Consider the following 72089-nt stretch of genomic DNA (forward strand, 5'->3'; position numbering starts at 1 on the left):
CAGAGATGCAGATCAAGGAACAGTTTAGGAAGCTTCATCAGTTTCTACTAGAGGAAGAGGAGGCCAGCATCAGTGCACTGGAGGAGGAAGTGCAGGAGATGAAGAAGAAGAAGATGAAGGGTCTGAACAGAGACATATCAACCCTTTCAAACAACATCAGAGCCATAGAGGAGGAGCTGAGAGCTGAACACGTCTCATTCCTGCAGAACTACAAGACCACCATGGAAAGAGTCCAGTTCACACTACAGGACCCACAGCTGGTCTCAGGAGCACTGATAGACGTGACCAAACACCTGGGAAACCTGACCTTCAGGGTCTGGAACAAGATGAAGGACAATGTCTCCGACACTCCTGTCATTCTGGACCCCAACACTGCCTGTCCAGAGCTCATCCTGTCTGATGATCTGACCAGCGTGAGAGAAGGAGAGAGAAGTCAGCGGCTTCCAGACAACCCGGAGAGGTTTGACCAACGTGTCAGGGTTTTAACTCAGGGACTGTGGGATGCTGGGATGTTGAGGTTGGAGACAATGAAGACTGGGATGTGGGTTTGTTAGCAGTGTCTTACCCAAGGAAGGGGATGTCGTGGGGTCAATACTGGAGTATAATGCTTTTTAATGGTGAATACACAGCAAGAGTCTTCTCAACAGGGCCAGGCACTGTTTTCTCATTGAAGCAGAAACCTCTGAGGATCCGAGTCCAGCTGGACTGGAATGAAGGAAGGCTGTCATTCTCTGATCACACCTTTACACACCACTTTCACTGAAACACTCTTTCCATACGTTTCCTTTGATGATGATCTCCCTCTGAATATGTTACCTGGGAAGATCAGTGTAACAGTGTAACAATGAACCCTGTTGCACCCACAGAATTGGCGCCTATGCAGTTACACATGATGATGATGACGATAAGACACTGAGGGCCCTATTATGATCCAGGTTTTATGCCTTATGCCTTAAAGGAGCTATAGTCAACTTTTTCATTGTAGGGCCGACACTTTGTTTACATCCTAGTCTATAGACTAGAATGTAAACAAAGTGACGGTCTGACAATGGCCAAAATGATTATTTTATCAAATGATTATTAACCCTACCATGTGTTTTCCTTGCTAGTCGCTCTGGATTAAGAGCATCTGCTAAATGTCTAAATTGTAAATAAGACACATAGGCCTACTGCAGTTTACCTGCAGTGAAACAGAGACTGGCTATAGTGAGGTTACTGCTTACCTAACTGACTGAACTGGGGAGGTGCCTGCCTGGCCTGGTCTGTCTGAATGAACGCACACAGCAACTTCACACTGAAGAGAATAAAGAACAGAAAAAGCCACGGCCGTTTTTAACAGTAACTCACTCAGCTCACAAGATTCAAGTTGAAATAGACTTTATTGTGAATGATATAGCGTCATGTTTCACATACAGTGGCTCTACAGAGCGGATATAGGTACACTACATGGCTGTGTTATTTCTTCTTGCCACCCTTGGGAGGTTTGTCCAGGCCCTGGATGAACTTGCGAGGGATTTTGTAGTGATCTGTTGAAGAAACGAAACAAACGTCAGTGGTGAGAAAAGTACTTGCCCCCCCCTCCTCCTCCAAGTATCAATACTGCAATGTAGAAACACTGTTACAAGTAAAAGTCCGGAATTACTTCAAGTAGCGACGGTAGAAAGAACTCATTATTACTCATTACTTTTTGACCCAAAGTGGCTGCAAAAGATTGCTGCTACTTGTTTCAAAAAAGCTTTATACCCTGTATATATAACATGTATATAACGACCAACTGTGTTCCTATTTTCAAGCTCCTTTGAATTGAATTGATATAAAAGGGAATATACATATATACACACACACACACACACACACACACACACACACACACACACACACACACACACACACACACACACACACACACACACACACACACACACACACACACACACACACACACACACACAATTTTATATATTTTCGATTAATTAGCCCTGCCCTAATTTGAAAGCACAATATTCTTTTAGGTTTTGTTTTTTGAAGGATAATCATTTCCACACCTAGCAGCAGATTGCCCGACTGTTGTATCTGACTGCCTTGAATCTGGACCTGCACTCTATCCTTGGCTCCAGGGACAGGCTGCAGCACAGAGCTGGCCTGGACGCGGTGCCTCAGGGCAGAGGCCACCGCCACGGGGTCCAAACCGTACAGCTCCAGGTTCTTGATGAGGGTCACCTGCAGGAAGATAGATAGCAGAAAGGGGTCATCAATATGTCCGTAACACGGACAAAATGTGCCCGAGGCAAAGACTTGGCCTGGTCCGAGGCCAATGGTGGAAAAAATGCACTCACGTATTTTATTCAAGTAAAAGTATCAATACCTACTGCAGTATAACATACTTGTTATGTACTTGCGTTAAAGTATGAAAGTGTTGGCACCTAAATGTACTTAAAGTACCAAAAGTAAAAGTACTAAATGTTTGAAAATAGCAGATCTACAAGCTCACAACCTAGGTATAAAGTCGTTGATGTATGTTTTGTGATATTATAATTTATATCTGCAAAGTAACTATAGTAACCAAAGTGTTCAAATAAATGTAGTGGAGTAAAAGTACAATATTTGGATCCCAGATGTAGTGGAGTAAAGTACAAATACTTCAAAACTGTACTTAAGTACAGTATTTAGTTACTTTCCGAGAGGCAGCATTTCCACCACTGTCCGTGGCAAATTCTGGATTTTCTGTTTCACACACCATTATAATGTACACTAGTGGTGGACAAAACCGTTAATCTCAGTGAACGTCATGTTCTCAGCAATGATCAGTTCAAACGATTCGTTCACGTTCACCATACAGCACATCTCGCGCTGCCGCCGCATACGGCCGCAACCACCTGGCGATCCTTTAGCTGTCCATTGTCATCATTATTTCTTTCATAGATGACGGGGCCCTAAGTTCTCTAACTGGCCACCATTACTGTCCATTGATTAGTGTGAAGGAGGCTGGACACACATGTCATGCATCTACTTTATTTCTTCTTTCATACTTAAATGTGATGTGCTAACTCGTCACTACCTGTCTTTTGTCCTAGGAACAACAAACACAATCATTAACACAAAACACAACAATAGTTCTTTCTTTCAATTCAAATTGCAAATCACTCACTCTGACTGTCTGAGTGTGGGGGACTCGAGGAGGCAGAGGTGAGGGGAGGAGTGAACAACAGTGTGAACATAACATTTCAAGGAAATGAACAAATCGGTCATGATTCTTTCTAGTGAACAACACATCACTAATGTTAGCCTTACATTAAGACGCCCCTGCAGTGGCTTCCGCATTGTGATTTGGGGATGGCTGCAGGAGCATCTTACCAACTAGTCAGACAGGTCGGGGGTATGGCCTGCAAAACTGCTATTGTGGCTCTACACATGCACAATGCGAAATATAGCTTCCGGACAAGTTCTGCAGGATGTATGCGACTTGTCAGGAAGCCTTGTTTAATGTATTAGTCCGTATTTTTAAATAAAATGAGTTTTTAGCAACATGTTCTCCAAAGGATTCCATTCATTTCCCCTGAACTTTTACATTTGATTTTCTTACTTTAATAAACATTGTCATAAATACTTTATGGTTCCTGTCACTAGTTTAAAGCCTTGTTTCAATCACCATGACATGTGTTTTGTGAAAATATGGTCCAATTTATGTTATAATTGATGTTAAAGCAGGGTATGCTGTAGGAGGGGCTTGTGATTTTAGGCTTGTGATGATCTTCTTCGTGTGCTTTATTTTCGGCAAGCTCAAGACAATGTCCCAAGTATCCCAAATATGTGGTTGCACGTGATTGTTGGCAGCCAATAGCATTCCTTGAGTACCATTAAAACAATGATGGCGACACCCATACAAGTGCAAACAATCTTCAGGGAGGGAGCGGTGGTGTGAACAAAAGTGTGAACGATTTCATGCTAATGATTCGATTCTTATGAACGAATCACTCATGAACGACACATCACTACTAGGTGTGTTCTAGAATTTTTTTGGATGGCATCTATAATTATTCCCTCCCTCCCACATGCGCACGTATACATGCACACGCTTGTGGTCACTAAAAGAAGTTTGAATACTATGAAGTGTGGCAGGTCTATTGTTTAATGTGTGAATTCCTTCGGCAGCGGCCATTATCACCTCAGTAGAGACAATTGCCACAAGTCCTTCACCTCAGACTAGGCTGAGGTCCACATTCTTTCTGCTCCAGCCCCTCCTCCTGTGTATCAGATGCGTATCAGATATAGCCTTGCAACAGCCAGACTGGGAGTCCTCCATAGACACCGCTTTACGATGACGTAGTTACTCACTTTGACTGACAGGTCCAGTCCGTAGTCATCAGTGCTTCAAAACATCGTCGGCAGAACAGCAAATACGTCTTTTCCAGACAGAAAATCCAAAAATACTAACGGTTGTTCTCTTTTAAGTTCTGAGATGCTGTTGATTTCAGATAAATTTCCCTTTATACAGCTTCTATATGCGAGTTGTAAACTTGCGTCGGGTATGGGGGCCGCCATGTTTGTTTTCAAAATGTGAGAGCTGCGGCAGCCGCTCGACCAATCAGGAGCGGTGTGAGGCGGGTCGCTCCAAATGCAGCCATTTGATTGGAAATTAGAACGTAAGTTCTCATAAAGAGACTCGATGGGAGGACCACCAGACCGAGAAAGGAAGCACATTGTTGATGACGTAGCTCGGGATGACTTGTGAGGCTATATCAGATACGCTTTCTCTGACAGATTTTTGAAAGGCTACGCTTGGCTATGAAAAATCACCACATATATTGCGTATCACGGTAGAACACACCACTTGGTTTAGGCACTGTTGCACAACGACTACTGGCCAATCTCAGCGGGTAGAGCAGTCCCGATTACACAGTTAAACTGATGATTAAAATTAACGATCAACTATTAAATTGTGTTTTTGGCATTGAAGACTGGAAAATATGAATACAAGCTTCATTTCTGTTTGCCATTTAGGCTTCATAATCACAAACTGCGCAGGGCAGATTACTGACATATTCAAAAATGTTTCTTGGAAATAGCACTTATTTTTCAAATGTTTCAACATAGAAACGACTGTTTCAAACAATTGCAATTATTTCAAATAATTGAGATTAGACAATTATTATGTAATAATTGTGACAGGCCTAACAGCGTGTGACGCTAGGGCGGGGGTCAGCAACCCCCGGCTCTAGAGCCGCATGCGGCTCTTTAGCGCCACCCTAGTGGCTCCCTGGAGCTTTTTCAAAAATGTATGAAAATGGAAAAAGATGGGGGGAAAAAATTTATTTTTTGTTTCAATGATTTTTTTATCGTCACTGTCTAAAGTAGGCCTAAAGCCCTGCTTCATCATACAAGACTGACGCACAAAAGTAGTGAAAACAGCTGATCTACAAGCACACAACGCCTCGCACCGCGAGGCGTTGTGTGCTTGTAGATCGGCTGTTTTCACTAGTTTAGTTCATTTTTTGTACATGATAAATACAAAACGAAGTTTTGGACATACAAGGTTTCCACCCGACAACGACGATATATAAGGCTTTTATAATTCTTTGCGGCTCCAGACAGATTTGTTTTGGGCTTTTTTGGTCCAATATGGCTCTTTCAACATTTTGGGTTGCCGACCCCTGCGCTAGGGGTTCATGAGGTTATACAATGTAGGCGCCGGTTAGAGCTTTACATCGACATCGAAGGGACAATGAATCTGTGTGACACTCACCTTCTTGTTGGACCCTCTGGAAGCCACAGAGATGTCTATGGGCTCGATGTGACCCTTCTTGGTGATGGGCGCCTGTCCAGGAAACGTAAGCTGGTAACACTGCTGCATTCTGCTCAGAGTCCTGCCAATAGCAAACACATACAGACATACAGACAGACCACTGTCAACCCATTTAGACCTGAACACATTATGACGCAATATTTTATGCTTTAACTATTGAAAAATAGCAGATATACAAGCTCACAGCGCGCGCTGCGAGCTTGTAGATCTGCTATTTTTGAAAAAGTCTTGAAAATGTGTGCAAATCTTTGAATAGATGTATTTTCAAAGCGAACGTTTGTAACTCAAATTTTGCTTCTGGGTGGTCCCTGGAACTAGATATTTTGAAATGGGGGTCCGTGGTCAAATAAATATCACTTTGGGGTCCTTCACATGAAAAGGTTTGAGCACCACTGACATAGTAGTCTCTCAAGAACAGACTAACTGAGCTCCAGTTGAAGTGAAAAGGACCTTTTCTTTGACGATGGCTGGCCAGATCGCTGACATAGAAACATAGGTTTTTTTTCCAAAAACCTTAGAAGGATTCAAAAGACACTTATAGAATCGGGTCAAAATTCTAATTTTCACGATTTTTTTAAAAATAGCAGATCTACAAGCTCGCAGCGCGGCACTCGATGCCGCGCTGTGAGCTTGTATATCTGCTATTTTTCAATATTTAAAGCATAAAATATTGCGTCATAATGTGTTCAGGCCTAAATGGGTTAATACGTAGACCAAATACTAGTGTACATTATTAGACCACTGGTTCCCAAACACTGGGTCTGGACCCATCTGTGGGTCATGGACCAATTTCTATGGGTCACGGCTCGAGTAAAAATCCCATTTTCTTTCATATTTCAAAAGATTTTCTCCTCACCAAAAATACATTTATTTATATATAAAAAAAAAAAGAATAGATGCATTTTCAAAGAAAAAAAAAAACATTTAAGAAATCCCACAAATAAAATACAATAATTAACAATAGCCGATCAACAACACGACGCGAAGCGACGCATTGTGAGCTTGTAGATCGTCTATTTTCACTAGTTTTGGGTCCCGGGCAAATGTCTAATTAAATTTCTCTTTTGGGTCACAGGCTAAAAAGTTTGTGCACCACTGCATTAGACCAGTGGTTCTCAACCTTTTCGCCATAGTTTTAGTGGACTAAATGAAGGCTGGTTGTGTACCTGCTGAAGAGCTCGTCCCACTTGAGAGCGCTGATCTCCTGGTACTCTGTTCTCTCCAGCAGGCAGTCACACAGCACAGGGTTTATGGTCACATAACTAGAAGGCAGGAATCACAATGACAGAGAAAGAATGACAAGGACTTCATAGCGGTAACTGAAGTACTGAAACTAAGTATACACTCCAGTACTTGGTACCTTGTGTAACCTGTATTACACGAATTTGAAGGTTTTCAGAAAACTCAGCTTAGGTTTTAGAAGGCGCTTTTAGAATTGGCCTCAACAATTTTGAGTTTTTTATTTTTTGAGCGGCGCTAAACGCTCATAATAGAAGTATTCCCGTTCGGAATGTAGTATTCCGCAAGGCATCAAGGGATATTTTTGGCTCACTACTGGCCACCGCAGCTCGGGGGCTATCGGTTACCATGGTAACTAGTTAACACGCCCCTAACGGGTCCGCGGCACTTCACAGGGTTGCATGGTTATCATGTGTGTGGACGTGTTAGCCATGCCATGTGTTAAGTAAAACCAGTACTTCTCCCACCAGTGCTTCAAAGGCGTCTGTACGTGTCATTCTAACCAGTAGCCTGCTGCTGGTCATGTGATCTGCTTACTTTTTATTGTTTTCAGCCACCAGCTGGTTGTTCTTCACATAGTCTGTAATGATGAGTCTGACCTCCGCCGCATGAAGAACACTGCCTTTCCTGTGAGCACGCACGCGACACACACACACACACACACACACACACACACACACACACACACACACACACACACACACACACACACACACACACACACACACACACACACACACACACACACACACACACACACACACACAGACAGACAGAGTCTGTCAGTACAACTGAAGCAACGCAGCAGGAATGCACTACTAAACCCTCCGTTTTCGTTTCGCCACGAGAGAGTACAAACGATGGGTCCGCTTGGTTCCATGTGCCCACTCACAGAGCTACAGAACGACTCTCTTTTAACTTCTGTAACCGGTAAGTTACAGACGCTTACAGGTCAGTGACTCTGAGTGTAAACACGTGGAACCAAATGGACCCTTTACGAGTCCAAGTGGTTCCATTCATTAGTACACTCTCAGAATTGGCCCATTTAGACCTTGAAAGCATCTGTGACACTTTAGCTATTAAAAAATAACAGAAATACAGAGGGCTTCCAACCTAAAAAATACTGTAAAAGGTCTTATTTGTGATGTTCCTTTTAGGCAGGGTGTTTAACTGTACTTGTACTGTACTACATTTCAATTGTATTGACTATACTTGTACTGTTCTCCATTTTTGTCTAATAAAATAATCAATCAATCAATCAATCAATCAATCAATCACATACAAGCTGCCACACTATGAGCTTGTAGATCTGCTACTTTTGAAAAATCATGAAAATGTGGGTAAATCTTTGAATGTATATATTTTTAAAGCGAACATTTGAAACTCAAATCTTTGCTTCTGGGGGGGTCCCTGGAACTAAATATTTTGGGATGGGGGTCCGCGGTCAAATACATAGAATTCTATGGGTCCTTGACATGAAAAAAGTTTGAGAACCACTGACATAGAAACATACGTTTTTAAAAAAAACCTTAGAAGAATTTAGAAGACATTTTGTAGAACGGGCCACAGGCATAAGGGTTAGGATTTAGTCTAAAGGCATGTTTTCACTACAGTTCCGGAATTTTTCCTGCAAAATAATTAGCATAATAATTTTCAACCTGCCGGGAGTTTTGTTTTTTGGGTGTTTTCACATGAGCAAAAATGCAGGCATTGCCATAAAATACATCGTTTTCACTAAAAACCATTGTCACGGTATAAGTCCGTGTTGCCAGACTTTGCGAGAGAAATAAGCAACCAGGTGTACGAAAATAAGCCCAAAAAGTGATATTATCTAGGCCACAAGAGCACTTTAAAACTAAACGCATCGCCGCATCAGCTATTTGAAAAGTGATCTAGAAGCTTACAACAAATAAAACGCAACCAGAAACGATCAAATTATATATAAGCAACTTTACGGAAATCAAGCCCATAGTCGCTTATAAGTAGCAGGCATGGCAACACGCCATACAGTCTCACTGCTTGTTGAGCAGCCGTAACGGGTGCTTCGAGTCTTCGCTTCTGTCTTTCTTTTTCTCTCTCACCCGGCCTGAACGGTTCCTGAACCCTTCAAATGGATTTAACAAGTTACAAGACATATTCTTCATGCAAAAACACATAAGGTTCAGAAAGGATCGCTGCATGATGCAACGTGTTGCACTTGTGGGCTTGTAGATTATTAGCTGTGTTTTTTTTTTCTTCACGCGGCACCATAAACGATGGATGACCAGAGAAAGAAAGAGACTTCCGCTGTGTTTGTCAATGCGATTCTAGCCTAAATAATTAATCCCCTATACAAGGTGAAGCTGTAGACCTACTTTATTTCTATATATTCCTTTACATTCAGGTCGTTTTCAATCCCAGATACAATGTTTTAAACTGTTAACTGGCTCCTTTAATGCACCTGGTTGTAAAAAAAACGGCAAATTCGCGGCATGCGTTTTCACTGGAGGGAAATGTGTATTGTCACGGTACTTTCAGCAAAAATTACTAGGTATTTTCACGTCACGTTTGGGGCACCAAAACTTCCGGCACACAAAATAGGTGGCCGTTTTCACATGGCGTGAATTTCAAAATTGCCGTAATTTTGGAAAAAACTTCCAGAAGTTTTGCTCTATGAAAACGGGGCTTAAGTGGGTGGTATTTAAAAAGGCAAATCAGATGCTCTAGAGCACTGGCCTATCAGTGGTTCCCTAAAAAACCATCAACATTAAAAGCGTGGTACTCCTATAAAGGAGACCACAAAGACGAGTTAAAAATACCAGTGAATGTTGCGTATTGTGTAGACTCTGGGTCCACTATGGGGGTCCTCCAAATCTTTGTGTGATAGAAGCTTTTTTCACCTTTTCTATATTAACCACTTGAAACCTAGCGTCCATATTCTGAGAACTTTAGCCAAAAATAGCAGATCTACAAGCTCACAACGCCTCGCAGAGAGCTTGTAGATCGTCTATTTTCGGCAAAGAGTTTTGGTCTAGAGGGGAAAAAAGGGCAGACTAAGTACAAAGTAAAAGGTCAAGTTTATTAAGTATTGATGCGGTTCAAGTGGTTAAATATCTGAAAACACAAATTTAGATGAACCCAAAATACACTGATGATTGTGCTGTCAAACGATGAAACTAAACTATATGGTATCTATGGGTTGTGGGGGTCCCTGCTTCATCTCTCTCTCTCTTGACTAAGGGGTCCTTGACCTGAACACATTGAAGACCCCTGGGACAAAGCGAGCCGAACCTCTTGTGTGCTTCCAGGAACAGAGGTTCCAGTCGTGCGGACACAGAGTAGAGGCTGGTGATCTCAGGAGGTTGGTAGGGCTTCTCCCCGGCTTCTCCTCCCTCCACAGGCTGCTCTTCCTCGGGCAGCTCCGGAGCTCGGAAGGCCAGCAGTCTGGAAGGGTTACACACATTATCATCATCATCTTCATGGCAGCCTCGAAAACAAGGATTCACTCTCCTCATCCATTAATCATTATACCCTTTAAGACCTGGAACCACTCTAACCATTATGTTATGCTTTAACTTTTAAGATATACAAGTTCGCAGTGCCGCACTGAGAGCTTGTATATCTGCTATTGTTTTAACATATGTATATGTAAAAGTACTAATTTATCATCAGAGATGGGAAGTAACGAAGTACAAATACTTCGTTACTGTAACGAAGTACATTTTTCAGTACTTTGTACTTTACTGAGTAATTATTTTTCTGGGTACTTTTTACTTTTATCCGTTACATTTTAACACAAGTATCTGTACTTTTACTCCGCTACATTTTCAAAACAGGCTCGCTACTTTGGTTTTGTGTTAATGTTGCGCCGATGCGTGGCAGATCAAACAAAATGATTACAGCGCTTGATCATCATTCATAGAGGCTGCGGTGACGCTCTGCTGCTGCCTGGCCAGAGTGAGAGTCATTGTGTCAAGTAGGAAAGCACCGGTCTATTTACTTCCTGCAACTAGACTACCAAATAAAACTAATCATATAGCCTACATAACATAATAGCCTAATACCCTATGCTCTTATTTTGAAATCCACGATTTTCATAGGAAGAGGAAGAAAGGTGGTTTAATTCTACCATCATGCTGTAAAGTGTAAACCATTCATCTCGTCACAGCTTTCAAACATCAACAATTAATTCACGTGGATTATAACTAACTATGGATTATAAACACAAGACTTTGGCCATATGCTGCTCCTGTAATGCACACGCGTTGAAAATGCGTTCTTTTTTAACCTCCGAAGCTTAGGTGAGTCAGTGCAATTGCTTTTTATCTCATGCTGGATAAAGTTCTGTATGGAAAAAGTGAAACGTTCTGCAGACTCTGCACAACTGTAGCTTCGGTCATCTTTGCCTCGCAAAAGCCTTTAGCGTGTGTGTGTGTGTGTGTGTGTGTGTGTGTGTGTGTGTGTGTGTGTGTGTGAGAGAGCGCGCGCGTGCGTGCCCTCATGCATGCATTTGTTTGAATTGATTGATTGAATACTTGATTAGCAGTTCGCATAGCAAACGCACTCCTGTATGATTATCATCCATACAGTCTGTATGGCTTGTTTACATTGGGGTCCTCTGACAGACATGCAAAACATCTTAAAGTATAACAGTCAGAAATCTGTCTGTCTGTGGATGTGAGATGTATTATAATTATAATTGAACAATGAAAACGACATTCTTATTAGGAAACCTTATCTGTATTTTAACATCAGTCATAATGGTGTAGGCCTACTTGGTGGTCAATTGGCACTTTAAAAAATGGGTTACAAAATCGTGGGATATACATATTTTTTATAATAATAATGATTGTTCTTGGAGAGTCAAATATTATCTATAACTGGTACTCAGTCTAAAAAAACACTGCTGCATTTAGATTTCACATCATAGTAGGAAACCAATTCTGGGCCAGTTTTAAGACGTATGTTTGGTGGGGATCTTTTAATTTTAATATCCTTAAAATTCTAGAAATATACGGTAAAAATACTTTTACTTTTACTTTAAAAGTACTTTTCAAAGCACATACTTTTTACTTTTTACTTGAGTAATTATTTGGAATGAGTACTTTTACTTTTACCAAAGTCGTTTTTTTCACAAGTACTTTTACTTTTACTTAAGTACAGAACGTGAGTACTTTTCCCATCTCTGTTTATCATATGGTGAAGCTTTTTTTCTTTTCTTTTTCTCCAAACACAGACGTTATCAAAATGTAACTCAATATCATAAACGACACAGAGTCACATACCTGACAAAATCTCCGGGGGTTGTTTGTTTTATTTTGGAACACAGTTCTTATATGACACAATATTAACAGCACTCACTGAGGATTCCTCCAGTCCACCTCCACGATGCTCTCCACTCCCTTGCTGAGCTCCTTGACCGTCACCAGATGATGCTGCTGCATGCTCTGCAGGAACCTGGACAACTGGTGGACGACACACACAGAGAACAGCCCTGATCAATATACCTCAACCCTGGGCAAACCTCTACTGTGTGTATGCCTGACATCTCCCCAGTAGGGCTGTCACGTGACGATTAATTCATATTTTGATAAATTAATTAAATAATCGCGATTTAATCGTGTTTTTTGTCGTTGGCATTTCTGTTTGGCTTGTAGGATTTTAAGTTGCACACAGCAGATATGACACACCTAAATATACAAAGAAATGACAGACATCGTTCCGTAATGGCGGCCCTCATACTGTTCCGTGGGCAATGCAGCTTTATTTTACACAAGACCGCGATAGGAAATACATTCGCAAAGGTAAGCTACTTTGATGGCCGTGAGAAGACTGTAACCAACCTAAATGGCGGCAAAAGTGTTAAATGATTGAAAAAAATATGAAACATTTTCAACATGTAAACGATTAAGACAAAATAATTGTGATTATAGCAAATAATTGACAATTATGTAATAATCGTGTCAGCCCTATACCCTGGACAAACCTCTACTATGTTTATGCCAGACATGTCCCCAGTTCTCACTGTTACCTTTTTATAGCTGGATCTCCTGATGTCCAGTTGTTTTCCATTTGGACTGCAGAAATGATAAGACATATTTGTGAGTGTCACCCAGGATTTAACCACTTGAACCCCAGCATCCATATTCTGGGGAGAATATTAACCAAAAAAACGTTTGCAGAGATTTTATATGATTTGATTTGAAGAGATTGGATGTGGACAGAAACAAATGGGTCAAAATACTGAGGGAGGCAACTAAGGTCCAGTTTACTAAGGCCCCATTTACACTGCCAAATACAGCCTGAATCAAATCTGTGCCACATCCAGATCCGAATCCGATTTGTTTGTCTAAATACACACAAGTCACATGGAAACAGATGTTTACAAATGTGACCTGAGCCACATTCAGAGGTGGTTTCAAATCTGATTCAAATCTGATTTCTAAAGACGTGTATCAGTCTGAATGCAGTAACCAGATCTACCCACCCAAGTTGCACCACTGACGTCATTACAGAGCATGAGAATTGCATTTTAATTTACAAGAGCGCAAGGGGTTTAATAAAAATAAAACAATAGTTCAGCATACGTTTTTAGGAGAAATGGTGAGCAGCATTCAGTGAACAGATGGAGAAATTCAAGCTCTTAGCACTTTGGAGGGATGCCTCAGTACATGCAATGTATGAAGACATATCTCACGGCATGGCAAAAAATGGGTTCACAAGGTCCTATCTGCAATGTCAGAGGAATATTAAGAATTTGAAAGAGAAAAGTCATGACACCTATGTCGTTACCCCTGTAATATTTCAGGTGTTGACGTTGTTAGAATCAGTCTGAACAAACAGATCCGATTGGGCCAAAAGATCGAATTTGAGAAATAAATCGGGTTTAGGCTGGATTTGACTGCAGTCTAAATGGGGCCAAAGTCAAGAGGGCTTAAGTTTTGTTGCATGTGGCCAGTTCCCACTCGTAAAAGAGACTCTGTCTCAATGTGTTTTTACTGGTTAAAAAAAGGTTAAATAGAAAAAAATAGTACCAGCAGGAGAACATGTATTTGCGGAGGAAGGTGCTGGTCAACAGGGGGAGCTCTGACTTCTTAACCTTGGTCTTCAGAGCGTGGAGGAAACACTGCAGAAGGAGAGCATCCAGCTCTTCTACAGAAGCTTCGGAGACAGAAACTATTATTATTTACTGTTATTATTATTATTTCATTATGTAGTGTGCACATCGAAAAGCAAGTTATTGTTAAAATACCTGTGATATGTTTTCTTTTATAATCCTGAACAGATTATATGACAAAGGTCTCAGTCGTTCATAAACAGTGATTCTTCCAGGTTTGTTCATGAGCTGATCTAGCCGGCTCCATTCACTGCCACATATTTCATCGCACTTCCAGTGCAAGTTTTGGAACCCATGGGGAGCGGCATGGCGCATGCCCGGTGGTCACGTGTTTCCCTTCCTTCTATTTTAACTTCCTTGTACGGTAGCAGAAGAACAGTCAAGCCCTGCTTCGCCCACATACAGGATATTGGAATCCATTAAAGCAGGGTTTTTCAAAGTGGGTTCCGTGGCATCCTAGGGTGCCGTGACACAAGTCTAGGAGTGCCGCAGTTTACTTATATTTGAAATTCATCAAAATCAGTTCAGTTTAACCACTATGTTACATGCAACCGAGTGTAAAATACAAGCAACCGCCAAAATACACTTTCGAAGACAAAATCAACTGTCGATTTAGTCTACTCAAATCCTACGATATTTAGTTGACTAGACTAAAAGTAAACGTTTCAGATGACTAAAATACTCCAAAAGTTGTATTCGAAAGACTACGATTTTTTCAATTTTTTTTTTCAAAATGATCAGTGTTTCAGTGACAGCCAGGGCTGGGTTTACCTTGTGGTGCTTTTTGATCTTCATCGTTCAAGACGTCGTCCTCCTCGCCGTCGACTTGCTCTCCCGTGTCCTTGTCCCCTGTGTCCTGCAGATAGGGGTGATATGGTGATAAATATCTTTGAGACGACACAATGTCTCCACAACATGCCTTTTCAGAGATACCGTATAAATCGTGATACAATGAGGGAGCCTTGAATTCTGTTGAATTGTTAATACAGAGATGCATTGCAGAATTGAATTTAAACCAGCGTTTTGGTCTAAATCAGTGGTTCTCAAACTCTAAAATGTCAAGGTTTCCCCTCAACTCTGACGGTACACAAAAGAATTTGTATACTGTCAGATACATACTTGTAAGGGGTCCATTTAGACCTCCCAAAAGCAACCCAGAGAGTCCCTGGACCCCACTTTGAGGACCACTGGTCTAAATGGTCTGTTACTCCTTTTTCTTTTAGTATTTGTTACCTTGTAGGTACCTTGTACTGTTTAATTAACTTAACTAAAAACCAACATGAAAAGGAACCGTGATAAGATTGTGTATCGTGATACAGCTTGTAAAAATATTGTGATATTGTATTTTCACCCCTACCTTCAGACTCAGCTGTTCCACAGCGGGACAGGGGGGCTGGTCTGGGGTCTGTTCCTCCGCCCCTCCCTGCTCACTCTCCTCCTCCTCCTCCTCTTCGTCGCTTCCTTCTCCGTTCCTCACCAGACCCTCACTTTCTGCATCCGGAATAGATGGAGGGCCGCTTTTATCACCAAATGCCCTAAAAACAGACAAATTGGATAAAAAAAAATATATATATATATATATTGGTATTGTTTAGTTTACATGGGTTAAAGCAAAATAAAATCTCACAACTGAAAAAGTTTGTTATGCCAAGTCCTAATCTGCGATTTGTGAAACAGCATGAAAGGAGCGACCAGACACACTAAAGTTGCGTTTCATAAACTTAAAATCAGCACAATATGTAAAAGTATGACGTTTTGGTTTTGGTGGTCAGGTTAGGCTTTTAACCTTTGCATTTATGAATATAGATCGTGGAATTATTCTGACATTTCTGGAAATGTGTAAAAGAAATACGAGCGTCTCTCACCAGAGGTTATCCATGTAGGTGTGGAGGACGGACACGCCTCTCCCTTTCATACCCAGGCTCAGCATCTCTGTGGTGGACATGGTGCTGGTGCCCACCGCCATGGGTGCCCTGCAAACACACAGGGAACACCGTTAGGACTTCAGTGAGTAATCGATAGGAAAGAAAATAGCATTTTGGGGTTGTTACTTTTCAGGATTTAAAATTCACAAGTAGAAGATCGACAAGCTCGGAAAGCGACACGATCGAGCTTTCGGATCTGCTACTTTTTTGATGCTTTTTTTAGTGAAGTGTAGTGTAGTGAGTGCAATATTTAGAATAAGAGATTTCTTCCCGACAGCAACGTTATGCTTAATTCATACATGTTGTAGGCCCGTGTTGCACAGTGAAAGATTGTGTGATCTACAAGCTCAAACTAATCTGCCTAGCAACAGTAATCTGCCTAGCCACTGAAGCATTGTGTACTGGAAACTACAAATCGGTCACTGAGGTTTTGCCATTTCCTGCGGAAGTGTGATTGCATAGAAAAGTTCTATACAATTCTTATCTTCTTCTTATTATTATTATTATTGTTAGTATTAATGTCATTGTAATAAAGGAGAACTTCACATTGTCTGTGTTTCAGCTATCACTACTGATGGTCATTGCAGCCTAGACAAATGTTGAATCAATAAAACTTGCTTCCACATAATTCTTCCACCATCCAGTGACAAAATACACCACTAGGTGGCAGCACTAGACCAGGCTATTACAGCCATACATACAGATCCATCTAAAATGTCCCACTGGACTTCAAGCAAATCTGACTTCTCTATTATAAATCCTTGTTTTGAGTGGTCTCGTGTAATATTTTGAAATATGGACTTTTGATATTCATGAGATGTATGCCATAAAAATTGAAAATCTTAACAAAAAAGGCTTGGAAGAATTCACTGAATGTGCAATGTATCTAGAACATATCAAAGTTTCAAAAAATATTCTAATTTTTTTAGATGGATCTGTAGACTGTAGACATGCTACCTCTATATGACTATTATGATACTGATGATAATACATGGAAATTAGGGCACGTTCATTATTGACAAAGGCATTTTTGAAAAAAATAAATTACAAAGTTTATACATTTTCAAAATGTATACATATATGTTTTTTATTACCTGTTGCTCACCACTTTGACAGCACAGCAGTCCCCCTGCCTCACATCTGGAAGACCACTGGATGGTAACACCACTCCTGGCAGCATCAGATCTGTGCACAATATACTGTAAGTGTGTGTGTGCATTTTGATCATTTTGAAGTTTGAAAGTGTTACACGCAGGGGTCATCGCCATGGCTTGGCTTGTGGTGGTGGGATTTTTGTCAAAATTCCATTTTAACCAAGGACATGAGTGGACAATAAAACACATTAAGAGCGGGCTCTGAATGGCCATAACAGGTCTGTAACTCTGAGAGTGTACAAATGTACAATTTGAGAACCACTAGCACTATCTGAACTCCAGGGTTCCCACACATTTTTCCCAATTTATTTCCAAAACTTTTCCAGAATATTTAACCCAATTTCCAGGACTATATAACAATAATTCAGCTCAATAACGAGTCACTTACTCCTATGCGCAGTGCCCAAAGACAGGTAGTGTATGCCAGTGGTTTTCAACCTTTTCAGGCTGTGACCCCTGAAATCATATTTGAACTGGGACCCTGGCAAGAGTTGAGGAATTTTGTATAACACGGTTTTATTGTGAAAATAGCCGATCTATATGCTCACAACGCCTCGCGTCGCAAGGCGTTGTGAGCATGTAGATCTGCTATTTTCACAATTTCTTCCTCTAATATTTGACAATTTGGCCAATGTTTAATTTGTCATTTCAGAGGTATTAACAAAATCAATAACCAAAGACAATGCATAGCTATTTTTTTCCCAGGACCTTCCAGGACCCTTGATCAATTCCAAAACAAGATATTTTTCTAATTTCAAAATATTTCCAGGAATTTCATGACCGTGGGAACCCTGGAACTCCGTATGTGCCATAGTAAATCAGTGTCATACATATTCTGAAGAAAATCTGGAGACTTGACATTCAGTAATTGGGTCAAAATAAGAACATTATAATGGTGTGTAAAAAATAAAATAAAAAATGTGCCACGGACACATTTTGTCTGTGTATACGTACATAATGGTGACTCCTGGACTTACATGCTAGCTATTCATACTTGATACAGCCAAGTATACAAAACCTTTTCGCTAAATACCCAAAAGACAGATGTGATGTGTTTGGGAAACACCGATACACAGTACATGCTAAAGAGTGTGATTTACCTGCCCCGCCGATCATTTTCTGGACCACAGCAGGCCATGTAGTGAACGTTGGCAGGGTGTTGGGGAAGCGCCAGAGCATGTACACTGAAGAATGTTACAAAGTGCAAGAAATATAAGTTACTCATATGCTTTCTGCACTCCTTTAGTAAAGTCAGTGTCCGGTCACATTACAAATATTACAGATTTTCTAAATAGTGATGAATATCGAATCACCACAGTTAAGTATTAACCATAACGACTTATATAATTAGTTTGTACCCCAGAGCTCTATAGCAGTCTGCTAACATTTCCTGAATCTCTTCGAAAGTAGCAGATCTATAAACACGTTGCCAGCTTACAAATCCGTTGGATAAGTGGCTCTTGGTTTCACTTTTTCTGCGACGCTCCAAGCAGCTTTGTGCTGTATGCAGACTATGGACTGCCCATACTATGGAGTGGAGGGTGGAGGGGGCCAAGGGGGGTTTTATGTATTTGTCAAATAAAAAAACTGAAAAAAGAAATGGTTGCTATTTACCTGTAGGATACAGTCTCTTGTCCAGCTCAAAGAACAGTGGGTTTTTATGCAGGACGAACAGTGTGACAGACTCTCCTTTATGTGCGTAAACCTTGACTACATTCAGCTCCTCCTTGTTGGGCACCAGCTCTGACAGCTCCTCCGCAGACAGCGAGGGAAAGGCCGCGGCTATGTCCGACTTCAGCTTCCTCCTACAGAACCACAATCAGCTTTATTGTCACATCACAGGTTTACAACAGAGGTCTTCAACGTTTTCAGGCAAAGGTCAGGACCCCTTAGCTGAGAGGGAGATAAAGCAAGGACCCCCCACTATTATTCTATAAAATTGTGTTTCAGAATCATAGACTTGTTTGACAGCGCTATCATTAATCATGTTGGATTCATGTAAATGTTTTTTTAATGACTTAAATCGTCTTTTAACCAAGCCTATTTGCCAAAAATAGCCGATCTACAAGCTCTCTTGAGACTCGAGAGCTTGTAGATCCGCTATGTTTGGCTAAAGTTCTCCTCAGATTTGGGATAAAATAATTATCCTATCACACAAAGATTTGGTGGCCCCCCTGTATTAACTCTGAGGACCCCCTCTGGGTCCCGGACCCCCTGTTGAAGACCGCTGGTTTACAAGTTTAAAAAAACAGGTGAAATTGTTTCCGTGCATAGTTCCCATTGTATCGTTATTTCCATAGAAAAAAAAGAAGGGGTATATATATATCAGCAGACGTATACTCTGTGCATGTTATACTTAAGGATGTTAGTCAAGGTGCCAGAGAACACAGAAAAAGACATGGAACATGGAACTACGATGTGGGTGGAATCTAGCTGCAAATTACAAGCAACACTAGTTGTTTTTTTAATATGTTTTGTTGAGTCTAGATTCAACATGTTTAAATTAAACAATCTAGTGTTGCAATTCGCGGCTAGGTGGAATCCTCATTATGTCCAAAACTGTTTGTTTCTTTTCAGGATACAAATTGCACGGAATGTATTGACAAAAGGTTGCTCATAACATGATGAGCAACTTATGAAAACAACAACTTTACAGATAGAAAGAGGATAATACACAGCAATGTTTAAAGTTGCTTAAAACCAGTGGTGTAAGTACTTTACTTGAGTATTTCCAATTTCCAATAGTTTTAGTTCTATTCCACTACATCTCGGATCCAAATATTATACTTTTACTCCTCTACAATTATTTGAAAACTTTAGTTACTTTGCAGATATAAATGATTATATTTTAAAACATACAATAATCCATTTTAGCCCTATTTTATACCGTGGCTATTTGAAAATGGCCCGTCTACGTTTGTGGTTGAGCTTGTAGATCTGCTATTTTCAAACATGTTGTACTTTTACTTTTGGTACTTTAATAACATTTTGAACACTTTCATACTTATACTCAACTACATTTTAAATGTCTGACAATACACATCAACATGAATGCAACATGACAGTGCTGTCAAACAAGTTCTATGAAGCCATCTGAAAACCATGAATAGGTTTAATCTCCAACATTTTTTATACAATGTGTAGTGGTCGGGGTCCCTGCTCACATCTCTGCCTCAGCTAAGGGGTCCTTGGGCTGGGGGGAAAAGAACGTTGAAGACCCCTAGTGAGTGGTTCTCAAATTGGATTCCAGGGACTATGTGGGTTCCTTTATGGGGGTCTAAATCGACCCATATAAGTCTGTAACTCTGACAGTGTACAAATGGAACTGTCAAGAGTTATAGGGAGACCTTGAAATGTAAAAGTTTGAGAAACACTGCCCCAGCCCAAGGGTCTTCAACAGGGGGTCCGGGACCCCTAGGGGTCCTCATGGTTACTACAGGGGGTCCTCCAAATCTTTGAGTGATAGAAACTTTTTTCTCCTTTGTATTATAATAAATAACCACTTGAACGTCCATATTCTGAGAACTTTAGCCAAAAATAGCAGATGTACAAGTTCACAACGCCTCGCAGAGCAAGGCGTTGTGAGCTTGTAGATCTGCTATTTTTTGGCAAATAGTTTTGGTGTAGAGGGGAAAAGGGAGATTAAGAAAGGTCAGGTTTATTAAGTATGTGAGTGGTTAAATATCTGAAAACACAAATTGACATGAATCCAAAATACACAGATGACTGTGCTGTCAAACAATGAAACTGTATGGAATCTATGAAAAGGTGATGGGGGGCCCTCCCTGCTTCATCTCTCTCTCAACTAAGGGGTCCTTGGCCTGAAAACGTTGAAGACCCCTGGCTTAGCCTAATGAAATAGGTTTTATTTGTCAGTTAACACTCACTACTAGCGTCCATATGACTCACTTGGCTGATCCCTTGAGCACGGTGTTGGACTTGACACGAAACGCTTTGGCAAACATCTTGTCAGCAACTCAGCATTTGTGTTATGAAGTGTGTTATTGAATAAGTTAGAGTTATTTATCCAAATATTAGTCTCTCAGTGATAATAATAAATGTGCTGCTGGCCCTGTGGCGTTTTGGTCCGACACATTAAAATGACCGAGGGGAAAACACATACACTGTGCTGTATGGTTCCGTCCGACGCTTCGACTTGACGTTGTGTCACATCTAGCCATGACCGCCTGGGAACGTTATTTGCTTTAAAAAAGAAAAAGGGTGTTTTACAAGATATTCATGTTCTCTTTTGATTGACTTATTGATTAGCAGTTTACATAGGAAAAGCTCAGCCAGTACAGTTCAGATAGGATTTAAGCCCAATAAAGCACTATCGGCTATGGCTTGTTTACATTGGGTCCTCAGACAGCAAAGTGACAATTGAATGATTTTTAAAGACATTTTAAAAAAAAAAGACATGAAATCACAAGGAATCAACAAACTATACATTAAAAACTGGTCAAACATTGGCCAAATTGTCATAATTATAATTGTCAGGCAACGTTCTGAAAATAGCTGATCTGATCTACAAGCTCACAATGGCTTGTTGCCAGTCATTGTTTGTGATATGTAAATCTGCTATTTGCACAATAGGCCATCTGTGGATTCCCAAGATCAAGTATTATTTAGGGGGGTCCCCAGTTCACTTCAAATATGATTATTTTGAGGGGTCACAGCCTGAAAAGGTTGAGAACCACTGGTGTAACTGTGCACAAACAGTAAGGAAACTTGACTTCAGTCCATTATATCTCCCCTTTAATAACAGGCTACCAATTGGTATTGTGTTTTATATCAGTTTAGCCACTTTTACGAGGTACAGCATCAGGCATTCGTAGAATGAGCAACACAGCCAAACGTGACCGTGGGTAGTGCCAACCAAAAATGTGTCAAAATGGCCTGTAATACTTTTCTGTTGGTATTCACCTTTGTTGCTTGGAGCATTGAAGATTTCACTCTCCCACAGTAATATGGACAAGAAAAAAACAACACATATTTGCCATTTTAATAATTTTACACTTATAGTGTCAGGGACCTCAGTGTGTGGAAGATACTAACCCTAACCCATACGCAGCCACAACAGCTTGGCATCTCCTTCTCATGCTGGTCACCAACCTAGCTTCATTTTGCTGTGGGATGTTATCCCATTCCTCAACCAGGATTTGTCACGTCAGCCAATGTGGTTCTGTTGGTCACTCAAGCACGTACAGCTCACCCATGCTGATACCACAAGTGTTCAATTGGGTTGAGGTCTGGACTCACGGCAGGCCATTCCACCCTGGCTCTGTGGGGGCGAGCGTTGTCATCCTGGAGGATAGCATTAGGTACAGTACCAAATTTGAAGCCCAAAACGAGAGTGAATGCCAGCAGAACAGTATTACAGGCCATTTTGGCAAATATGTGTAGGCACATTATGTCTACTAGAAGTAGAAACTAGATACTGTGAACCGCTGCTTTTAAAACTCTTTCGATGTCATGGTCCCACTTGTATGGTGGGCCCCATTATGATGACTATGTCCTGTGACCCTGATTGTAAAATGTTTTAGCACAAATTCACCCATTGTTAGCCTCCTGGTTGGTCCCTAACTGACCAACCAGCAGGCTCTATCTGCCTTGTCCCGCCCTGGTTCCGCCTTTTTTATGTTGAATTAGCTAAAACATAATTTTTGGAGAAATAAAAACATTTAAAAACATGCTGATTCACTATGCTGCCACTGAGCAGCTCCAATTGACTGAAACAAAGTTTGAAATTAGAATTGAGCACACAGAATAACAATATGAAGCAACTGAATTAACATGGCAGTGGATGGAATGTCCCACTGAGTGTCCTACCAAGACACAGCAACCAATGGGTGTGGAGAGGGGCAGGACAATGGGCGGGACTTGACAAAGGGTGAATTGTCTTAACTGTGCAAGAGAAGGACACATTATAAAAGTTTCAAGTGACTTATCAGTTAAATTCAGTGGTGGTTAAAGTAAAAGTATCAATACTGCTATATTATGTAGAAACACCCTGTTAGAAGTAAAAGTAAGTACAACATGCGACACGTTGAGTTTGTGATAAATGAGACAAGACAAGACAGATTGAATGAACTTAAACGTTTATCTTCTCAAATCAAACAAAAATATTTTTCCAAACCACACACAATTGCTAAAACAAAACATATTACTTATTAATTCAATGGCTAATTATCAAAAAAGGTGCCATATAATCTTTTCTCTTTTTTTCGTTCCTTTTTTTCAAAGTTTTACTCTTTTTTTGGTAATTTTCTCTTTTTCCTCCTTCAGAATATCTGATCATGATTCCTGGATGATGAGTCCTGTAAGAAGAATCAAAGGTTTAGCCTTTTTTGTTGTTTATACAGCCACACAACAAGAATGCCTCAGTCACCGTTGAAGAAGAGACAGATAGCCTACTTCGATTTGAACTGAAGTCTAAAGGTATAGAAGTTATTGGCAAGAAGCAAGCAAAAATAAGAAATAAGTTAACAAACACACATTTCAGAACTTATTGTTTTAGACAAAGGCCCTCTATCTCACAAAACAGAAAAAAATACAAACTATGGCACCACCTCTTTAAAACTTTCAGTGCTGGAATGTAAATCCTGTTCACATTGTAGACAAAGGTAAAAGAAGACTTTACATCACTTGAAAATCATTCTTGTTTTTTTTCCGGTAAACGGTGAGCTCTTTAATAATAATGTAGATTCAGATGTCATCCTCCATTTAGAACTAACCTGAAGGGGTTCTTTACTTCTTAGGAGAGTCATCTTTAGCCTGGTGGGCCTGCAGCACAGCAACCGCTTCCTCCAGCTGAAAAGCAAACATCCAGTGATGTCATTACGTGCGCATCCTGCATCAAAAACTCATTCAAGTCGCCCAGGGACTCATTCATGTCATGGTCCTGGGGTCCCAGGGATGCGCCTCCATTGGAGTCCATGTTAAAATAATTTACCGCGTCGCGGTAAAAGAAAAAAAAAATCCACAGACACCACCATTGTTCATGGGTGAAAGCATCCTACTTTACCCTACGTTAACACAAATTAAATCCACGTAGAAAGTCTTAAACAGGCGATAGAAACGTCAATGTTTTGATTCCACCGACGTCCGATGCCATTTTGCGCACGTAAACTTTATATTGAGGACTCATAAAACTTTTCTGGGACCCATTTGAATGACCACCTGTGGGTCCCGGGACCCATTACATTGAAAACCTAGTAACATCACTGAACATCAGTCACAAGTTCACAACCTCAATCCCTCCCCACCATGTCCACTTGAATGCAGCAAATATCCACATCAAGACATTGATTAATTGCACACAATTAGAAGCCAACATTAACATTCAAGTTTTACAATGTAGTGCAATATTCAGGGTGGTCCACAGGTGCCGGCTGGAATGGATAGCCATTAATTAAAAGAAATCCAGACGGCAAATATGTTTACTGCCATTTTTTAATGAGCTCATTGAGCTGTAACCCAACTCTGATAGCCAACATTAATCACCAGTTAATCACAGTACTCATTTACAATAATTGTGTTGACAGACTTACATCTATCATCGCTGTCTGTTTATTGAGTTATGTGTATAGGAGAACTAGAGCCAATCATAAATGATTATAGTGTTCCACTGCCAATGATAAGCCTGCGGTTCAAAACACAAAACACTAAATATTTTAGATTTTTAACAGAATCACAATTAAAAACAGAAGCAGAATAGTTTTCAGCAGAGCAAGGAACCGTGATCCTCTTAATGCCAGACAACAGTTCTTCCAGCTAGCAAGTTTATTACAAAAGACCCAAGTCAAACTTGTTTGGGTTGTTGTCAGCTGTTGATTTGGACAGTTTGAACTCTTTTATGTCTACGAGAAACCTTCACTGAAACCTTCATCGTGCTGGTATTAGTACAGTAAATAGTGCACGTGTCAGGTTTGTCAAGTCAAGTTTGAAATCAATCAATCAATATCATTAGAACATGTGTAAGCAAACCTAAACGATAAAGCCATTAGTGTGGAAATGTATGATATATGACCACATGTATGAAGAGACAATGACAAGCATTGACGAATTCATCATGCTCATCTTGCCTTGGCATGGAGGGACTCTGGAGACTCCAGCATGTGCAGAAGCTCAGAGTTGTCGATCTCCAGCAGCATGCCAGTGATCTTTCCAGCCAACGTGGGCTGAACAGCCTGGATCAGCGGATACAAGCGCTCACCTACAGGACACAGCATTAGGTCACTGCTGGGCACAAAATCTTCCATCTTCATATATATTTTTTTCCTTAATTTCTTTTTAAATCAATGCCCTACTTTTGTCCAACAACAGCATCATGCAAAAGTATCTAACTACATTAGATCCATTGAACACAGGGGTTTCTTCCTGAACATTTCCTGAAAATAAATATTATTTTTTGCCAGACATTGCCAATAAGAAATAAGGTCATTAGAACACATAACAGTGTTAATAAGCGACTAAAACTATGACAAAATGATTTCGTTGACTATTTTTTTCACAGAAGAAAACAAAACAAATACTAAATCAAAACTAAGTAAGCTATGTTGCCTAAAACTAAGTTAGTCTTAACACATATGGTGCCATGATTTTTTTCTCTTCAATGTCCCACGTTGCCATGGTTACCATAGACTTCCATGTATTGCGCAATTGTGTAAAAAGTGCACGCCCATGCCTAGATGATGCACCACGTGTGTGCAGGCTGTTCACAGCTTTCAAACAAAAAAATCCGCTTGGAAATCCGTTCAGGCATTGATGATTTATCAGCCATTATGTTTTCTTCAGATGTAAACAAACATGGCTGCCATGTTTGAAAGAATGGGTTGGTATGGGGGTTAAACATGTAATTTCGCGATCGCGATCATGCCTAACACATTTCTGGAGGTCCAAAAAAGATTTTTGAAAAAAAAAAAAAAAAAAAAAAAAACGGCCCAAACTCGGGAAACTTGGGGTTGGCACAGCATTGGTACCAATACAAACTCGGGAAACTCGGGGTTGGCACCCAATGTGTTTTAACTAAGACTAAATGTATTGACAATTTAGTCAAACAAAGAAAAAGTAAAATATTATGGAGGGACTGGTGGAGAAGAAATCCAGTAGAGCACACACCAAACACAAATAACGTTGTGTTTGGTTGTGTTCGGGTGTTGTGCTCTGAAAATAGAGTAGATCAGCCATTTCAGCATGCAACCAAGTGTAAAATCCAGCATTACGATGCCATCATGGCATCACATACACACCCAGCAGTTGTTTCTGCTCCATGAGTGGAGCGGCAGCCAGCATGGAGGCAGTGAGAGGCTCTTGGCCGCGGTGGACCACTGGACCCACCATCACCGGTGGTGGAGCCACCTGGTGGAGAATCTGTACAACACAAACACAACACACACACACACAAGACAAAACATGTTGAACAGTTGGCTTTCATCCCCATTAACCCATTCATTGCCGGAGGCGGGTTATGACGAGTTTCAATTATTTGCCCAGAGTGCAGATGCTTTTATTATGAAGGCTTACATCCTGCAAGTTTATATTTCTGGAAAATAGCCAATCTGCAAGCTCACAACGTGTCACATATGCGATGCGTTCTGAGCTTGCAGAACAGCCACTTTCGGCATGCAACAAGTCGTACTCAAGTGCAATTTAGGCATTTAGCAGACACTCTCTCTATCCAGAGCGACTTACGGTAAGCAAGCTAAACGCAGACATCAAATGCAGAGAGAAGTGTAGTGCCTCAGTAATATAGGATCATAGATAAACAATATACAGTACTATGCAAAGATTCTATGGGATACCAGGTAAACAAATGAACCTAACATCTGTCCAAGTAAAAGTAAATGTACTTAGTTCTTATCCAGCACTGTGTGTACTGTACCTGCTGTCTTGGCATGGGAGTAGGATGAATATTATTTACTACTGTGTGTAGTACTGTGTAATGTACCTGTCTTGGCATGGGAGTAGGATGAACAGGGATGGTGATGATCTGGTGAGCGTTCCTGGGGGGTCCAGGAGGGTACTGTTTGTACTGCTGGCCTCGGACCATGGCCTGCATGTCGTTACGACTCCCTGCCGTCTGGGTGCCGATGTTATCTGGACCAGAGAGAGAAAGAGAGAGAGAGAGAGACTAGGGCAGTGGTTCTCAACCCATGGGTCAGGGTTCCCAACATGACAGTGAAGTGACGATTGAGATCGTTTTAAATCAAGAAACTATACAATAAAATATAGTCAAACATTGGCCAGATTGTCAAATAATTTAAGGGGTAAAAACTGTGATAATAGTCGATCTACACAAGGCGTTGCGATTTTCGTAATATTTATATGTGGAACAGTAAAGGGTCAAACAAAATGTAATGCCTACAATCCCAAGTGCTTATCAGGGTGGGGGGTCCCCAGTTCAAATAGGATTATTTTTGGGGGTCATGGCCTGAAAAGGTTGAGAACCACTGAACTAGCTAGGGCAACTTAAGTTTTCACTCAACTTCAAGAAGCACTTCACCTATTTCATACAACTGGTCCTCACTAATGATCGTTATAATGATGGCACCATTTTTGTCTACTCACTCCTGTGTCTCATGAAAGACGTTACGGGGCACTACTGCCGTCCCTCACTTTATCTCATTTGTGGGCTGTACACAGTTCAGAAAACCTGCCTACCAATGACATCATTGGTAGGCAGGTTTGGCATAAAATGTCTCTTTTGGGTCTCGTGCTAAAACGTTTTGGGGACCACCAGTCTATTGCACAGGTTCTACTTCCAGGCCACATGGTATCGCTGATGATGCTGCTGCTGCGGTTCCTCTTACTTGTCCTCTGTGTGTAGTTGTTGTGGGCGATGCGCGGAGCCTGGGTGGACGCCTGTCTGACCGTGGCGATGGGAGTTGACGCACGGCGGGGGAAAGCACTTCCCACGTACTGGCCGGGGTACGGGCCTACAAGACACACAATGACAGCAGCATGGGTACTGGCCTACAAGCACAAGAGACACAATGACAGCATCATGGGAACCTCGTCTCCTCCTCTGTTCTATGTAGGGCCCGCTACAAACTCAATAACAAATGTATTGAGTACCGGGTATCAAACCGATACTTTGGGCTTATCAAGCTTGAGGCGATCAAGAGATGATTACAGTACTAACCATAATATAAAGCCATTTAACATTTATTGCACATTAAAGAATGATTGTTTTAATGATATTTAATGATAATGTTTGTTACTTTTGTCAATTGTCATCTTCACAGATGGTGGTCACTGATCAGCCACAAACTCGGTCACAACAACTGGCCAATAAAAAAAGATACCAGTTCTGTTCAGAATTTTTCTCATATCTTTCCACAAAATATTAGAAAACGCTCAATAGTGGGCTCGATAAAAGCCTGGCTCAATAAGCAGGATCGATAAGGTGCTCATTATCAATACAAATTAAAGAGCTCCATTCCCAGTTCTACGTGGCCACTGTCAGGCAGAAACCTTGTAATCTCCATGTCTTAATCTTTTGTTTTGTTTTTTTCTCAAGAAAGCATGCCGCGTTTCACACTTTGTCCTATGGCGGTGTCATGTGAAAGTAGCGAAAACGTTTAGTGTCTGTAGGCTTTGTGAATATAGAATGAATGAGAAAGTATTAACAAGAGCTTGTGATTAATTAATATAGCTACCCATTGGAACACAGCTTCTTTTGTCTACATTTCCTGAAAAGTATTATGTGTATTTACCCTGGGGTCTTGGTGGCGGTGCAGTGGTCCAGCGGGGGGGTGGGGGGGTACGGATGGTGCCAACAGCATTGTGGTTGTAGAAGGATCGAGTCGGGGGCTGCGACAAACAAGTGTTCACAGTTAGTGCTAAGCGTGTAACAGAGAACAGTACTATTTAATAATAATACAATAACTATTTTAGGTAACATAATTTGCCTCTCCATCAGGATATTAGTTGGCAAAAAGAGCTTAAAGAAGACAATTTAAAGAATTCATAACATTTCAAGGCATGTCACAATTAATAAAATAAATAAAGTGTATAATGACATTCCCAAGGCTGAAAGTGGTTAATTTATTATTATATTATTTGAGTATCAAATAATTCTTATGGTTATGAACACTGGCATAGAATTACAAGTAGGGGGAAAAACATCTCTTTACAGTACTTCACCTAAAAACACATTCTGAGGCTCATCTGGTTTGGACCCCGCGTCACATTGTATTTGACAGCTAAATGGACCAATGTTTAGTTATGTTGTTATAGGACGTACAACTCAGCATTCCTACATGTGTAGAACTGTCACGATTATGACATTTTACACAATTAATTGTCCCTCAAATAATTGAGATTAATGATGTAATTGTGTTTTTGTCGTTGACAATTACATTTCTGTTTGTCTTTTAAGTGCACATGGCAGATATGACACATAACCTATACAAAGAAATGACTGACATATTGACAACCTTATACTTTAAAAAGAACATTGATAGTGGAAATAACCTGTGGCACAGTGGACATGAAGTACCCAGCCTGTTGGTAGGAGTCCATTATGGGGCCAGGCATGGCCCGCACGGTGGCCAGTCGCTGCATGTACTTGTTGGTGAGGATGGCCTTGCGCTCCTCCTTCCTCTGTGCCAGGGCCACGTACAGCGGCTTGGTGGCCACGATGCGGCCGTTCATCTCCGTCACCGCCTTGGTGGCTTCCTCGGGCGACGAGAAGCACACGAAGCCAAAGCCCTTGCTGTGGCCGGCGTCGGTCATGACCTGTACGGTACGGTGAGAGGTATAGACTCCATCAGACACACTTGCTTCCCTACCTCAATGGTTCTTTATATGAATTTGCACAAAATGTGGAAAATCATTTCTCCTGCTTTAGAGCTGATATAAGCAGTTGTTTTGCCCCCTTGAAAACAAGATGGTTCATCTGAATTCCTAATAATATTCCTAATAAAGAAATGTCAGACTTATCAGGGCTCCCTCATAAAAGAGATCTTGATCTCAATGGAAGATCTGACACAAGATCGGGCTTTGCTTGCAGAGGTTTTGCTTGCTGTGCGTGAAAGCCTCTGTGACAAGATCGTTGTGTGATTCCAGCGCTTGGTGAGAGCTTCCAGAGCTTTTCTGAATATCTGGCAGGTTAGATATTTGACTGTCACAGACTGGACTGCGATAAGCACTGCGAGAAGCATCAGTTTCAACCAGTGAGAGAACAGAACCAGCAGATCCTTCTTTCCTTGGGTCCATGTGTTGTGTTGTGTCAAAAAACTCAATAAGAACTAAACAAAAACTAAGCTATGATGACCAAAGTTAAGTCTAAATGTATTGACAATTTTGTCAGCAAATAAAAAGACTAAAATGATGGGGAGGGACTAGTGTAGAAGAGATCCAGTAGAACTAAAATAAGTCATTTTATGTGTGGTTGCGCTCTGAAAAGTGCAGATAGTCCGTTACGAAGCCAAGACCCGACAAAATCAACTGTAGATGTAGTCGACTAAATTGTATATTTAGTTGACTAAAACTCAGCTTAAAACTAAAACATGTCAGATGACTAAAATGACAAAAAGAAATTAAAATGTATTCAAAAGACTGAATAAAACTAAATATGTATTAAATTAACACTGGCTACTACCTTGGCACTAGTGATGGTCCCATAAGGAGCGAACTCATTGCGCAGTCTCTCGTCATCTATGCCATCATCCAGGTTCTTCACATACAAATTCACTCCCTGGAATCAACACAGAAGCAGCAAGCCATGATATGAAGGCAATTCAAGTGTCAAATGATTACCCAGTAAAACCCTCCTGTTTTACCCATTCAGACCATTTAACCATTATCTTATGCTTTAACTATTAAAATAAATAGCAGATATACAAGCTCACAGTGCAGCACTCGCTGCGAGCTTGTAGATCTGCTATTTTTGAGCACTGCTGATCATAGAAACAATACATTGAACTGAGAGCGTCGCATGATGTCCTTTGAGCAGCTGTACCTGGTAGCGTTGGATTCGGTCCTGTTTGATCTGGTCAAACTTGCGCTTCAGCTCTCCCTGCCGCTCCATTCTCTTCTGAGCTCGCCCGGCATAGAGGATTTTCCCATTCAGCTCTTTGCCGTTCATCTCCTCCACTGCCTATTAAAAAATCACACCCAATGTGAAGTGAGCGGTGGTCGGGCTTGCATAACGTCTTCAGACTAGGATTTGAGTCTAGGATGTACAGGGTATGCTACACACACACACGTTTTGCTATGGCAAAACGCTGAGGAAAAAGGCTACAGACATACGACATATGACATCACTAGACAAACATGATGCTACGCACACACATTTTACTATGGCAAAACGCTGAGGAAAAAGGCTACGGACACACGCACAGCTACGGACACACACCCATTTTGCTATGGCAAACGCTGAGGAAAAAGGCTACAGACATACGACATCACTAGACAAACATGATGTTACGCACACACATTTTACTATGGCAAAACGCTGAGGAAAAAGGCTACGGACACACACACAGCCACTTATAGGAGCACACGCACAGCACGCACAGCTACGGACACACACACATTTTGCTATGGCAAACGCTGAGGAAAAAGGCTACAGACATACGACATATGACATCACTAGACAAACATGATGCTACGCACACACATTTTACTATGGCAAAACGCTGAGGAAAAAGGCTACGGACACACGCACAGCCACTTATAGGAGCGGTTTGCACCGCTCAAAAACAAGAAACACGTTTATATACGACCTTGAAAAAGGAAAGGTGTTTTTCTTAAGGTTGAGAAAGAAAACTCCTGTTAAAATAATAGCTGTGACCTTCTCCTATAACCTTTGGAGTTTTTAACCCATCAAGACCTGAGGCCGATTCTAGAAATGCCTTCTAAAATCGGTAGTTCTCACACTTTAAGATGAACTTGTGCGTCGTCTTTGGCGAGAACTATGAAAAACGGCATCGGCCATGTCAGTGGGGCAATGCCAGCCTTAAATCTTTGACCCATCCTAGAGTAGAACCATTGTTCATGTATGCAAATACTGAAGGTGACAGGAACAACCAAAAGTATTAGAGAGCAGCACCTTGCATATGAATTGAGAGCACAGACATAATATGTTCTTAGGTGAATTCATAATTTCTCATCCAACGTCGCTCCATAGTCCGAAGTCGTTTCTTCAAACATTTTTCAGCTAAAGACCCAAAACAGAAATGTGGTGCGACTGGTGTCTCTGTACCCACACATCGATAAAAAATCACACCAGTGTGAAGTGAGCAGCGCTGATGGTGATGATGATAGACCCACAACATCACAGGACATCAGTGATACAATGGAAAAACACATGGACATACTGTACATACACAGTCAGTCACATACGGCAGTGGTTCTCAACCTTTTCAGGCCGTGACCCACAACATAATCATATTTTATCTGGAGACCCCCTCACCCTGAAGAGTTGAGGCATTACATTTTGTATATCACGGTTCTATTGTGAAACTAGCATATCTACATGCTCCCAAAGAGCATGTAGATCCGCTATTATTCCGCTATCTTTTTTAGGTATTAAAAAGTCCTTCAATTGTCACTTTAGAAAATGTGCATTTACCCTCTATAGTCTATACACTTCAACTTTATGTTGGTATGTTTACTGTTCAGTGAGAAAAGAATGTTGCACATTAAGTTAATCATCTGGGGACCCCCCAAAATAAGGTTGAGAACGACAGACATATTGGAGCAGCTAGCGGCACTCAAAAAAAATCATATCTGTCGGGTAACAACAAATGCAATCTGACATATAAATAACAAGGCGCATTCTGCTGGTGCACAAGTAGGCCATACATGGTCACGACTGCACAAGGCGCAAGTTGGCACCTCGAAAGAGTGCAGTCTAGGTTTATTATTATATATAATAATTCTATAAAGGAAGTCAAAGGCCGTCGGGTCGGCTGAAACCGAATATAGAGTTATAGATAAATAGATTACTGCATGAAGTACGAGATCATCTTGAAGCCATGCCGCTTTTATTGACAGTACTTATACTATATGAAAAAAATTATAATAATAATAACAAGACAAAACTGGATCTCAATGCCATTTTTATATTTGGTTCCAAATATACAAGTGAAAACCAATGTGGATCTCGGTTGAGGTCTTGAGGGTCTTCCACAGAGATATGGAGCACCCTTCCACAGAGTGCATCATTTTAGCCAAGGGGCGTAGAATGGACAAAGGCTGTGAGACGGTTTTCCACCCAAGCCAACTCACTGGTGGAAGAGCAGTTATATGTGCAGCAGGTTCACAGGAAAGGCAAGCAAAGCCCTTATAACTGGGATGGAGCTTGTTAAGTTGTATTGATAATGTGCACCTTATCGATCGTGCTTATTGAGCCGGGCTTTTATCGAGCCCAGTATTGAGTGTTTTCTAATATTTTGTGTAAAGATGTGAGACAACAAATTCTGAACAGAACCGGTATCTTCTTTTATTATTGGCCAGTTGTTGTGACTGTGAGTTGTGTGGCTGACCACCTGTCATATGAGGATGACAACAACAAAAGGAAAACATGTTTTGCCTATCATTAAAACAACTAATAGTACTGTAATAATTTCTTGATCGCCTCATGTCTTGATTGTTTAAACATGATGTCATGGACGCTATATACTCGATAACAGGCTTGATAAGCCCAAAGATACGGGTAATCAAATTTGTTAATGAAATGTGTTAACTGGCTCATGTTTCGAGCTCCATCCCTACTTATAACTCGTCATATGGGTCCGGAACTTCATCCCGCTTGCCGCCCTCCTTTTCGTCATATACGTCTGGATCTTTATCTGGCGTGCCGCCCTCCTTTTCGTCATTTACATCTGGATCTTTATCCGGCGTGCCGCCCTCCTTTCCTCCACTCTCCAGGAACTTGACAAAGCCCTCCAGCGTCATCTCCCCGGTGTAGTCGATGACCCTTCCACCCGGTCCTGCGGGGAAGAATTTTAGCGTTGGGTAGCTGTAGACATCAATTGACTCGAGGTCATTGACCGTTAGGTCAATCTTGGCCACTATGACATCTTGGCTGTCCTTGTAGCGCTCTCCCAGTTTGTCCCAGACGGGGGCCAGCTGCTGGCAGGATCCACACCAGGGCGCGTACATCTTTACAAAGACGTTCTTGGTGGGATCGAAGACGACTTCTTCGAAGTTCTTTCCCACCAGGACCCAGACGGGGTTTTTGTCCCAGTCTTTAGGAACCTCCCGACTCCTGAGATTGGGCAGCAGTTTGCCCTCGTTGTAGAGTGTGACGAACCCCACGATGTTCTCGGCTGTGATGGCCTCGTTCTCCGGCTTGAACTCTGCCATCTCCTCTTCAAAGTTGAGCAGGCGGAAGGTGGGGCACTGCTCCTTCTTCAGGCCTATAAACTCCATGATGCGCTTGTTGTCCTCTACGTCAATGTCCACCAGGATGAACAGGATCTCGCCCTTGAAGACCTCCGCTGCCTTCCTGAATTGGTCCATGTTGTCCTGGAAGTCAGGAGCAGCCTTGGACACGTACATAAGGACGTGGTCCATGAAATCTCGTAACGTTTTCGGGGCAGTCTGCACCGTGTACTCAAAGACCAGAGGAAACTGGTTGGCCTTGATGAAGGCCAGGAGGTTAGGTGTGGAGAGCTCTCCGTCGAAGGTGCTACGGCCCTCGTCGAGTTTCCTGAAGAGGACAACGCCGTCCTTGGACACCTCCAACTTGGAGTACACCGCATCCTCAGACGTCATCCCGAATGAAATGTCATCCGCAGCTTCCGCTGCTTCAACGAAGGCCTTGGCATCATCAGACTGAGCGTCCCTGAAGAAGCCGATGACTGCCACCTGGTTGTAGGCGATCATAGCCTCTGCCTGCGCAACCTCTGCCAGGGTGGTGACGGCAGGGCCCGAGCGCTTCTTAATCCACTCGAGGATGTCCTCGGCCTGCCTGCCGGAGGAGTACTCTCTGGGCGACTGCCTTCCTCCTCTCTTGAACAACTTGATGGTCGGGTATCCCTCGATGCCATACTCCTTGGCCAGCTCTGGCTCTTCTGTGGCGTCCACCTTGCCCAAGCGTACCTTTGAACGCTCCGCTTTCAGCACGCCGGCCACCTTGGCATACTCGGGGGCCAGAGCTTTGCAGTGACCACACCACGGGGCATAGAACTCCACCAGAAGGTTAGGGTAAGCCTTCAACGCCACGTCGAAGTTACTTTTCTTCAGCACCAGGACACCCTCTTCCTCCTTGAACCGGATGGACCAACCGCTGGCCACAATCAGCATACAGAGTAGGAAAAACCTCAGAAACATAATTACCAATGAGAAGCCTTTCTGAAAGACAGAATGGTAGACACAAGTGTCTCTGCTTCAAAGGAAATCTCTTTAAATGGTTTATTATTTATGCCACACAATAACTTACTATTAACCTATTATTACTAAGAAACCACATTTTCTACTGCGTCAAGTCTAGGTCAGAGAATAACTGACATGTTTATTTATACCCTCAACTGTCCAAAGTTGTTGCATCACAGCTGAGCTCTAATTGGCCAGAGAGCTTGACGTCATGATGGCTATGGTAGGATATCTCCTAGCATAGCCATCATGACGTAAAACTCTCTGTGTTAATGTTGACTGCATGGCCTGTTATAGCGCCACCATGCGGCCAATTTGAAAGATTTGGGTTAGCACACTTCACTGGCCTTCAGGGATTGTGCGCGCAACATTTCTCAATCAGTCCACTGGTGTCTGAGGCTAAAGCTGTACGCAGAGAAAAACAGACATGGGGCAGTTCCAGCCTGGCTGGGCTTAAATAAAATTCTAATGAATATTAAAAGAGAAGATGGCTAATCCAGATGAGAAGATGTTAACATGGTCTTTGGGTGTAGTTACCATGGATTAAAGCAAAATAAAATCTCACGACTGAAAATGTTTGAAAAGTCTTAAAATAATAACCAAAAATAGACTATCAACAAGAGATCTTGAGAGCTTGTAGATTAAATCTTTTAATCTGTGAGTTTCTTCTTTTGCAGATCAGTTTTGTGTTTGTTTTGTGTTTGTTAAAGCGTTCTTGTATTCGTAATGTAGTCCGGCCTGACAACGCACGCGTGTCTGTGCGCTCTGGATAGTTACATGATGACCCATGTCGTAGCCTTTACCTTCATAGCGTCCTCGTGGCTGTAGTAGTTGACGAAACCGAATCCGCGGGACCGTCCCCTCTCGTCTTTCATCACTCTCACACTGAGAGTTCTGCCTAGGACATTCAGAGCACAGAGTACACGACTCATTGTCTTATGAAAACTAGACCAGGTCACCTGGTCGTGCCAGACCCGCAATGAAAACTAGTATGGCACTGAACTAACACATGAACACACAGGATTTTATAGTCTCAGCAACAAAGCGTAGTGAGCTTGTAGATCGGCTGTTTTCACTAGTATGGCACTGAACTAACACATGAACACACAGGATTGTATAGGCTGAGCAGCTGGAAATGTTTGTGAGCTTGTAGATGGGCTGAGGAATTTATAGTGTCAGCAGCTCGTCAGCCAACTCAACTCAGCTGGTCCTGTACAGGTGACGGCACTCAAGGCAATCAGCCGAGCAAGGGAAGGGAGGGGCAGATGAGCAGGCACACTGAGGAAAAGAGGGACCGACAGACCGACAGACCGACCGACAGACCGACCGACAAAGCCTTATGTAGGCCGACCCCCTGGGTCTGGCAACAACACATTTCAAAGGGACTGAACAGTCTTTTAGTTAGGAGAATGGTCCTTAGGGTGGGGGGGTCCAGGGACCCTCAGGGCTCCTTGAGGGGATTCCAAGTTCCTTAAAAGTCTGTAACTCTGAGTGTACACATGGAACCAAATGGGTCCATTTGGTTCTCAGAGTTATGGGGTCCTTGAAATTACATTTAAAAATGTATAATAATAATAATTAAAGTGCAGCTCCAACTTAGTAAAATAATGTAATTTGAATATAAAACAGTGGTGCAACATCAATTCAAACAAAAAAGTTATTGTTAGCCTAAAACCTGATTTATATATATTTGCACACCAGTAGCTCGAGCAGACAATAGACAATCTACATGCTTGTAAATTGGCACATCTATGTGCGTAGCTAAGTATAAATCAGGCCTAAGCACACTGAAAGACATCTCCAATGGGTCTCGTTCTTACCAAACTTTGAGAAGAGTTCCATGAGCTGTTCATCGGTGTAGTCTTCAGCAAAGTTTTTGATGTAGACGTTGGTGAACTTCATGGCCTTGGCCCCGAATTCCACCGCCCTCTCCTTGCGGGACTTGAAGTGGCCCACGAAACTGAAAACGGAATCCGCCATCAAGAGGGGGGGGGGGAAAGAAGACAAAAACAAAAATGGACATTTAAGATCAAAAACTTGGGTCAGTTGCAAATTATTTTTCTGTAATGAAATATGCCAGATATGCACATTGTAGGCCAAATGCCATGAACATTGTATGAAGGTGATCCACCATCATTACAAAATGGAGAAAAACTATGGACAAAGTGACATACAGTAGGATGCACAAGATATTCTACACAAGAGTTTAATTAAATTGCTGTTAAGATTTTGCTAGATGGATCCCGTTTCTGCTTTTCTCATAGTCATGCTAATTCACAACTCGGGTTACTGACCTACTCCGGGAGTGGGACAACTGACATGTTTCACCCAGGAAATTGGCTTTTGTTGGGCTGGCAATGCCAGAGTCCAACTCTGAACCACTTGTTTCTAGGCTGAGCAAGAACACACACAAGGTTATACTGTAAGTATATCTTCACTGCCGGGTGGAAACCTTTTATGTCCAAAACCATATAATTCACTGCTGATATTTTTCTATTTTACTATGTTGATGAATTGAATAGGACCACAATGTAAATGTTCCCAGGACTTTTATGTGTTATCCATTTAGCCTTACTGTACACCTGTGCAGTTTACATTGCTGACTAATGAAGTATTCAATCAATCAATGCGTTCCAATGGATCCTACATAGTTATTTCATCATAAGCTCTTTTCACTTTCAAAATATTTCAAAACAATAGCAAAACTTGCATATCTGTAACACTCTCATACAACAATGTAGTGCATCAGTTTCTGAAGAAAAACAAACAAAGTTGAATGTTGGAGATACAAGGTTTCTGCTCGGCGACAACGATTCTTTAACCATTAGTATAGCCTACATGACACAACCAGGGATAGGACAATTACACGTGACGTGTAATTTAAAAAACACTAAAAACGTAAAATGGCACTTTTGTCAAACCAATTGAACCCCCAGCATCCCTATTCGTTCACCAAAAATAACAGATCTACAAGCTCACGATGTACTGTGAGCTTATAGATCTGCTATTTTTGGTGAATCGATTTGTGTAGTGAGAGCGTTCCAAATGTGCTCTTTACATGCCCGTTTTATCAAGTATAAAGAGGTTTAAGTGGTACTGAATTTGCAGCTCAAGAGCCAATTCATCCTAGTGTTATGATGGAGGACAATTTCAAGATGAATTAAATTCTCTGCGATGTGAATATTGTAATAAACGATAAGGATCATTGTCCCACCCCTAAACCCAACATACTAATTTGACATCATTCTGCGGTTATGACAAATGTTCAAATGTTGGTACCAATGCATGACAGGAACATAATCCATTCTATTTTTGAGGACATTCAACTCTGACACAGGGGTGGAAAACAATGTATTCTACAAGTCTTTTTTGGCAGAAACACGGACAAAAAACATCCACTCATATCGTCCGCCGCCCAGTTGGAAAAATTACCACGGCACTAGAAGATCACTACATAAAACTAGCCATGAAAAACGTAGTTATCAGATTTTACTTTATGACCTCACAATAGAATGCTGGGATATCAATGTAATCAATATAGTGAAACTTAAAACCTTAAACTCACACTTTGCGATCGTTCAGCAGCATCCCATTCATGGTCTCGATGGCGCGGTTTGCAGCCTCCTGCGTCTCAAAGTGAACAAAGCCGTAGCCCTTTGAGCCTTTCTCATCACAGACCACCTGAAAAGGATATGTTTTCAGCACTAGTCGGGAGTAAACTCTGGCTTTTCAAGAATAGCAGATATACAAGCTCATAGTGCATCACTTCGTGCTGCACTACAACTACAAGCTTGTAGATAAGCTGCTATTTTTGAACTTCTTGAAAATGTTTCCACATTTTGAATATATGTATTATTTTAAAGTGAAACTCCTTGACTCAAATCTTTGCTTCTGAGGGTCCCTGGAACAAAATATTTTGAGATGGGGGTTACAAGTCTGTACCTGAGAGTGTACAAATGAAACCAAATGGACCCGTAAAAGGCAATTTGGTTCCATGTGTACAGTCAGTTATGGGGGTCCTTGAAATTAAATAAAACATCTACTTGCAAAACACATTTTTGGACACTGCTCCAACAGATTTGGCCCTAAAATCACGCAAAGCGGTACACAGTATCTCTAAAGTCATGTCATCAACATGGATCTGTCCCATTTTCCCTTTTTCCCTCCTGATTGGCTACCATTGCCTTCTAAAGTTTGTGTTTGCGACCTGACTGTCGCTTATCTCCCGATTAGGGAGTCTTACTGGTAAGTATGGTATTCGAATGGCAGACTTGGATACTCATAGTATCGACAGCTTTTCCAGTACTGGTATCAGTATTGGAACAACTCTTTCTTGGGCAAAATGAACATACCTTACAGGACAGAATATTCCCAAAAGCTGAGAAGGTGTCGTACAGGGCCTTGTTGTCGATGGACTCGTCCATGTTCTTGATGAAGATGTTGCCAACGCCAGACTTCCTGAGTCCGGGGTCCCGCTGGGACCACATGATTCTGATTGGACGCCCCTTGATGACCTCATAGTTCATGGTGTCCAGGGCACACTCAGCTGGAAAGTTAAGAATATTCATGGGTGATTGTAATCTAATAGAGCTGTACATTTAGAATACGCAAGGTTACTGTGATCACAAAGTTATACATGTTGAATATTCATTGGTAATTGTAATCAAATAGCCGTACATTTTGAATATTCATTGATGATTGTAATCAAATAGCAAGTTAAATGTGCGTTGACAAAACTCTAGTGTGCTGGATCCAGCCTTGACATAAAGTACACCAGTGGTTCTCAGGGGGGTCCTCACATGATTTGGGGGCAGGGGTCCCAGATGACAGTGAAGTGACAATTTCAGAACTTTCAAGACAATAAAATAGCTGATCTACATGGTATACTATGTGTCAAAATGTTCACCACATAGATCTGTGGAACAGAGTCGAACTAAATGAAATTCCTCGACTCCTGCCATTCCTAGTGCTTGTCAGGTGGGGGGTCCCCATATGAAAAGGTTGAGAACCACTGCTCTACACACCTACAGTATGTCACCACCACAGAACAATTCCACAGCCTTCCAGAGTGTTTCTCTGGTATTCAGGTTTCAATCATAGAACTTCCACCGCCATGCAGAGGAAAACGTGTATATAGACCTGACCATCCATTGTTGGTATCAACATTCAATTCTGAACTGGCTTCTTTTCTGACCAGTTAGTTCGATAACAATATTTAGAAACAAACAGGTGTGAACCATTTGTGTTGTGTGTAAATGATGACCAAGTGGATGACATTTCCATACTACCTGAACTTGAATAATAAAACCAGGAAAGTATCTGTGTTATTAAAGATTTTAGAATCATGTCCTGGTCCAAAACAGTCTATCATGTACAGTCTATGTAATGTAGGCTTAGAGATAGTGATCGAAATAGCCATTCTTATACGTTCTCTCTAGTTGTATTCACTTGTACGGCATGTCAAAATTGTGAAGTGTAAGTGTGTAACCATCGTTCATTTAGCTGGACAACCCCTGGGGGATCCCCGCCCCCCACTTAAGTTTGAGAACCACTGAGAATTTTGGTTCCGAGAATGCGGTTTAATGTATAAGCAACATAAAAGTGTAATATGGACTACAACAAGTACCCTATTTGTTTTAATAGGGCAGGGGTCTGTAACTGATGATGTTTGGCCTCTGGACACTATTTTCAAAGTATATGATCATTTTGGGGGGACCATGGCACAAAAAAAGTTGTGATTATGGCATTTATAGAATCGGCTTCAGGTCTTAAGAATCCATGGTTTTGCTTCAGGGTGGACCAGAAATGGATACCTTACCATCGGCTGGCTGCTGGAAGTTTATGTAGGCGTATCCCAGAGACCTGCGGGTGATGAGGTCCCGGCAGACCCGGATGGACATGATGGGCCCGGCAGGGATGAACTTCTGATAGAGCATGGCCTCGGTGACGTCGGGATGCAGGTCTCCCACGTACAGCGAGGCCAGAGGGTACGACTGTCCACTGCTGTTCATCTTGGCTCACAGCTGGAGAAGGGAAAATGGACAAAACGCTCTGAACCAGGGGTCATCAATGTGTCATTGACATTGACACTTACATTTCTGTTTGGCTTTTAGGCTTTGAAGTTGCACATGGCAGATATTACACATAACCTAAATACACAAAGAAATGACGGACATATTTGACAACTTTATACTTAAAAAAACAACAAATAGCCGATCTACAAGCTCACAAAGCGTTGCCTTGCGACACAGGGAGCTTGTAGATCGGCTATTTCCACTAGTTTTGAAAATGTTTCAACATGGCAACTATTAGGACGATTATGTCAAATCATTGCAATTATCTAAAATAATTTTGATTAGACGATATTGTAATAATTGTGACAGGTCTAAGGACAAATGTCGTCTTGGCCTCGCCCGAGGCAAAGTCTAGATCAGTGTTTCTCAACCACTGTGCCTGGGGACCCTTGGTGTGCCCCTGAGAATAGTCTCGCGTAGCCAGACAACTATTCCACAATCTCTGAATGCTATATAGAGTCTGGAACAGCAGCTCCCTAACAGCGAGTAATGGAAACGGGCATTACCGTTCAAGAAAATATATTTTAAAATGTCATTTCTGCTAAGCAGCAAGCTAAACATGCTTATATGATTTTTATTTATATAATGATAAATGTGTGCGATGTGAGACTGAAACGGAAGTGATGAGGGGGTTTCACTTCCGCTTCATCTCGCACTCATCATTTCTTCCCCGGTTTGCCAGACTGTATGCCGGGAGCATTTGACCAAATCGCGGAGGCAACAGTCTGGCCACGCGAGACTACCCAGAGAAGGGTGCCCCTTGAAACTGCTTGAAAGCCCCAAAAAAAGTATTGTATTTATCATTTTAAAAATGATTTAAACTAGTGAAAACAGCCGATCTACAAGCACACAACGCCTCGCGGTGCGTGGCGTTGTGTGCTTGTAGATCTGCTGTTTTCACTACTGTTGTGCGACAGCCTTGTATGATGAAGCAGGGCTTTACTTTGCGATGAAACGTACACATTTGAAACTTGGAGATGCAAGGTTTCTTCCGACAGTGACGATGACGATATTTACACCCCCGTATTATGTTGGGTGTGCCCATGGATTCTTGGGACATGAAAAGTGTGCCCATGCAGAAAAAAGGTTGAGAAACACTGCATTAGAGTCCACAATCACTAGGGCAGTGGTTCTCTAACTTTTTGTATTTTCAAGGACCCGCATAACTGAAACAAATGGACCTGTAGGGAGTCTAGGGACCATTTGGTTCCATTTGTGCACTCTGAATTACAGACCTGCAAAGGTCATGTAAGTTTATAGATCTGTCTTTATGTGTTTGTGTTTCTGGTAATAAAATTATCTGCTCATCCATGGCAAAAATATAATTTTGTCCAAAATGTCCACCACAAGCCAGCATGGTGATGACCTCTGCTCTGAACTTCCAGAAATCCATGTGTTTTCACCATGACCAGTTACTGAAACCCTCTACTGAATGGTCTCTTCGTAGGAAAAAATAAACAGACCTCAGTTGCAACTGTAAGTTGGACTAATTCTTTCCATTTACACCAAACCTCCTCGGCAAAAATAGCCGTTCTACTTACTCACAGCTCATTTCTGCTCATGTTAACCCCAAAATATGGATGCTGGGGTTCAATGCTTTGGTCAGGTTAACCACATGAATATGAATAGTATAGGCACAAATAGCAGATCTTAAAAGCCACATGAGATTTGGTGTAGAGGGGGGAAAGGAGGCGATCGAGTATATAGACACCTGACTGGGGGAACCCCAATCAATGAGGTATAGAGTTTAAGAATTATCATAGCAGTGGGAAAAGTTGACCTGACTTACTTCCAAAGATTGCAGTCAAATGACTCATCAACAGAACCCAAAATGTGTTCAAACATAGCCACTAAACTACCACTGTGACATTAGCACATGAAGCTTTGGTCAAGTTCAGAACTGGAGCCAATTTTTACTTCTGATTCAACATACCTGGCAAAGAAATGCCACAAGCTAAACCTGAATGTGCCTAGGCCTATACTGTGGAATAATTGTGTTAGTATAATGTCCCATGTTTAGTAGGCCTATATTCATTATGTTAGTGATTTGCAGGTGCATGTTTATGGCTTTTAACTTTGAGTTAAGTGGATATCTTTGGTCACTTGCCCTCATTCATGATAATAATGGATTTTATTTATAATGAACTTTACATTTGTGTGCATCTCAGTGTTACTACCATAAGCATTTGATTTGCAATAGAAAGAAATCCTGACATCACTACAGAAACAACACATTTAAAACATGGGGGCAAGAATAAAGCCTACAGGTAAAATCAGGATGTCAAGGCAAGCCATGTGTCCAACATACGCAGTAGCTTTGCATAATAGGCCTATAGTCTACGTTTAATTAGTATCTGTAATGAAGTAGGCATGGGCCTTAAGTTAAGTTTGTTTCTTTATAAACATTGGTTGAGGGAGAGAGTTCTAGGGGTTCCCCAGTTAGGCCTAAATGATAGGCTCTTTAACTCGGAGAGAGTACACTCTCGAGTTGAGTTAAGTAACATTGATTTTGCAATATAAATTGGGGGCGATTAAATGAGGGTCCCTAGCCCTACATGTCAAACTGGAGGTCCCTGAAATCAACATGGTTGAAAATCACTGCTCGAGCTGTAAAAATCTTCTTATGAGAATCCCTGGCATCTTTCTAAATGGGGGTCCGGTCCGTGAGCTAATAAGTGCCAATTCGGGGTCCTCGACATAAAAAAGTTTAAAAACCACTGTTTTGAAAAACCCATCCTCAGACCACCTAAACTTCCAGCTTTGAGAAAGCCGTGAGAAAGCCATAAGCTCTCGGATACTAAGTTCGGCTCTAGTCTAAATAAAGTCCCACTTGTCTTGATAGCAAAAGAAGAAATGTATTCTTTTTTTTTATTTAAAAAAAAATCGCTGTGCAGAGTGCTCTCATGAGTATTCGTTGACCCGAGAACATAAATACGAACAAAAAACGCCAGTGGTAGAACATTTCTGATGACACTTACTTGGTTTTGTGGTTTCCACACTGTTGTGATGTTAGTACGCCAGGGTAACGGTAACGGCTGGTGTTCAATTGACTTAATTACTGCCATCAAAAACACCTGCTGTGACCGTGTTGTTGTCCGAATCCAAAAGCATGGTGGTGGTGGTTGTCCAAAATAGCTGATCTACAAGCTCACAATGCGACGCAGATGCGACGCATTGTGAGCTTGTAGATCGGCTATTTTGTTCTGTCCTCCTGTCCAAAACGGTCTTCCATCTTCATGTCAAACAAGGTCGCCATCTGGTGGTCGCGATTAGAATTGTTTTGTCTATGAAAGCTATTTTTCTTGCAGGCTTATTTTATTATCCCTGTCAAAGGTTATGATCTACAAATTTAACCTGACATTTTCTTTTTCTTACAAACATACCAATAGTTACCAACATTTACGCATTTCAACAAACCAAAAACTGACTATTTAAATTCTGCTTTGACCTTAACATTTGTAGATTAATATTTATCCTCTTCAGGCACCTTTAGAAATAAAACATCTAACCTATTGCAATAAAGATGAAGACATATTTTGCCTGTTATCTTAAACGAAACTTTATTTCACTGAATGGTCTTTGACACGTTCCTATTTCTTACATGTATAGTGAAACTAGAATGGTTTTAAGATACATACACAAATCTAGAATTACACCAACCATTGTTTTTATCTCCATATTTCATCATTGCTTTTTAGAGCTATTCTACATTTTTCACAACACGTGTGTGCACTGGGTAATAGACTGTTACAGAAGCAAATTTTTAGCCAGAAGACTTGTCAGTAAAAACAAAGCAAGTTGAGATACCTGATATACAGACAGGCTTTGTTCCACATTCACTAACTGCATTTTTCATCAAGCATAGAGATAAATTGACAAGAATTTTTTTCTTTACTTTTTTTTTTCTTCTTTTTTTTTTAACTTAAGATTACCTCAATTCATTGGAACATTGTCAAGAGTAAACAGACTGTCAGCTATATGTGGAATGGTGTCTTAACTACAGTATGTGGAATGTAGTGGTGATACAAGTATTGTGACACTGAGCTTCTTCAAAAGGTGGATGGCATGGGGGTGTGGGGGGTGGGTTCTCTAATTCGCATCTCCAATATGAATTTGATTTCAACAGCCCATTTCTCACGCTAAAAGCTCGATTCGTGCTTCGTCGCACGGAAGGCGACACGCTGAAAAATTGGCCGACCTACAGTACGTGCTCACTCGCACGAGCTCACACGTCTGCCATTTTCAGCTGGCGTCAAAAAACTGTGCCATGATGTATAAATTGGGCCGAACACGAGGAGTGACACATCATGGTTGACTTAAAGCCTCTATGTTAGCAACGGAATCGTGTCTTGCCTAACTCATACTTAAAAGTTCATTAGAAAAGAAACAACTAAACAAAAAATAGATGCCACCTAATAAAAACAAAAGAGGCTGCAAGAGAAAGCCAGGCACAAAAACTTTGGAGAAAACAACCGCTTTAAGAGGAATATTTTGCAAGCAGGATTGATACAGTGTGATAAGACAGTTTTTTTTTCTTCTTCTTTCAATTAACATCAATAAAAGGTTATTTTAGAGGTTTTAACATATAGATGATAGTCAATCTTGCAAAATACATGGAACCACATTTAAGCACATACCATTTTATCATTGTACTGAGCTCAAGCAGCACCTGAACGAGTGAATAAAACTACAGACAACTCCACACTTAGTTGACAAAAAATAAAGAAAATTAAATTAGCACTGCGTTTTAAAAGCCTAATATAGTGGAATGTCTTATGGAGGAAATCTACCATGAGATTCTAAGGGGGTCCCTTAATCAAAACTTTTAAGATGGGTGAATTTTTTTATGTGAACGTTATTAAAGAGTATTAACACCAAGATGCCAGTGTCACAATACAGCCTGCCTCCTTTCTGTATGAGCCCACAGCAGAATTGCAGTTTGTTAAATACAGGATTGTACTGTGTTCTGAATTCTAAAAAGAAACGCAATTTGGTTTTGGGAAGCAAATGGAACACTTAGCATCACAGTGTTTGGTGAAAATTAACTGCCAGTTTAATTACCAACACGATAAAACCTGTAAATACCATGACGATTCACAAAAAAAAAGAAAAATGATCGTAACAAAAAAGAAAACAAAAAAAGAGGATGAAAAATGCACAACCAACTAGTCGGGACAAAGGAATTAAGGAAGGACGATTAGATTTCACAACCCCTCCCCTCCAAATCTCATACACACACACAATCGTTCAACATTCATCCACAACTCGCTCTCTCAAAACACACAATCTAGCACACACCCACACACACAGCGCCAACAAAAAAACAGCAACATGGACTCGCTACTCAACACGTTTCCACAAAGTGTGACTGAACCTGCTAACTGAAAATTACCCTGTCGCCTCCCAGACAAACCGAGAGGGGTAAGCTAGTTGGTCAGGAGCAATTCAGGCTGCTTGTCATACAGAAGGGGGAGGGGCTGATGGAGTGGAGGGGGATGTATATAAGCTGTCTGTGTTTAAGATAAGAGTGTAGGTGGATTAACAGTGCAATTCCATTAGTTTTCCCCTTCGCCAGCCTCTGCTTCATCTCCCTGGTTTTCTGATGTCCACAGCTACAAAGAGAGAAAGATGCCATCAGTTTCCTTAGATACGTTTTCACTGTTTATCTTAATGATGTGGCTGCTCCTCGTCTTAATGAGAAGCAGCACATCTGCAGTCAGTATGAAGCATTAAAGAAAGAAAGAAAAAAGGCGCAGGCCTTAGAACTCACAGTCAGGTTGTCCCTTAGTAGTTGCATTATCAGGGTGCTGTCTTTGTAGGAATCTTCGTTCAAAGTGTCGAGTTCAGCAATGGCTTCATCAAATGCCTGGGAGATGAGAAAAAAAGTAAAAGTCTGTTTTCAGTTCACGCTCATGTGGGCAACATTTCCAGTGTGCTCGTTCGTTGAAAAGCAATATTAATGTGAACCATGACGTGATGTGCAACTAATCTGTACGACGGAACGGATTCTCTGCAACACGCATTACAAAGGCTGAACTGGCGCGCAAATCTGTTTAGCGCAAAATAAAATGAATCAAGCCAAATAGAAAAATGATTTGTTGAGTAATAGCTACTTAATGTTTCACCAAAATGACTTTTTCTATCAATCACTCGCCCCATACAACCTTGAATTCATGGAGAATTTTGTTTTTGACACCTTTATGAATGAAGGTGGAATTTCGAAATATTAAGACAATATTGTTTCCTTGAAGTAAATATGGGCCCAAGCTTAACTGCTAAAATCATTCATAAACTCCAACATAACTCTCAGCTAATCCAAATGTTGGGAGGTTATAAACCATTAAGCTTGGACCCATATTTTCTCGATTTCAAGTATTCGCTTCATTCTTGGATTCTTCACTCAGGAATGTGAAGAAAAGGGGGGGGAAAACTCAATGAATCAAGGCTTCATGGGGTGAATAATTGATAGAAAGAAGGGGGGGGGGGGGGAGAAGAGTAAGAAACCAATAGGTCTAGAAGCAGGAGTCCTACCGTCTTTGCCAGGGTACAGGCCCTCTCCGGGTTGTTGAGGATTTCATAATAGAAGACTGAGAAGTTGAGAGCGAGGCCAAGCCTGATGGGGTGCGTTGGCTGCATCTCTTTTTTGCTGATGTCAAAAGCGTCCTGGTACGCCTGCTGAGAGTTGTCCACCGTGGCTGCAGGAATACAAATGGACAGGGAGCTTTCACAATGCCCTTAACTGCCACTCTACATTCAACACACATTCCGCACACAACGGTGAGACTTTTTGCTAAATATGGAATCGTCGGGTATAAAACTACCTAGCGAAGCCAGGCAAAAGATTCCACAAAAATGCCTTCTTAATCTCATATTGTTTAGATACTTTCAAGATAAAAAAAATAAAAATAAAACGTAAAAAAAGGGGATGCACGAGCTTGCAACGCAGCACTAAGTGACGCGTTGTGAACTTACAGTATACATCTGCCATTTTGGAATAGCCAACACTATAATCTAAACTGACACGGAGGCTTTCCCGGGTTGAATGGGTTAACACACACAAAGGCTACTTATATCGAGACATGGCACTGGACAGTGTTTTAGGTAATAATCAAGTGATTACTGGTCTGATTAACTTTGCACATTTCCATTTCTTCATTTTTACTGAATTCAAATGTCTGGTTATAACGCGTTTCTTTTCAAATGAATTGTCTTGCCATACATTTAAGGATGCTTGATTGGATTCTTGTTTTGTCATGTACTCGATTGTTGTCTTTTATGTTCCGTATTCATTGGATTGGGGAGGCGTGATCATTGCAGTCTTAAAAGTTTGAATCTGTGAACCCTGGTTTACAGTGGGGATCCAAATGAAATAAAAACCGAAACATTTAAATCTGTCACACAACTAGAATGTGCTCTCTACTTTCATAAGTGTCCGCTCTCCAAAAAGGACTTGATAGATCAATTTTAATTATTATAATCGTTGTTTTCTATAAGAGAAACAAAAGTGTTTGAAATCGCACAAAATGATGCAACCATGCCCAGTTGACTTACTCTTCTTGGAGTCTCCATTGGCTACCTCAGAGAGGTATCTATAATAGTCGCCTTTCATTTTCAGGTAGAACACCTTGCTTTCAGCAGCAGTCGCGTTGGCAATGAGATGCTTGTCAAGAAGCCCCTGAAACACACACACACACAGGTTCCACAGTTGAAATCTTTATGTCAAAACAAACAATGTCTCACAACGCATGCGTTTTACAACACAGCACATGGTCGATTACTATATGACAAACAAGCAGTGTTTAACGGTAAGGCTGCAACTGTCAATTATTTTCTTAGTGATTATTCTATCAATATTGAACATTTATGTTTTTTTTTATATATAATATATATAATGTAGGATAGTTGAGTGACCACCAGAGACACTGAGTCACGGTAGCCAAAGACCACCCTGTTTATCTGGCATGCTTTTGGAGAACCTGGAGCCACGATGAAAGCCCTGGTCCTTAGGACAAGCATGCTAAAGGGAGGCACTTTTTAAAATGCTTTATATATCAAAGACTCAATTAGCCCCTTTGTTTTATAGTTCTGAGTTCGGCACACAATGGTATCGTGCAAAATTAGTGAAAATAGAAATTGGCTATTATAAATATATTTTAGACTAAAATAACAAGTCCGCAATAGAACTGATCCATAATAGATTTTATTAAATCACATTTTTTATTATTATCATAAGATCAACTACAGATCAATCTCAGAACATTTTGTCAAAGTTAATATTCTTGAAACATTCATTTATTTATTTAAACTTTCATATATTCTAAATACATTGCACATTCAGTGAATTGTTCCAAATTGATTTTCTTTACAGCATACAGCAGCAGCTCATGAAAATCACAAGTCCATATTTCAAAATATTACACAAGACCACTCAAGACAAGCATTTATAATAGAGAAATGTCAACCTTCTGACGTCAGAGTTGCTTGAAGTCCAGTGGGATAGGTTTGCTCAGTCAGTTATGATTTGGGGTGCTATGGCATCTGCAACGCTTTTTCTTTTTTTACACAATATTCAAATTTTCTGAGCTTGATCTGTAAATCGATTAGTCCCAATTAACCGCTGCCACCTCTCTCTCTCTACTCACCAGTACGTCGTTGCAGATGTCCTGCAGCTCGGTCTCGATCTTCTCCCGGTACTCGCGCGCCATCTGCTGCTTCTTCTCGTTGCTCTCGGTCTTCTGCTCGATGCTGGAGATGACGCGCCAGGACGAGCGGCGCGCTCCCACCACGTTCTTGTAGGCCACGGACAGCAGGTTGCGCTCCTCGTTGGACAGCTCGCCTCCCTGCTCCGTCACCGACTTCATGGCGGCGGCCATGTCGTCGTAGCGCTCCGCCTGCTCGGCGAGCTTGGCCTTCTGTACCAGGTCGTTCTTATCCATTTTCTAGACTAGGGGAAATAAAGGAGAGAAATAAAATGCCGTTTCAGAGAGAGAAGCGTGTAATACGAGGAGTCACTTAAAAAGCCATTTATTTTATTCCTGAACGCAAATCTGTGTCACTTTAGATTCTGACCACTTTAACCATTATTTTATGCTTAAACTATTGAAAAACAGCAGATATACAAGCTCACAACGCGGCAAGCTTGCAGATCTGCCATTTTTGAAAAATCACGAACATTTGTGCAAGGCTTTGAATATTATTGACCCGATTCTATAAATCTTCTATCCTTCTGAACCAGTGAAACTTTTTCATGTCAAGATAACCCCCAATGAACCCCATGTATTTGGCCACGGACCCCCCATCTCAAAATATGTTGTTCCAGGGACCACCCAGAAGCAGATATTTGAGTTACAAACGTTTGCTTTTAAGGACATTTATTCAAAGACTTGCAAAAGAAAAGAAAAAAAAAACATGATTTTTCAAAAATAGCAGATCTACAAGCTCACAGCATAGCACTCTGTGCCACACTGTGAGCTTGTATATCTGCTATTTTTCAATAGTTAAAGCATTAAATAATTCTCAGCCTAATTGGGTTAAACCCCTACTGAAATTGGCACAATGTGCACTGCTTTTTCCCATTTTTACACCAAATCTCCCTGCCAAAAATAGTCGATCTACAAGCTCGTAACGTGTCAGTTATGAGCTTGTAGATCTGCTTTGAGGCTAATGTTGCCCCCAGAATGAGGAGGATAATGGGGTTCACATGATTAAGATATGTTAAGGCTTGTGACTTAGGCATCTTAGTACTGATAACTATTAACTGCCACTGTCCCCTAGTTATCAACTATACACACACATTATGTTTTATACTCAAAAAATATTTTGGGGCAATAGCCAATAGGTGCCATGGCATGGATAAACGTGTTGGATCGTTGGCTGGGCCCCATGTAGGATTCCAGCAGCAAAGCAACTGGGCCAATGACATAACTTCAGTTCAAAGCCAATATGAGGCAGCTAGCTTGTAGAAACCTAGCTAATAATGTGTCATCGTCAGATTGTTTTTCGGGCCAACGCCTCGCCTTAGTTTCGACTGAAACCGACGCAATTAGCGAAGCGCTAAGTTGCGACTTGCAAGTGTAATCATCATGTGCTAAAATTAAACACTAAGGGTGAGGCCTCGCCTCTACTCCGTGGCTGGCGATGATAACCATCGACATTTGCTAACATTAGCCTTCCTGGGTCAGGGTTTAAGGCCCTGCTCTCATTTACAACCAATGACCAACCCCTGGTGGCTTCTTCTTCTTCTTCCTTGCTAACGGTTAGCTCGGTTAAATATGCTTCCTCCACCCAACCCCCGACATCTATCCATCCTACTAGTTTTAACTCTACTATTACTGCACTGGTATTTATTGCTGGAAAATGTTCGAAATGGTCTAAAATGAGTCAAGTGTTCACCGATCACAGTGATCCAACATGAGGAGGACGAGGCGATGTGATGATGGTAGAATCTGACATGAGTTAAAATGGGGGTTGGTTTGGTTGTCATACATTACAGTACAGCACAGCCCGCCCGTACTGGGGCGTATAATAAAGCTGCATTTATTATACACTTATTACACTACAATCTGCCCACGGGCGTCGCTAGCCGAACAACACAACCGATCAAACAACACATTAAACATTTCAGATCAGGTCTAGTTAATCGGCAAGCGACACCACCCGACCCGTCGTATCATGGCATGGGATAAGAATATAAACGAGGGGGGTTTAGCATGAAGCTAAGCTAGCTATAGCAGGCTAACTAGGCCACAACGTTGATTTTTTTTGTACTCCCCATCGTAGTAGGGTGGTAGGGGGGAAGCTAGATCTACAAGATCACAAAGCGTCGCGGATGTGGGGAAGCGCTCACTATCCCGACTATCCGCTGTTCCGACATGGTCGGCAGGTTAGTTACTTAGCGTCGGCAGGTTAGTTACTTAGCGTAAGGCAGGTTAGTTACTTAGCGTAAGGCAGGTTAGTTACTTAGCGTCGGCAGGTTAGTTACTGAGGTAAGGTTTACTGAGGTTAGGTTTAGGGTTGGGGGTAGAGTTAGGGTTATAGTTTTAGTGTCGGAATACCGGACCGTCGGAACTCTGATGCGGACCCGCGGATGTGATCTTGTAGATCTCAGATCTGCTACACCCCCCCGATCTCGTAGATCTACACATGAATGACCCCCACACCCAATATATAAATGGGAAGGAGGGGGGGGGACGGCCTTTCTATTATAACGTCAGAGACACACACACACACACACACACACACGCAGAGCAGAGGCCTGTTAGTAGGAGGAAATCGACGCTATGGATGTCATTTTGCTTTTTTTTACAGAACCAGATCAACAACATCGATATCGATAATAATCGTGTATTATTAATATGTATGAACACATCGCATGTGTAGCAAGTTTTAGCCGTTTTATTCCGTTTCACACCAGCTGTAAATAAATAAAAATAACATTTTAGGGAAACGAAAGGCTTTGGTTGAGGAGGAACAAAAAAAAGGGTGTCACGGAATCCGATTCAACAGCAGCGAGAGCAGAGCGTTTCTGGGCTCTCGAAAATAGCCGATCTACAAGCTCACAACACGTCGCGTCCGCGACGCGTTGTGAGCTTGTAGATCTGCTATTTTCACATCATGACCGTCGACCCCTTCCTTTCCTTCCTTGATCGCGCGACTCTTTTGACAAGTGTCTTGTCTGTCGCGCGACAAACCAGGCGACATTACACTACAACCAAACCCCACAGAACAATTACGTAATAATTCCTTCCAAGTCGAAACTACTTGGGGGGGAAAGGCAAGCGTCGACGTTACGAGGAAGTAGTGGAAAAACCTCGAAAAAACAGTTTTATTTCTAGGTTGAAAACCCTAGTTGGGTTTTTTACCATTATATATATATATGTTGTCATAGCGCGAGCCCGCACTCACTCCCCGCTACGCCAATAAATATGTTAAAAGAAAATATAATTGTGAAAAAAAAAAGATTAAAAAATAGAATATAACAATTTAAAAAATATATATAATTCATAATTATAATTGTAAGGAAAATGAGCAGGAAGGCAGGGTCGGTCGGTCCGCTCGCGCGAGCGACCAACTATAAATTAGCCCCGTGAGCGGCTAGCTTACTTTAGCCTAGCCGTTAGCCGCCTAGCATTTAGCCGTTAGCTTAGCATAGCCCTTTAGCTAGCTTGCCTTGCTGTTTTTTCGAGCCGTTACGAGCGTTAGTTGAAGGGAAAAGCGAGCCCCGCGCCTCCCCAGGAGGAAAGCTGGTGTCATGGAGAGCCATAATGGAACGTTAACTCACGTTTATGTTGAGGTTTTTAGCCTGCTTTTACACCGTTGGACGATCAGCCTCCCGTCCTCCGTCTCGCGCTCCCAGTATCGTTCAGGGCAGTACCACTTCCGGACGGTACACTCACACTGTACATTTCCTCCTCCTCCTCTGACACTGGTAATAGAGTACTTTTACTCGAGTACTGTACCTATCCTCCTCCTCCTCTCTGTCACTAGTAATAGAGTACTTTTACTCAAGTACTACTGTGCCTATCCTCCTCCTCTGTCACTAGTAACTAGAGTACTTCACTAATTTCATCCTTCTCTGTCACTAGTAAGGGTGCCCTCACACCAAAATACCTAGAGTGGAATCCGCCAATGCATTTCAATGAGAATGGAGTGTTTTTTGCAGAAATCCTCTACTGGCAAAAAAAAACGCTCCATTCTCATTGAAACGCATTGGCGGATTCCACTCTAGGTATTTTGGTGTGTGGGCACCCTAACTAGAGTTATTAAACATGTTGTTCATGTTGTTAAAGGTACTAGAGTACCTTTACTCAAGTACTGTGCTTATCCTCCTCTCTATCACTAGTAACTAGAGTACTTTTACTCAAGTACTGTGCTTATCCTCCTCTCTATCACTTAGTAACTAGTACTTTACTCATTTCCTTCTCCTCCTCTGTCACTAGTAACTGGAGCACTTTTACTCAAGTGCACTCACACTGTAGGCTAAAATACATTTCCTCCTCCTCCTCCTCCTCCTCTGTCCATTTCCAACGAGTATGTGCCCCTAAGCTAGATGCAGAATAGATATCCCAAGACCCAAATCTAGAGTGAACATTTTTAACTCAAATCTTTGCTTCTGGGGGTCCCTCCCTGGAACAAAATATTTTGAGATGGGGATCCGTGGCCACATACATATCATTTTTGGGGTCCTTGACATGACAAAGTTTCCCACTAATATAGCAAGGCCTACCTTTTTTCACAGAAAACTGTAGAAGACATTATAATCAAACCTTTTTATATATATATTTTTTATAATAAACCACTTTTAGCACTATTTTATACCTATAAAATTTAAAATACATCTTGCTTTATTCAGAATCATTGTAGCCTACTTAACTTTGATTTAATTAATGTGCTATGTTTTAATTAATGTGCTAATCCTGTCATATAAACTGACAATAAAACGAAGCATTTAAAAATATATATATTTGTATATATTTAACTTTTATTAACAAGTCCAGTACTGGACAAGTTTAGCTGGGGACCCACTGACTAAACCCACAATGGCCCCTGGGGGTCTCCAAACCCAAACGTTGAGAACAGTAAGAATCAACTTCATTGTCACATCACTGGTTTATAGAAGAAATTCACAGCAAGGATTCTGAATTTGGGTCCCCATCCAGAATCAATGGGGGTCTCCATGGCATGAGTAGAAGAAAAGTCATTTTGGGGGTGAACTACTCCTTTAAGTGTTTGTTACAAGATGGGTGATGATGGATGTGGAAGAGGGGGAGGAAGAGCTAAGACGCTCTGAACTCAACTTTCAAATCCCCACGCACCTGTTATGGATTTGTACATGTGATGTTTTTTTGTGTTTCAACCTTGATGTCTTGTGTACATTTTTTGGTCAGCCTTTAGTTGTTTTTAAATTGACCTGTCTTGACCTAACCCACAGGTAATTTTATTTATTACAATTCGCTACAGGAGCACGATCCAGCAGCCTCTGTTTTTCTATTCTAGCTTGTTCTTCTGTCCAGATGTGCATGCTTTGATAAAAACTGTCAGAGACCCAAGGCCTTGGTTTGGTCGGGGATTAGAATAGCATTGTTGTCAAATCCATTACTTTATTAACCCATTAAGACCTGAGGCAGATTCTACACATGTCTTACAGTATAAATCAGTAGTTAGTATAGAATTACTAAATTCTAAAAGGACACGGATGCTTTCGTGCAGTAAGGTGTTCAGTCAGTAAGAAGTATCAACAATGTCCTTCCTACGTAAAATAATGACTCAGCTTCAGTTAAAAGTAAACATTAATTGAGAATAATTCATTGTCTTGCCTTCACTGGCGGTATAGCTCAGGGGTAGAGAAACCGTTATTAGAGCACAAAGGGTTCCCGAAGGATTCCCAGGTGGAATCCGGGCTCCCCCTGAGTTAATGTCGAAGAGTCCTTGAGCAAGACGCTGAACCCCTAATTACTCCCGGTGAGTAGGTTGGTGCCTTGCATGGTTTCCTCCGCCACCGGTGTATGAATGTGTGCGTGAATGGGTGAATATAATGCACAATCTATGTAAAGCGCCTTGGATAAAAGCGCTATATAAATGCACCATTTACCATTTACTGGCCACTGCAGCAGAAGTACCTGCTTTTATTGTACAATGTGGTTATCAAAGTGGTTAAACTGATTTTGATGTTATATTAACACATTTTGCTGGGGGACCCTGTTCCGGGGGGTCCCCAGCAAAATGTGTTAATATAGACTACTGTAGCATCAAAAGGTTTAAAGTTGCACTACTGTATGTAACTTTCCTCTTCTACCCCAGAGTTGAACCCGGTGCTGACATTTTTAATAGGGGCACGGTCAGTCGGCAGTGCTGTCGCCTCACGGCTAGAAGGTCCTGGGTTCGATTCCTGCTGGGGACGCATGTTCTCCCCATGTCTCCTGTAGGTACCCTCACAAAAAACATGCAGTAATCCTGGTCTCTATACTGCCACCCCTGATGGAGGGGAAAGGAACTGGTTGGAATAACGTGTTCCTTCCACACGCTACGTCTAGCAACGGACTGACCCAGGTGAAAAGAAGCGGCTTGGACTCCTCATGCATAGAAGGAAGCATGAGGTCAGTCCGTTGCTTTTCCTAAATTGGCAGAGGAAGTGTAGTGGCCAGGATTACACTACACTGGCTGAACAAAAAGGGTGAACAAAATAGTGGAATAAAAATTTAAGTCAAAACATTGAGCTAATAGAGCATGCTTGCTTGCTCAGGGGATAAATAGAATCTTGACTATCAGGTCAAACTTCATGTCAGATCCTGTGTCTGTGTGAGACATGCATGACCTTTGACACCATCTAAATGTCTCAATAGAAGAGCAGGAAGACAAAATACAACCACCCCAATAGGTTATATTGTATTAACATACTCTACCATACAGATTGTATCAGTTATATTGTACGTATTAACAATACAATATTACATATCTACTATACAGATTGTTATTTTGTAATAACATACTCTACCTTAAAGGAGTAGTTCACCCCTAAAATGACTTCTATTGATTACTCACAACCTGGAGACTTGAGTTCAATAATATTTTTTAGTTTTTTGTCGCATTCCTACAATAAATGTACCCCCATTGATTCCGGATGGGGACCTGAATGCATTTGGGTCCCCATTCAGAATCATTCTGGATGGGGGTAAATTTACTACAGTATAATCATTTTTTTTTGTCTTAGGATTGCGACAAATACAAAAAAATATGATTGAACTCAAGTCTCCATGGTGTGACTAATCATTAGAACAATTTTCATTTTGGGGGTGAACTACTCCTTTAAAGATTGACAAAATGACATGTTATTCATTCATTCAGAGTTACATTGTGCAGCTTTAACCACTTTAACTCTATATACATAGGCTATTTGAAAATAACCAATTTACTACCTTGTAGTTCTGCGAGTGGGTGCCTGGCACAAAACATTTTCCAAATCCATGTTAATTTTGGGATCCTCGACATGAACAGGTTTGATCATCTGCGGTTACAGATGTAGACAAGACAGGAAACGGAGCAAGGACAGAGCAGGGGAAAACTATGCAACACACCGAAGCAGAATTAAATCAGGGATGTTTTGACGATAGGGTCGACTATCCAGTCATCCACCTGTGGAGCCCAGCACTGTCTGTTTTTTGGGTGAGCTTGGAGACCACACAAAGAAGACTATGGAATACCGGTATCTAACAGAAGACAAACATTTCCTGGTTGAGGAAAATATTATTAACATGGAACCTACCACACATGCGATCTGTTATTTTTGTTGAATAGAGTTGAATAGAGAGAAAATAAGGGGCCTACTATAGACCCCTGGGGAACCCCAATTAATGAAGTATAGCGTATATACCGGTACTGTTCAAATGGTTGGGATTCTATGTCAAAACAAACGTATCCACAAAAACAAAACGTCATAAAATGAAAATGAAAAATGCCTAGTATTAATTAGAAAAATAAGACTTGCACACTTAATTAAATGCCCTGAACCCAACTTTATTCCTGCACAATAAACATTCTGACAGTTCAAGTCTTCATCAGAACATTTTTGTTTTTGGAAATCGTTCTGGAGAAGACTACCCTCCCCCCCCCCCCCCCCCCCCCCCCCTTTCCATTTGTCACACTTGTGCAGAATTACTTACTACATTTCTTTTTAAACTTTAAATCTTTGTTTTAGAATTCATTATTCGAAGCCATAACACAGAAGGTTGGATTGGAAGGGAAAACATGAATGTTGGCAGGATGCACGAGGATAAAGTTTCCACACCTCAAATAAAATACAGACGGAAGATAAACCATCTTGTTTGGTAGAGAGAGAGTAAAAAAAAAGAACTTGTCCTGTTACTTCTCATGGAAAATTTAATTAATTTTGAAAATTCATAGGAAAACTGAAAAGCTACTTGTCTTTAAGAAGTAATAATTTACTTTTTATGTGTTGGTAGACCTCTAATACCCACTACTTTGGAATGGCATAGCACAGCAGTTCTCAACCTTTTAAGGTTGTGACGTTTTGACCCCCCAACATAATCATATTTGAACTGGGGTCTCCCCCACCCTGACAAGCACTTGTAAAATTGTAGGAATTGAAGCATTACATTTAGTTTTACTCTTTTCCACAGATAAATATTGTGAAAATAACAGATCTACAAGCTCTGTTCTTTCAAAAAAGTTGACTCTTTCTTATATTATTTGACAATTTGGCCAATGTTTGACCAGATTTTATAGTATACTGATTGATTTTTATTTATATATATATTTTTTTTAAGGGTCTTTAATGACACTTCACTGTCATCTGGCCATTCTGGGGACCCCACCAAAACCACGTGGGGACCCACCTGGGAGTCCTGACCCACAGGTTGAGAACCACAGGCATAGCACAACGTCTGTTTTCCTGTATTTGGGAGCACCACTAATTTGCATGTGTTCTCAAAGTAGGTGTCTATCAATTGAGGCTAGTCTTATGACTTATGAAAATCAATTTTCCGTTAAGAAAAGCCAGGATAAAACCACTAGAGCTCGGCCAATGCCAGATTTCTGGGTCAGATTTTGGAGAGTCGACCGATTACAGATGTTTTGACCAATATTCTGCAATATGTTCTAATCAATTTGGGGGGGGAAATGGTTTGATTTGATTTGACTTAAAGCTATACTGTGTAAGATGCTCAACTAGTGGTCAGTAGCCCTATAGCAAACCGCGGTCGCGTTCGCGTCTTTCGCCCGTTTTTCGTACCTTCACACCCCCGCGTCTGCCTCCACAACGCCGAGAGCTATCTTTAGAGGGGTCCCTGGTTCCTGTGCGTTCAGGCATTCCGGAGAAACGGACTACTTCACCCTGCCTGGTAGGCGAGATTACCTTTTGAGTAAAGAGACACACGGGCGACTACAAATATGGCGACCCCACTTCAAGATGCGCTGTGATTGGCCGGTAGTGTACCATGTGTGCATGATCGGCGATGTGATTGGGCAACGTATACACAACGTATACAGATGATGCAGATTACGTCATTTTGGCGCGAAATCGGTCCACGGCCAGGATCATAGAAAACATATCAAGAGAAGGCTTCAGAAGCTGAAAATAACGGAGTGGGTGTTCTAAAACTTTAGCGATTTAACAGTTAGGACAATTTTAAGATTTGTTTTATAAAAAAAGTTACATGGTACAACTTTAAAATCTATGTGAGTACATAAAAATTAAGATAAACCAAGTGTATTTAAACCACTTGCTATTTTAAATGCTATTCTAAGTGCTATTTAAAAAAGTTGCAATGTGGCACATTGTGAGCTTGTATAGATCTGCAATTTCTTTAAATGTTTTGAAAACCTTTCAGAATTTGTGCCTCGTGTCCAAATTAGGGACACCAGGTTGAATGCAGTTAAACATCATGACACGTCAGCTGCATAATTACTGATACAGACGTAATCGAAGAAATTAAATGATGACCGATACCTCGTCCAAACCCCCGGGCCCTAACAGTTATATCCCTGGCTGTATAGTCGCTCAGACGTTGAGAGTCAATTCCAGTATGTAAACAATTCCAGTGACGGAGTCACTGTGAAGTACTCACATGTTTGATCACTGCTATTTTAGTTTTTATACAAGACTTGACAGAATTGTTAAAAATTAACTGAAGTGGAAAGTAACTTCCAAGTTCCAAGTACATCTAATCAAGCACTGTACTTAAGTAAAATGTTGAGGTACTTTTACTTTACTGGAGTATTTCCAATGTTATATGCTCAAATATAGTCAAATATTACATTTTTTACAATTATTGGACAACTTGAGTTACTAGTTACTCTGTAGATTTGGATTATTATTACAAAACAAACATTAACAACTTCAGCTCTGTTTGAACTTGGCTATTTGAAAATAGCTGATGCGACGCATTGTGAGCTTGTAGACTTTTATACATTTTATAGAGGGTATGTGCATGCATGAAGTGAATGGCAAATCAAGTGGCAAATCGAGTGGCAAAGTGAGTTGCAAAGTGAGTTTAACGTCGTTTAACCTCTTTTAATGCAACCAGGTAGGACTTTTCTGTTTGGATGTATGGGATGTCAAGGCCAGAAAGTAGGGTTTTTTTTCCACTCAGTAGGCGTTCCCGCATAACTTCCGGGTATGATGATGATGCCACGCGCATACCCTCTATACATTTGAAACTTGTGGGTACTTGTCTTATTAATATGGGACTACTACTTTGTTGTAACATAGTATTTCTACGCAGTATTGATACTTTAACTTAAGAACAAAAATTTACTTTGGGTATGCTGTGTATAAGCTTTTCTTTTTTTGGTGCAAATTATACAGGATTGTTAACAGGTTAAGTTGGTATGTTAAGTGAGGTGTTTTTGGTTGGAATAATACATTCTCCAGTGCATTGCTTGCTTTGGCCTTTGGTTTTATATTCACTTCATACAGAAGGGCTCCGGCCAAAATTCCAGTAATCATAACCCACTGTTCCTCGCCTTTATTCTCACTCCACTCTCTGGACACCCGTTTCCTTGATTGTTCATGAATTCGAAAGCCAACATTTTTCCATTAACTTTTTCCATCTATTCCCGAAACACACATAACCGCCTGCTCGGTCCTTCCAGTAAGGACAAAGGTCCCCTTTTTCGCTCAACGGGAACCTCAGAGGCAAGTGTTTAGAAATGCACTGTACACGTGCCAACTTGCCATCAACAAAGGCTAAAATTAATACTCCCCGCCCACGATCAATAATGACTTTCCCAATGCGTTTGCCAGAGAGCCATGGAATAAAAAGAACCGCAGAAAAGTTATCAAGACCAGAGAGCGAAGGCAGCACAGCATCTAGCGAGTTAAAGTGGGTTTCCTTTTTCCCCTTTTCTTTTTTTTTTTTAACTCAATACACCCACAGCCAGCTTAATAAAAGTGGACGGAAAATTCTCCCGCTCACATGTACCTCAGATTTCAGCCCAGCAGACAGCATTGCCTTCACACAACACCATGACGCACTTCAGGACTCTGGTTTTCATGATAATCGTGGTCCCGTGGATGTTGTCTTCCGCTGTGAAACCTAAGCAGGCGAGAAAACCTAAGGTAAAAAGTATAGCGTCGTAATAACGCATGCACTAATAGGCTTTAAATTGGTGACAGGGACACATTGTGTTCTTTTCGTGTCAAGCACTGTCACCGTCACAAAAGTGCTTGCCCAGGGTGTTGTCTCTGCTCGGGTCTCTGCTCTTGTGTGTAAAGTGTCTTGAGATATCTTGTTATGATTTGACACTTGAATAAAATTGAATTGAATTGAAGTACAAACGAGATGTTTTTCTCCCTGCAGAAAGACCTCGTCATTCTGGACTATGACACCCCAGAAGATTCAGATGCATCTCCTGCAACAGCTGATGGTATTAATGCGTATTTGCATATGCAGGCACATCAAGTTTTCAACAGCTAGATCCATCGCTAACCCATTAAAGGGGTAGTTCACCCCAAAATGACTTTTTTTCTATTGATTACTAATGCCATGGAGACTTGAGTTCAATAATAGTTTTTTGTTTTTTGTCGCATTCCTAAGAAAATAATGTGATTATAATAAATGTATCCCCCATTTTTTCCAGATGGGGACCCAAATGCATTTGGTTCCCCATCCGGAATCAATGGGGGTGAACTACTCCTTTAAAACCCGAGGCCGATTCTGCAATGCCATCTAGACAAGTAGTTCTCACTCTTTCTAGGGATTTTTCCCCCACAAAATGTTTGTAGCAGACGTACAAGCTGGCAGGGTGGCACTAGAGCTTCTACATCTGCTGTTTTTGAATAGCCAATGCATCTAAAATGCACGGATGCTTTCCGGATTTTAATGGTTTAATGGTTTTTAAAGATATTATGCAACATAGGAATGTGGCTAATTAGTGTGGATGATTAGTGGATGTAAATGAGACTATTCAAGCACTTTTGGTGTGTCCTCCTACAATATAGAAAACAGTCCTCAGTAGTATTCTTTTATCCATTTGTAACTCTGAGACTGTACAAATGTAACCAAATGGAGGCAGTGTATTTTTTTTTAATCAATTGTTAAATTGCTTTATATTCCCATAGTATTCTGCTGTAGAGTGTTTGTTCCTTGTCTCCCCAGCTCTTTAGTAGACATATAAAGTATATTTTTATTTGGAACAATGTGGTTTCTCTTTCCTGACCGGAGGAAAATGGCAACCCACCTGAAAATGTACTTTCTAAAGAGACAGGGAGACCCCTGTTACTGAACAGACACTCCATAGCAATGATTTTATATCACATAATAGGCCTAGAGCTTTAACTTTTAACCAAAGAATATCACCTACTGTACATCTTACATCAGTGTCTCTCAAAGTGGATTCCAGGGACTCTTGTGGGTTCTTTTAGGGGGGTCTAAATGGACAGAAGATACAAGTCTGGTTCCATTTGTACACTGTCAGAGTTAAGGGGAGACCTTGAAATGTAAAGGTTTGAGAAACACTGTCTTACATGTATTACAGCTTTAATCATCATTAAGCGTCGTGCACAGCATCAGTAGGAAAGACCAGCTGTGCTTGAAGGAATGTTTGACAGAATAGCGTTGCTTTCAGAGCTACCCACATGCCTGCTGTATGTGTGTGTGTGTGCGTGTGTGTGTGTGTGTGCGCGTGTGTGCGTGTGCCTGTGTGCTTTCAGAGCTGCCCACATGCCTGCTGTGCGTGTGCCTGACGGGCTCGGTGTACTGTGAGGAGGTGTCTCCTGAGATGACCGCCGTCCCGGCACTGCCAAAGGAGACGGCCTATCTGTACGCACGCTACAACAAGATCACCAAGATCAGCTCCAGAGACTTTGCAGACATGGGTAAATAAAAAGATACATTGATTTTTGCATTATTTCTGAATTATAATACATGAATATAATATATTTGTTGTATTTGTGAGATTCTTTATTAATGAGTATTAGGGCTGCAACTATCGATCATTTTATTAGCAATTATTCAATCGATTGCTTCTTTGATTAATCAAATAATAATAATAACACGTTTTTTATATACTGTATATCAATGAATCGACTCTAATATTGTTTTTTAATAAACAACTAAATCGATTAGTCAGATTAACCACTTAAGGCCTACTTTATAATATGCTGTACAACAGTGTCGCGCACTAAGAGAAAATAGCAGATATACAATACATCTGCCATTGTTGCTACTCTGCTTAAAAATAAAAGGCAGTGGTGAAAAAGTACTCACAATATTTTCGAAGTAAGTAAAAGTATCAATACTGCAATATACTGTAGATGTACTTTGTTACAATCAAAAGTCTGGAATTCAAAATGTACTTGAATAAAAGTATTGACATCAAAAAGTAAAGTACCAAAAGTAAAAGTACAAAATGTTTGAAAATAGCAGATCTACAAGCTCACAATGCATCAGCTATTTTCAACAGCCTAGGTAGAAATTAGAAAATAGGGTTAAAGTGGTTCATGTAGGCTATGTGTTATAATATTATAATTGTTATCTGAGAAGTAACTAGTAAGTAAAGTTTTCAAATAATTGTATTGGAGTAAAAGTACAATGTTTGCCTATGTAGTGTAGTGTATGTAGTGGACTAGAAGTAAAGTGACACTCAAATAATGTACAAATACCTCAAAACTGTACTTGAGTACAGTACTTAAGTAAATATACTTAGTTACATCACTGATAAAAAGATACATAAAAATACATCTATTAATTCTATTATACCATCGCACTCCCTAATGAGCATTAGAGAGGTGGTGCCATAGTTTTGTACTTTTTCTGGTTTTCATGTGTCTAGGAGGTTGACAGTATTTAATTAGACCCATCATGTTATGAGCAATTATGTATTCCCTTTGTATTTTGTATTTCTTCCTGGAGGCTGACACCTTGTGGGTCAAAAGTGCCGATCCAAAAACACAGATGCAAATTACATCATAGAATGAACCCCTCCCCTTTTACCATTCACCCAACACTGTGGGTGTAGCTAACTTCAGCTGGGTCACCACCCACCATGACAACCAGGCATACTTAATAAACTGGTGGGTGTGGCCACCTAACAACCTAATTTTAACTCTTTTTGTACACTCTTTTGGAAACAAATCCTCCTCCTAGTATGATCATAATACCTGGTAATCATGTTTTAGGGGCAGTGGCGTCAGTTCAGAAAAAGCTAAGGTATGGCAACATGACTGGTGTCTTGCACGCGCGTGAGGGCGCACGTGCAAGACATCAGTCAAGTTGCCATACCTTAGCAACAGGCACGATTACAGTACATTTTATTATTTCCCCCTGTAGCCAAGGTATGGCATCTGCCATAGCTTGCCATACCCAATTGACGCCTCTGTTTAGGGGGGAAATAAATCATGGCACTGCATCTTTAACTCAAGCGTATTCACCCCTTTTTTTTTCTTTCTTTTTCTTTTCTTCCAGTGACGTTAAAGAGAATTGACCTGACTGGGAATCTCATCAGTGAGATCGAGGACGGGGCTTTTTCCAGACTGACCAACCTGGAGGAGCTGACGCTGGCAGAAAACAGGCTGACCAAGCTGCCCGCGCTGCCGCCTAAACTCCTGTCCCTCAACGTCAACTTCAACCAGCTGCAAACCAAGGGCGTCAAGTCCACCGCCTTTAAAGTAAGGCCTCTGACACTAGTCAGGGAAAATTAGCAGAATACCTGTCAAATCGGGGAATAAATTCCTTGACAAACAATTTCTTCATCAATGTGTTCGTAAAGGTGTCTAGTAACATATCTGACAAAGATTGAAATTCAACATCCCTAGCAAAATGTTTGACAGCTAGGGTAATTCTGGGTCTCATTCACTTACTATACACTGTACTATAAGGGAAAAAATCACTCCCAAAAATATGCTTTAAGTGGGATGTGAGGGGTCTAACTAGGTGTTTTTAATTATTCTGAATCCACTGCAAGCTTTTTTTTTTTTGCATACACCTTGTGAAAAGTGATGACTCATCACTAAACCATAGTTTTTTTGCGTCTGTTTTTGGCCCAATGAATGGGGCCTAATGCATGTAAAACTGGGGATAATTGAAATGAAAATGATTCAGAATCACTGCATATCTTTTCAAATGGGGGTTCGCGGGGCTAATAAGTGTCAATTTGGGGGTCCTTGACATGAAAAGGTTTGAGAACCACTGTGTTAGTGCAGTGTTTCTCAACCTGTGGTTCAGGCCCCCAGGCGGTCCCCACCTGATTTTGGGGGTGTCCCCAGGTGACAGTGAAGTTACAATTTAAGACCTTTTTAATACCTCAAAAAAAGAAAAAGACCATTATAGAAAAGTGATCAAACTAAATGTTATGCCTCAACTCCTGTATTTCAAGTGCTTGTCAGGGTAGGGGGGGTTACGGTCTGAAAAGGTTGAGAACTACTGTTTTAGTGCAGTCAGTGCTTCCCAAACATTTTTTTCATGTCAAAGACCCCCAAATGTATGTTATGTATTTGGCCAAGGACCTCCATCTACAAATATGTTGTGCCAGGGACCCCCAAGGAACTTGCAAAGATTAGTATTTTCACTTTTTAAAAACGATATTCAACGATTTGCAGTAATTGTTAAGATCTTAAAAAATTGAAATAGCAGATCTACAAGTGCATAGCATGGCACTAAGAAGTGATGTACTATGAGCTTGTATATCTGCTATTTTAAATAACCGTATAAAATATGGTTAGAATTGTGACGCTATATTAACTAATCGCCCCTCCCCAAGGACGGACCCCACTTTCAGAACCAATGTGTTGCTAACCTCGCCCACCAGGCTTTCTGAGAGAAAGCCTGGTGTTTGTTCACAACAGGCCGTTTGGTTTCCACCTAAAGCGCGGAAACCACTAGAAGAAGCGGCGTCGCTTTGATTTGGTTCCCTCCGTTTGTTTCCCCAATCTCTATTAAAATGCTCGAGTAGCCTAGTGTAGTCTTTCCAGTCGCTACGAATTGGACTAAAAGATGCATATACCAAACACATTTTTCAAAAGCAAAACTACTCCGCATCAAGGACTTTATTAGGTAGGCCCTAAAAGTATGTCCTTGAGCGCAGGGGAATTATTTTGGGTTAAAACTGTTTCCGGTGGATAGTTCCGGCCAAATTGTAGTCCTTTGAGTACTACAACATGGCGTTTTGTGGTTTCCGCTCCAGACCGGTTACAAGCCCGAAAAGTGAAGTGATCCCAGACTAATGTGTTGCAGTATGCAGTAGGTCAGAGGCGGTTTTCAAAGTGGGCTCCGGGGACACCCAGGGGTCCTTCAGGGGGTTCCAGAAGGTCCCCATGCAAAATGAGGAAACACTTTAACACGGTCTACAAGCTCACAGGGTTAAAGCCAAAGAAAATCCTAAGACAGACATTTATTTTCAGACCAAGTCCCAATATGTGACTTTTGAAACATGGTGCACGCAGCGCACACCAATATTTGGGTTGTTTCCCTGAATTTCTGAAATACCTTCACTGAATGTGTGTGTGCCAATCCTATGCTAGTCTGGCCAATTCAAATACTCATATATTGAAATTATAACTGCTTTTTAGTTTGGAGATCACTTGACTAGCGTTTTGATGACTTTGTCATTCACGCCGTGGACATTTCTTTGCAGATCTGCACTGATCTCAGAAATAGCCCCTATGGGAATCCTCGATACTGAAATCAGTCCCCAGGACTGAGAAGTAACTTTAACCCCAGTAGCTCACATCATGTTGTGATGCAACGCGTTATGAGCCTGCAGATCTGTTATTTTCAACAACAATAAAATTGGGGAGGAAAAACTGAACAAATGTTAAATCGTTTTGATTTATCTTTTTCCCAGACACAATCCCTTTGGTCACTAACTGAATTATTTAGCTGGGACAGACCCCATGTTGAGAGCCAGTGATCTAGAATAAATACTTGAGCATTCTTATTATTTGCACATTTCTTTTCAACACTGTTAATATAATTTTATGTTAATGTCATTAACCAACATACTGCATGTATTCTTTTTTCGTTGCAGAAACTCGTAAAACTGGCATATCTCTACCTTGGAAATAACGAAATGAGCGCGATACCGCAACTTCCAGAGTCGCTCCGGATCGTTCACCTAAATGTAAAAAACACATAAAATGCACTCACCCGCTGTATTGTTTTATTCTTCATGTCTGGGATTTTGAAGCGGCGGTGTAGTTGACAAGGCTCTAATGTTCCTCCTCCCTCCGGCTTTCTTGCAGAATAACAACATAAACGCGGTGACGGACGAGACGTTCTGCAAAGGCAACAGCACTCACTACATCAGGGCCAACTTGGAAGAGGTGAGGCTGGATGGAAACCCAGTCCGGCTGTCCCAGCATCCCAACAGCTTCATCTGTCTGCGGGCCCTTCCAGTTGGCCTGTACCGGTGAACCAACGCTTCCAGTTGGCCTGGACGGGTGAACCAACCCAGGAATGCAACAGGGAAGAAGGAAAGCACATTAAGGCCTGATTCATACTCAGTCGCACTTCGTCTTGAAGGGCTGGGGTCAACATTATAATCCATGATCGTGGACACGAGACTTGATATTATTGTCCATCGTTAAAGGAGTAGTTCACCCCCAAAAATGTTCCTATTAATTACTCACGCCATGGAGACTTGAGTTCAATAATATTGTTTTGTATTTGTCCTATTCCTAAGACAATAATTTGATTACTCAATAATAACAATAATTTGAACTCAAGTCTCCATGGCGTGAGTAATCAATAGAAACAAAGACATTTTGGGGGTGAACTACTCCTTTAATGTGCGATATGGCAGGATGTTGCACAATCTGCAAGCTCACAAGTGTCGCATAGTGATGCATAGTAAGCTTGTAGAGCTGCCTTTTTTTTAACATTATATTATCGTCAAAATAGCAATATATACTGTAGGTATTTGGTCCAAAATATTGTTTTATCATAATTGTAAATATTTTCATTTTGTCAATAACGCCTGCCCATCTACAAGCTCATGTGTCGCAGCTTGTAGATCTGTTATTTAGCTTGTAAATTAGATTATTTTGGTGCGAGTCAGCGATGAGTGACTAAGTATAAATCAGTCGCTACAGTGACAATACAGCCTATAGGAAATACCAGTGGTTCAATACAGCATATAGGAAATACCAGTGGTTCTCAACCTGTGGGTCCAATAAGTACAATAGTTCCATTGATCCATCATTTAATCAATCAATTCATTAATAAAATAAGCATGCTCTGAAAATGCACGCAGTACGTATTAAGTTACAGTAAGTGGTCAGATGGGTGGGCCACGAATGCTTCCAAGATTTTTAAGTGCCCTGATCCAGAAAAGGTTGAGAACCTGTGGGAAATAGCATTTTGTTCTTGTTTTTTCTTTTTCTTATAGTGGTTATCAACAAAATCATCATACACTCAAAGGTTTGCAGTTTATAAATATATTTCTTCTTCAAGAACAAGAGCTTGACACAACTTCATCAATCGGTTCAGAAATGGCATGATGATGGCATGTGTATGAGACAGCCTGCCTAGGCTGACTTTTTTCCCCCCTTTGGTGAATAATGAATAAAGTCATCCTAAACTGTTTACAGGGTCAATAAATTATCATGAACTCTTTTAACCGATTTGTTTTAATTTGTAGGAGTATTTGTGCATGGTTGTATGCTTTTTGTTAACTTTGTGGCAGGCAAACATAACAAAAAATGTCCATATAATGCATAGTATTTTAGCCCGTCAGGGTGCTGCGTTGTCTAGGGATGGACAATAATCGGGGGAAGCTTTCAAAGGGGTCGACATATTGGGACATTTTTAAATAACAAATACTACATTCAAGCTGTGTTTGTGTTGGGATTAAGGGCCAACATTTCAATAACGATGCATCCCTAGTTTGGGAATAAAGAGGCGTTGCTTTTTCAAATTCAGTGTTTATATGCCTTTTTTTCCAGAAAAAGACAACATTTTAACTTGTTCTTATACAGATATTCGACATCAGTACTTGTCGGTTATCGACCATGACAGCAACGCCGATTATCGGTATCTCGGCCGGAAACATCACATCTGTACAGTCTCTAGTGTTAAGTCCATTGCAGCCTGAGGGAAACAGAAGGACGACGTCCAACCATGTGTGGGCCTTCACCAGGATGCCGGGCTCATGGAGAGCTTTCCTCTGCAATCCTCCGTGCGTAGTCCCGTTCCGACTGCTTCCTTCTGTAGACATCATCTGTGTGGGGGGGGGGGGGGGGGGGAGACAGAAAAGCAGTTTGATTAGTAACAGCCTGTCACGACTATGAAAGAAACCTGACAATTAATTGTCGCTCAAACAGTGGTGTAATGATGATTATCTTGGCACGCACACATCACAAGCCTTATATTTCACATTATAGAAACAACATTTCTACAAAGTTTTAAGTGTGCCTGCAGCTCGCTAAGTCTGTGCAACCTTGTGCATTGTATTTCACCTTATGTAGTTTATACATAGTAGGAAAAAACATGTTTGTATAGGAAATTATTTGTTTTTAGCTTAGTTTTAGTCTTCTCAAGGAATGCATTGAATTATAGGAGCTGAAAATAAAAGTTGGCTTTGAACGAGTATCTTTCTCTTCCTCAACCAAGGCATTTCTGCCTAATAGACCCCAAGGACAGTCATTTGGGGATCAATAGCAGTAGGAAAATGAGCCTAGATGTTATTTAGTCTGGAGTTATCCTTTTAACACCCACCACAAAAGTGCCCTTGAGCAGGGCACTGCTCCAGTGGAGTTGCTCAGTGGCCAACAATATGGTGTGATGTGAATATGTCATGGTCTCCCAGTGGGAAATGGGCTTAAGCATGTGTGGGCAGCTCCCAGTCTCAGTACAACAGTATCAGCTACCAGTACAAAAGTCTGTGGTTGTACTAGCCTGGTTCCAGCCCATAGACCCGCCCACTCTCAGAGCTTAAGCTGAGTCTGAAATCAGACTGTGGTTGTACTGGACTGGTCAGCTCCCAGATGGGCATGTGTGTGTCACTGTGTGAGATAGTGAAGCTGGGCCATGCTGGACAAAAAGAAACATTTACCGTCGATAAAATAAAAGGTTAAATAAAAATGTCAAATATTTCAGAGAATATAAAGCATGTGTGAAAAGAAATGCGTGTGTAAGTAGTAAGTACTAAGTTATCCTGCTGGCAGTGTGCACAAAGAATGTACCACGGACAGGTCCAGCGGTTTCTGAGATTAGCTCCAGAGTCCAGACAGACAAACACGCACGCACACACAGTTTAAGTATATAACTCACTGAGAGAGAACATTGATTTTCAGGGAAAGCATCAACCATGATGGTAGATTGTATATAAGAAGAGATCTTGTATCTCAATGGGATTTTCAGGAAAACGGAAGAGTGGCCAAGACATTTTAATTAAAAGCCCAAATACATCAGCAATAGCAAATCTAAGAATGCCTGTCCTACATTCATGGTTTAAGATACACTAATATGTTATAAGAGTGTACAAGTTCAAAGCAAGTATAGGCTACTGTAGACTGTCAATGAAGAGACACTGACTCTGACTGCGCTGCAGTGGTTTAAAATATGAGTGCAAGGCAGTTTGACAGAGGCAGAGTGTTGTTATACACAAAGTCAAACTCCACTGTATTATTAACCATAGGCCTACTAATATAAAGAAAATTATTAAGTGGGTGTGTTAATGGCACATAATATGAATGATTGAGTGAGTGAGTGAGTGAGTGAGTGAGTGAGTGAGTGGTTAGAACTTTGCAAAGGAAAAGTACAGGACAGAAGGCCTACTTTGTATACAAGGTCTACTAATATGATTTAAACCACAAGCACAATATGGCTTGTTTGCATTGGGGTCCTTTTCAAGGTTTGTACTTTATTCATAAAAGTACATGTTTGATTGACTGAAGACTTTATTAGAAATTTGCATAGGAAGGTACAGTTTCATGACAGTACAGTTCAATGGTACAAGGTCAACTAAAAGGAGATTCTAGTAAGCTTTTGGGCTTATTTCATGTAAAAATGTACACTGCATTATACTGGTATATATAATATACGTACAGAAGGTCTCATGTCCTATCCTGACGTTGATCATGATCCACTCCATCACTCCACCGATGCAGAAGAACACAGGCAGGAACCTGTAGGGTCCAAAGCGCTTCTTACCAGGAACCAGACCCAGGAAAAACCTCACAACGGTCTTCCTTTTGCTCTCAACCATTATTTAACTTCAATACAAATAATCTACGGTCTTGATAATGTGTTCATCGGAGGACGTCAACGGCACAAATACATCACACTAGTAGACTACATTGGGTTACATATCGTGCTTGTCCTTTACCAAACCTTGTTGACATGTTGTCCGTGACTAACACATAAGCAGTGAGTGTTTTATCAACGGTCCTAGACGAGGCGGGCGGCGTTTGAAGGCACGCGCCGCTCTGTCAGAGGTGAAAACAGCATCGACTCCTCTCGCCCACCGTTGTTCGACAAGTAAAACGAACGCAACCGTTTTATACGCAACGTCCGG

At 41.1% G+C, this 72089-nt stretch overlaps 6 protein-coding genes across 6 annotated transcripts; 1 reads left to right on the forward strand and 5 right to left on the reverse strand.

Moving 5' to 3' along the window:
- Nucleotides 1-1428: 1428 nt before the first annotated feature.
- LOC308292086 (eukaryotic translation initiation factor 2D-like) lies at nt 1429-21287 on the reverse strand. The gene is made up of 16 exons (XM_080734316.1): nt 21127-21287; nt 18832-19022; nt 18318-18401; nt 17158-17248; nt 16004-16111; nt 15496-15673; nt 14910-14994; nt 14056-14182; nt 13053-13098; nt 12383-12486; nt 10313-10465; nt 7580-7669; nt 6970-7065; nt 5744-5864; nt 2046-2220; nt 1429-1526 (listed from the first exon to the last, which is right to left on the reverse strand). Exons 1-16 carry the CDS (start codon nt 21180-21182, stop codon nt 1456-1458), a joined length of 1776 nt encoding a protein of 591 aa, XP_080590442.1. The 5' UTR covers nt 21183-21287; the 3' UTR covers nt 1429-1455.
- A 2677-nt stretch (nt 21288-23964) lies between these two features.
- Nucleotides 23965-41558, reverse strand: LOC308291134 (embryonic polyadenylate-binding protein B-like; the record flags this gene model as incomplete). Its single annotated transcript, XM_080733076.1, has 14 exons — nt 23965-24027; nt 25302-25432; nt 26469-26577; nt 27167-27315; nt 28029-28154; nt 28935-29031; nt 29695-29958; nt 30824-30919; nt 31184-31321; nt 36351-36445; nt 37368-37507; nt 39113-39228; nt 39900-40093; nt 41366-41558. The coding sequence occupies 14 exons, from the start codon at nt 41556-41558 to the stop codon at nt 23965-23967; spliced, it is 1911 nt and encodes a 636-aa protein (XP_080589202.1).
- LOC308291739 (protein disulfide-isomerase-like) lies at nt 33943-35505 on the reverse strand (the record flags this gene model as incomplete). The annotated part of the gene is made up of 1 exon (XM_080733867.1): nt 33943-35505. The coding sequence occupies one exon, from the start codon at nt 35503-35505 to the stop codon at nt 33943-33945; it is 1563 nt and encodes a 520-aa protein (XP_080589993.1).
- Nucleotides 41559-46079: 4521 nt separating the features above from the next.
- On the reverse strand, nt 46080-54001 carry LOC308292035 (14-3-3 protein beta/alpha-2). Its single transcript, XM_080734244.1, has 6 exons — nt 53902-54001; nt 50264-50565; nt 49173-49296; nt 48153-48316; nt 47392-47487; nt 46080-47233 (listed from the first exon to the last, which is right to left on the reverse strand). The coding sequence occupies exons 2-6, from the start codon at nt 50555-50557 to the stop codon at nt 47177-47179; spliced, it is 735 nt and encodes a 244-aa protein (XP_080590370.1). The 5' UTR covers nt 50558-50565; nt 53902-54001; the 3' UTR covers nt 46080-47176.
- Nucleotides 54002-61602: 7601 nt separating this feature from the next.
- Nucleotides 61603-67986, forward strand: ognb (osteoglycin, paralog b; the record flags this gene model as incomplete). The annotated part of the gene is made up of 6 exons (XM_080733974.1): nt 61603-61695; nt 61937-62003; nt 63289-63453; nt 65042-65244; nt 67602-67694; nt 67816-67986. 6 exons carry the CDS (start codon nt 61603-61605, stop codon nt 67984-67986), a joined length of 792 nt encoding a protein of 263 aa, XP_080590100.1.
- A 1445-nt stretch (nt 67987-69431) lies between these two features.
- uqcc5 (ubiquinol-cytochrome c reductase complex assembly factor 5) lies at nt 69432-71909 on the reverse strand. Its single transcript, XM_080733462.1, has 2 exons — nt 71621-71909; nt 69432-69791 (listed from the first exon to the last, which is right to left on the reverse strand). Exons 1-2 carry the CDS (start codon nt 71778-71780, stop codon nt 69721-69723), a joined length of 231 nt encoding a protein of 76 aa, XP_080589588.1. The 5' UTR covers nt 71781-71909; the 3' UTR covers nt 69432-69720.
- Nucleotides 71910-72089: the final 180 nt, after the last annotated feature.

This window comes from Nannobrachium achirus (assembly GCF_963921795.1).
Source record: "Nannobrachium achirus genome assembly, chromosome: 9".
NCBI lineage: Eukaryota > Metazoa > Chordata > Actinopteri > Myctophiformes > Myctophidae > Nannobrachium > Nannobrachium achirus.

What these genes read in the sequence shown, in the direction of transcription:
- LOC308292086 (XM_080734316.1), bottom strand. Translation starts at nt 21,182, where the DNA reads ATGTTTGCCAAAGCGTTTCGTGTCAAGTCCAACACCGTGCTCAAGGGA. An exon ending in CAAGAGACTGTATCCTACAG is followed by an intron (nt 18,402 to 18,831) that starts GTAAATAGCAAC and finishes AACATTCTTCAG; the next exon opens with TGTACATGCTCTGGCGCTTC. An exon ending in ACCTACATGGATAACCTCTG is followed by an intron (nt 15,674 to 16,003) that starts GTGAGAGACGCT and finishes GTCTGTTTTTAG; the next exon opens with GGCATTTGGTGATAAAAGCG.
- LOC308292035 (XM_080734244.1), bottom strand. Translation starts at nt 50,557, where the DNA reads ATGGATAAGAACGACCTGGTACAGAAGGCCAAGCTCGCCGAGCAGGCG. An exon ending in CCTGTACCCTGGCAAAGACG is followed by an intron (nt 47,488 to 48,152) that starts GTAGGACTCCTG and finishes CTCATCTCCCAG; the next exon opens with GCATTTGATGAAGCCATTGC. An exon ending in TACTAAGGGACAACCTGACT is followed by an intron (nt 47,234 to 47,391) that starts GTGAGTTCTAAG and finishes CTCTCTTTGTAG; the next exon opens with CTGTGGACATCAGAAAACCA.
- uqcc5 (XM_080733462.1), bottom strand. Translation starts at nt 71,780, where the DNA reads ATGGTTGAGAGCAAAAGGAAGACCGTTGTGAGGTTTTTCCTGGGTCTG. An exon ending in GATAGGACATGAGACCTTCT is followed by an intron (nt 69,792 to 71,620) that starts GTACGTATATTA and finishes CCCCCCACACAG; the next exon opens with ATGATGTCTACAGAAGGAAG.